We start from the raw sequence: 60,948 nt of genomic DNA on the forward strand, positions 1-60,948 counted from the left end.
CAGTTAAGGCGAACACATTCTCTGGGACATAAATAAAGAAGGAGGATGCTTCCCCCCCCCTTAAATCTACCTTTTGATGTGGAAATAAAAGCCTCGGTGGCCATTTACAAAAGACCTGGAGGCTGGACGATGAACTCCCACCGCTGCCACCATTAGCGAAACGTCCTAGTCAATTTGCTCCGCTCTCTCAGGTGGGAGGAATAATAATGCAGAGGAATCATAATTGAAAAATCGTCCACAGCTATAACAAAAGAAAATCGAGCCGTGTGGCGGAAAAAAGGCCGGGCTACGCACTTTAATCCTCGTATACGGCCCAAGTGCTTCAGATCATTCCTTTGAAATGGAACAGGGTTCGATTCTATAGCCACGCAAATCTCATTAAAGCAACTATTGTCTGCCCAAATAGAGCAGGAGGAATGGAGCGCTAAGCACACATTTAGTTAAGCTGGACACAGAGTGAGGAAAGTTTAATCTTCGATCTTCTGCTTTTCCAGAGCCGTGAATCCTGTCTCTTTGGTGCTGAAGTGTGTCCCCTGGAGGCGGACAGAAGCTTTCTTTTAGACGTCCTGCAGAAAAGCCTTAGGACACAGTGAGAAATCAGAAGCTGTGCTTTCTCAGCTCGTCTGATTCATAGCATATATAACTCTCCACTGGAATATACAGTACTGCACCGATCAGTGTCCACTCTCTCAGCTCCTCTGACCACACAGGAGCACGTTGTACTTGTTAACCCCCTTTCCCCCTGTTCCTCAGCGCTCAGGACCCCCACAGAGCAGGTGTGATGTGGTGGTGGATCATTCTCAGCGCTGCAGTGACACTGACGTGGTGGTGGTGTGTGAGTGTGTGTTGTGCTGGTGTAGAGTGGATCAGACACAGCAGTGCTGCTGGAGTTTTTAAACCCTGTGTCCACTCTCTGTCCACTCTGTGAGACACTCCTCCCTCGTTGGTCCACCTTGTAGATGTAAAGTCAGAGACAGTAGCTCATCTGTCGCTGCACAGTGTGTGTCGCTCGTCCTCTAGTCCTTCATCAGTGACACAGGACGCTGTCGGCTGGATGTTTTTGGTCGGTGGACTGTTCTCGGTCCAGACACTGAGGGGTTTAAAAACTCCAGCAGCACTGCTGTGTCTGATCCACTCTACACCAACACAACACACACTAACACACCACCACCACCACGTCAGTGTCACTGCAGCGCTGAGGAACAGGTTGAAACGGGGTTATGGACATATGCAGAGCAACAGGTGGACTACTGTTATGTTACTGTAATGGTAGAACTGCAGAGTGCTCCTGTGTGGTCAGTATAGTTTATGTATTAATGCATTCTGTATGTAATCACTTACAGAAAGAAATGTAATTGCGCTTCATTAAGAGCTTCAGAAAAACAGTTTGACTTGGTTGCAATAAGTAACTTTTTATATTTTAACGACTTTACCGTGGCTCTTTCCCAAATCCATTAGTGCAGATCGGGGCAGTGGCCTTCCTGGCCAACCTGCGTACAACAGCTTGAGCTACAAAAGGTCAAAGGTGAAGGCCACGGGTGTCTGGGAGAGGTCTGGAAGGATATCACAAGGTCTCAATCAGGGTCATGACCTCTCTGGCCTCCGGAGGGCACCAACAGGCATCTCCAGACGTTTCTTTCTTTCTCTTAGTTCTGATTGTCCCCGTCTTTGAAGACATAAGTACAGACATACGTCAGGCTTCAGGACGGCTGTCTCTTGAGTTTTAAGATACGGAAAGTTGCTTTTGGCCATGTTTATAAATAACAGTACACTATTCACTGTCAGAAGGTGGAGGAGTAGCATAACTGATACCTACTGTCTCCAAGGAGCCACTGGTCTGTTTGTGCTACCACAGATCTAGCCCTGCTTTCAAGTTTCAGAACTTCTCGGGGTCTGGATTCTCCAGGATGTTGTAATGTTGCGGAGGAAACCCACGCAGACACAGGGAGAACACACCACACTCCTCACAGACAGTCACCCGGAGGAAACCCACACAGACACAGGGAGAACACACCACACTCCTCACAGACAGTCACCCGGAGGAAACCCACACAGACACAGAGAGAACACACCACACTCCTCACAGACAGTCACCCGGAGGAAACCCACACAGACACAGAGAGAACACACCACACTCCTCACAGACAGTCACCCGGAGGAAACCCACGCAGACACAGGGAGAACACACCACACTCCTCACAGACAGTCACCCGGAGGAAACCCACACAGACACAGAGAGAACACACCACACTCCTCACAGACAGTCACCCGGAGGAAACCCACGCAGACACAGAGAGAACACACCAACTCCTCACAGACAGTCACCCGGAGGAAACCCACGCAGACACAGGGAGAACACACCACACTCCTCACAGACAGTCACCCGGAGCGGGATTCGAACCCACAACCTCTAGGACCCTGGAGCTGTGACAGAGACACTACCTGCTGCACCACTGTGCCGCGGATATAAAGTTGTACCTTAAAAACATACATTTTTAAGTGTATATCTTTGTCATGAATAAAATAAACTGTTTACAGACAAATATGTGCTTTAATTACTCTAATCAGTCACGGTTCTACTATGTGGTGTTGACCAGGGCAGAATGGGTTCTCATGTTGGTGTCTTTTTTATGTTCTGCTCTGTAGGTGACAGTGAGAATGTATAAGCGTGGAGCGGAAGGATGGCTTGGAAAACCGCTGACCGGGACAGCCACCATCCCTTCAAACACTCACGTGGTGTTTCGCATCAGCGGAGAGGACCGAGACGCCAAGATACCTGCCCACAACATCCACACCATCGCACTTAGTATCTAGAACCGGTTACAGATGCGTTTCACCACTTACCTCAGCAGTAGCCACAGTATGTTTACTTCATTAGTTTGCACTGAAGCTTCGAGGCTACTGTAGCTAATAGATTGTGTTTGCTTATGCTTCAGATTGTATCATGGTGTTTTGTGACCTCAAACATCTGTGGATTTCGACAATATTGTGTCTATAAAACTGGACCTATTTTACAAAGCAGTAAATCCACCCCTCCAGGAATCCCTGGAATACAGATGAGCAAATCCCTTATAGACATTGTGTTATATTTGCATACAGCATCTGCAAATTCTTCCGTATATTTTACACTGATCATTACCCTAAAACCACTGAAATGCTGACATCAGCCACTCAATGACAAGAACAGACTCAGCCATCGTAGCCTAACTACACAATACCTCCAATGAACGAAGCCCAAGGTGAACTCTGCTGACACGGTGCTGGAGAGAGACTGAGGAAGAGAGAAATGGTGGGAGGCTACAGCAGGGGGCGCTACTCATCACTTCACTGGTGGGGAATCAGTGTGGCTGTCTTCGCACTGAAAATCAAGTTTTGATTTTGGGACATTTGGGAATATTTTTGATCTACGTTTGGTTGAATCCGTGGATGTCTGGATTACGTTAGCAGCCAGTTCAATTTTGTCTATAGTTTTAATTACGTTTTTATAAACAGAGCCTTGTAGCTCCAGTGCAGACTACATAATCCATGTTGCTTCCTTGTTGGCTGGTGGTTCAGTGTGAAAAGGATGCATCCTAGATATCTCCCTCAACCCTATGCAGGTGCTTCAGGCTGTGGTGTAGGGGAAGGGTGTAGGGTTCAAGTCGCCACTGTTTGACACAGAAGCATGAATTGCCCTTTGGTGAACTGAAGCCGGGTGTAGGACAAACCTATGAGTGATTGTTATTATTATGTATTTCTTAGATGTACCTTTGGTATTTTTAATATCTGTTTACCAGCTGTGCATTGCCAAAACGATGAAGATAGTGATGATGATATTTAATATACCTTTAACCATGAGTGCCTTGCAGTAGATCAGTGGCGTTTACAGTCAAACACATTCACCCTGGGCAGCAGCTCCACACACACACACACACACACACACACACACACACATACACACGGTGTATTTATGAAGATGGTAATTAAGCACTCAGCCAAACAGCAACGGCTCATCTTGACACAGTTTGAATAAAGAATCCATTTGTGACCTGCTGCATTGTTATTTCGGAGTGAAACCCCGGAGCAATGGCTGGAGCACAAGCCACGTAAACTCCAGCAGGATCCGCGCCCCACACCGTCGCACTCAGAAACCAAGCCTCATCCCACTCTCGCACCTATTATGGAAATCAGGACGGTTAAGCTAATTAGCGTGGTTAATTTTCTCTTGTTGTGAATGGCGAGTCTAGTGCCGGCCTGCACTTTAAAGCAGCAAATTAATTAGCGATTGTGTCAGTGAACTCGTCGGAGGCTCAGTGGATGGGGCTCTGGAGTGAGACGCTGAGGATGGGAAGGTGCAGACTGTAGCTCTCTAATGGATTTGTAAAATTGATCACACTGGCTTTCAGAACACTTCATTTGTGGTGTTGAACCTTGGCGGAATATCGCTTTCTAATCAGACTGTAGCTGTTGCTTTTGCATCCCTGAGACCGAAGACTCAGATACTGAAAGTAGAGGTGGACAGTTGGAGATGATCAAGAATAAAGAATGTGCTTTTGTAGACACCCATTTTACATTCTCTGAGACGTTAAGGAGTCGCTTCAAACTTCAACGATGTGTGGCCTCCACCTGGATGATGTGACGGCAGTCTGTTCACCACACATCAGCTATTGGTTTGAGAGGGCGTGGCCGAGCTGGTTTATTGAAGACGTGGACAGTCAGGAGGACAGAGGTGACCCCCGGGGCAGATTTAGCTGGACATCAGGGTCACACCCAGTGTCTGTCATGACCTCAGAGAGTCAAGCATCTCATCGAAGGACGGTGGTGTTTATTCACTACAGTGTCCCAGTCACTGAACCCAGGCATTGGGATCCAAACAGACCCAACACCACCTCCCGCAGCGAACCAAGCTTTCCTAGGAGGAGGTCTCCCAATTCCAGTCAACCAGCCCAGCTTCAGTGGATCGGCGTGTTCTGCTGCCCTGGTGCTAACGTTTGGAATATATATATATCATTCGGTTTTACTAAGCAGCCGTTACCCTACATTTGGTTTCAACTGAAGGAAGTTCTGCTTAAACTCTGCCTGAGCTCATATAACAGAGCAGCAACACAAGAGAACCCCAGCTAAAAGAATAAAAACTGGCTTTGCTCACATGCCACATTGCCAGCTAGCACAGGCATCTATCAGCTGATATGATGGATCTGTGCAGTCGTCATTCTCTATCGGAGGGTGGAGGGTGTTCACATGATGAGCTGCCTTCCCTTTAACCTGCAGATCATACGAGTAACAGAAGGTCTTTATCTATTGCTCCATTCATGGGTTTGCATTCTCCGGCCCTTAAAATCAACGCCAACAGCTAACAGTGCCATTTAGCATTTCTGGCTTTAGCATCTAGTGACTTTAACGTAGCTGTTATAGACATAGCTTGGAGCCTAAAGCGAACTGGAGGATGGGACGTTACTAACACACTGATGGGATCTTTCTGAATGGAGGCTCTCCTGCTCAAACTGCATTATGCTGCACTCAAAGTTTGCTCAGTCACAAATGGCTGTTTATGAACTTGCCCCGGAGGGGAATGTGTGTGTCAGTGTAAGTATTGATGCTCAACATTGACTGGCCATATTATCAATGAAAGGTAATGCATAGCCATAGGGGACTGTAGGGTCCCTGGTTCTTTTGTATTTTGAATAAATCTGTTTGGTTCTTCTGCTTTTTTAAAGAGTATGTCAATAAGCATGACGGCTAGCCTCAGGTTTAACCTTGCAGAGATGTAGCGGAGCATAAAAACACTGCTTGTTTGTATTCAGGTAAGAATTGTTTATTTTATTTCTGTTATATTCCTCATCACTTTCGGTTTGTTTGCCTCTTTGTATGTTTTGCTGTTTTCCCAAAAATTAAAAGACAGTTTTGATGATGAACAGAGCTGTGATTGACTCCGTAATATCTGTGGAACTGTACAACATCAAGAGGGAAGCATTTTAGGCAGAATTCCTCATATTTTAAATGTTGAAAATAAATCTCACTGATCAAATAGCTATTCAGAGAAGGGCTGCACAGTAAATGATCTCAGCATCATCATCGTGATGTGCAATAGTCCCATCACAGGGATCACGGGGTTTGGTCTGCTTGCAAAGCTCACAGATCCAGCTCCTCGGACTCAGAAGAACCCGAAATAACTCCTGAAAATATCCAGGGAATTATGACAGGACATGTCCCGGAGTTGCCTTTTCACACACGTATGTAGTGTACAGGCAGAGGGTTTTCCATGTCAGCTGTGTTGTTGCAGCTGGAAATGCCATGTGTGTTTTTAGGCATGGGGCAGCGCCATGAATGGCACAGCATTTCACTGGGAATACTCTGGAACATTAGCGGCTCTGTTCACACATGGGCTCACTCGGATATTACCTGGATTTTGTACTTGGGGGCTGGCAGCTAATGTCTGGTACAAATATTACAGACATTTGCGTTACACATACAGCCCTTCTGGAACATTTCTGGGTTACTGTGCATGTGTGAAAGGCTTTGAACACTTGGTGAGGGGAAACCCCCACCTAGAGGAACAGGGGGGAATTGCCTCGCACACTGCCGGGGACCTGAAAGTACAAAATAAGACGACCTTGTTGACCTAGTTGATGGTGCCAGGCATTCCCTCGCTTAAGGGCAAGGCCTCCCTGGTTCTCCAGGCTGAAACTTCCCTTGCAATTGGCTCCTCCCTTTTGAATTTCAGATTTTCTGTTGAAGTACAAGCAGATTCGTGGTTTCTTTAAACATCCACATAAATGCATTGATACATGTAAGCATTGTAATGCCCATGAGTAAACAAATCTCAAGCTGAATCAGATCCTACCCCCTTTTCCATAACTGTTCTGGGGAAGATTTGGAGTTTGTTTGTGCTGAGAGGGGCTGGAGTTGTCCCTCAACAGGTCCCTGCAGTCCGAGGACAGGTGGTGTGTGTGCGGAGTGTGTGGGGCTGGACACTGAAGCTGAGCTCAGGGACAAAGGGCTGCTCTGTGGCTCGTGCTGGAGCTTGGTGGAGGGTGACGTTTCACTCGAGATTAGACCCGAAAGCGAAGCAACATGCAAAGCTGAAATCTGATCCCAGTGCGGAATTCCACAGGCGGAGCTAGCATCAAGGCCAGCTCTGTTTTCCAGGGAATTCTGACAGGATATTGAGCTGAAATTTTCGCTCGTCAGCGTCCGGCCACGCCCCAAACTGACCCCTGCAGACGGCTTTGTCTGAAACCTGGCTCTTCATGCATGACGGGACTTTGTATACCTCCAGCTATCTTTAATTCTCATTCACTTCCATCTGTGTTTGATCATTATTCATGTTTACGTTAAAGGAGCGTTTTGATTGGAGGAAGGACTGGCTCATAGTCCCCAGCACTGGGTAGTTTCTACTCTTCTGAGGAGTCTTTTTTGACCAGATGTTAGGAATTTACTGTGAGGGATTGATGGCATTAAGCCACATAAACATTAGTGAAGTGATGCAGTGATTAGCTCTGGATCACAAACACCACTCCAACTCATCCCTAAGGTACTGGATGGAGCTCCGTCACTCCAGAGAACTGCTTTATACCCACTGCTTGGCATTGAGCATGTTGGACATAGTGTGTCCCGTTCTATAGGTCAGTGCCTTTCTATGGAAACTACCCAACCCAGTGTCTGTCCACAGTGGACATCACTAATTATAAAGAGTGTCCACCAACTCAGTCACTGGAGACGTGTCCAGGTGAGAACGATTCTGTTACCTCCCAGTTCCTCCCCAAATCAATGACCCTCTCATGGCCCCCTCCTGACCTCGACCTGGAGCAGACAAACTCACTATTGGCTGCTCTCCAGAGCAGAGCTCAGGGGTCATCGCCTTGACCCTTCCAGCGTCCGGCACTTGAACCACAGAGATGAGGGACAGAAGGAACAGGACTTGTCTTTTAAAGTCCATTCAAAGAGCAGATGTAAAAGCATCGCCGAACACAGGGCCTTTTTGATGGTCAGATTGCCGACAGGTAACTTGTATATGATACGATACGCCCCTCGGTGACATTATATCTGTTCCAGGTCAGGACCTTTCCGACGTGGTGAGTTTGGCGAATGCAACTGCTCTGCAGACATCAGGATCCTTGGGGAAGATCCAAATGTGGCACGGATTCAGTGACCAGTTTCATTTTAACGTGAGAGTTCCTTTGATAGATGAGGATCCTTTGAGGATGTCCAGTGTTTCTCAGTCAGTGTTTGAGATGTAAACAATGTCATTCAGTTGATCCAGTCTGGAAGAGTGTACAAGCCCTGTCTTGACTTTGGGACCATGAGGGTTTTGAAAATATCTCCATTCACAATAAAAAGGCTCTCACGAGAAAGGCAGGAGGTTCAGAGACAAGAGAATGAACCTGGACCTTCGTACAATTCCCCCTGTGGGCAGATTCACACACTCACCCAGTCACTCACACACTCACCCAGTCACTCACACACACACACACCTGTGGACAGTTACACACACTCACCCAGTCACTCACACACACACACACACCTGTGGACAGTTACACACACTCACCCAGTCACTCACACACTCACCCAGTCACTCACACATTCACACCTGTGGACAGTTACACACACTCACCCAGTCACTCACACCTGTGGACAGTGTCACACACTCACCCAGTCACTCACACACTCACACCTGCGGGCAGTGTCACACACTCACACGGTCACTCACACACCCGCACCTGTGGACAGTGTCACACACTCACCCAGTCACTCACACACACACTTGTGATCAGTTACACACACTCACCCAGTCACTCACACACACACACCTGTGGACAGTGTCACACACTCACCCAGTCACTCACACACTCACACCTGTGGACAGTGTCACACACTCACCCAGTCACTCACACACACACTTGTGGACAGTTACACACACTCACCCAGTCACTCACACACCCGCACTGTGGACAGTGTCACACACTTACCCAGTCACTCACACACACCTATACACACACACACGCCTGTGGGCAGTGTCACACACTCACCCAGTCACTCACACACTCACACCTGTGGACACACACCCAGTCACTCACACATACACCCAGTCACTCACACATTCACCCAGTCACTCACACACTCACACCTGTGGGCAGTTTCAGACACTCACACACTCACACCTATGAACAGTGTCACTCACACACTCAATGTGTTACCGGAACTGTGTTACAGCGCCACAAACTGTGTCTTTTACACAAAAGCACGTATAATGGTCCCAAAAGGAGATGATAAAGTGGAGTGTAAGAAGGAGGCAGAGGTGTGTGTGACTGTGTGTGACTACAGCAGGCCACCGCTGCGCAAACTGAACCCAAAAGCCTTAACTACAGTTATCACAAACCTCTGTGTGCTAAAAAAAACACAGTGGCTAATCAACTCCGAGTCGTGTCCTCGTTACACGGCACCGCCTCATCAGTGGCAGAGCAGCGAGACGGTCCAGGAGCCGGGCTCCTGCTGCAAGGGTTTATTAAAAGGTTAAGGAGAGCGATGGGCCGAGTAATGCATCATTACAGCGCTCTTCCTTTTCAAAGCGTGACATCTTTTGATATATTTTCCCTGTTCAGAGGAGCGCTATTGTGGGGAAATGTGGTGATTTGGGCCGCCTGGGTTTTTTTCTCTTTTTTTTTCCTTCCTGGGGGCTTTTTACGGGCTCCTTCTGATCCATCTACTGCGGTGGTTTGATGAAAGATGACGAGCCTCGTTTTTCTCGCCACCTATTCCACACCAATGCCATTTCATTAAAGGCAACAAAGCATTCAGAGGGGCTTTCAGATACAGATGTGACTAAATTTTGTCTCACCTCCACCTTTTTACCTTCCACCCCCCTCCCCCCTCCTCCTCCCACTCGGTTCCGGGGGTCGTCTATTGTGCGAAGGAAATGGCTGAACTTGTTTGGGAGCCGCATCCAAAGAGGAGCAAGAGGAGGAGGAATAGAAGGGGGATGAATGATTAAAGGAGCTCCTTTTTTCGTGTGTTTACAAAGAAGTGAAGAGGAGAGAATTCAGGTAATACTGCATTAAAAAAGAGTGGGGGGAGAGAGAGAGAGAAAGAGAGCAGGGCGCTCCGGGGAGAATAGGCTGCTCTCAAAGCTCTATTAAAAGCATCAAACTTGTTAAAACCTTTGGAGGACAAGAGGCAGGAAATCAGCCTGTGAAATGAAGCCACTCTGCCAATTACTGCCCTGAATGAGTCCCACTGTTCACCGCCTTTGTGTTCATCCCCACCAGCCTCTCTCTCTCTCTCTCTCTCTCTCTCTTTCTCTCTCTCTCTCTCTCTCTCTCTCTTCTCTTTCTCTCTCTCTCTCTCTCTCTCTCTCTCTCTTTCTTTCTCTCTCTCTCTCTCTCTCTCTCTCTTTCTCTTTCTCTCTCTCTCTCTCTCTCTCTCTTTCTTTCTCTCTCTCTCTCTCTCTCTCTCTCTCTCTCTCTCTCTCTCTCTTTCTTTCTCTCTCTCTCTCTCTCTCTCTCTCTTTCTTTCTCTCTCTCTCTCTCTCTCTTTCTCTCTCTCTCTCTCTCTCTCTCTCTGTGCGCATGCGCGAGCGTGAGCGTTGGAGTGAGCGGAGCGTTGTGATTGAGAGCGGTTGGCGTTTTTTTTGCCAATTTTTTTTGTGCGTGTGCGTTTTTTTCAGATTTTTCTGAAGTTTGTGTGAGTGTGCGTGTGTGAGGTGTGTTTGGTAGTGTGTTTGTGGAGCTAGGGCCTGTGGGGGAGTCTGCTGTCGGCGTTTGGCGGAAGCATGGCGTCCTCCCACACCCTGTTGTGTGAGAGTCTGACCCGCCGGCACGCGGTGAAGGTGGAGTGCCGGGCGAGTATGGAAGAGTGTGGTACGGCGGCGGTAGATGTCGTCGGCCACGAGAACATGGTTTCCATCTCGAAAATGAGCAACGCGTTTGTTTTGTTTTTTGGTTAACGAGCAGTTCGCGGCTGCTTTGTGGAAAAAAGGGTTAATTATTAATGACCAGTTCACGCCTGTTGCTGCCCCTGAGTACCCCGTCCAAAAGGATTATTTTGTCCAACGTCCCTCCCTTCATTAAAGATGAACACATCGCTCAGGAGCTTTTCCGCTTTGGGAAGCTCGTCTCCCCGATCAGGAAGATCCTCATAACCTGTAAGTCGCCCTTACTTAAACACTTGGTGTCTTTCAGAAGATCTGTTTTCATGGTGTTGAATGGAGGAGCTGAAAGTTTGGACTTAGTCCTGAAGTTTAAAGTTGATGGTTATGTTTATACAGTTTTTGCTTCGACTGAAAATAGTATGAAGTGTTTTGGGTGTAAACAGGTCGGACATCTTATTCGTGACTGCCCTGGACGAGTTAATACAGGTACTGGAGGGGACAGGGGGTACTGAGCGGTCGGGGCCTGTAGTGGCTGTGCCTGCGGTGGTCGTCCCCCCTGCGACTGCTGCTTGGCCGGCTGCACGGACCCCGAACAGTACAATGTCACCACCGGGGGGGGTCCGCTGTTGGGGTGGCTGCCGGGGACGTGCTGGCCACGGTGGAGCCCTTTTTCAGGGGGGCCCTCTGTTGGGGTGGCTGCCGGGGCCGCGTTGGCCGCAGCGAAACGCTCTTCGGCGGGGACCTCTGTTAGGGGGGCTGCCGGGGCCGCGTTGGCCGTGGTGGAGCCCTCTTCGGTGGGGGTCCGCTGTTGTGGTGGAGCACTCATCAGCGGGGCCTGCTGTTGGGGGGGGCCTGCCGGGGCCCCGTTGGCCGTGGTGGAGACCTCTTCCGTAGGGTCCGACGTTGCTGGGGGTGGCTGCTGGGGCCGCGCTGGCGGTGGTGGAGCCCTCTTCAGTGGGGCCCTCTGTTGGGGTGGCTGCCGGGGCCGTGGTGGAGCCATCTTTGGCGGAGCCCTCTGTGGGGGTGGCTGCCGGGGTCGGGTCGGCCGTGGTGGGGCCCTCTTCGGCGGGGCCTGCTGTTGGGTGGAAGCTGGGGCCGCGTCGGCCGTGGTGGAGCCCTCTTCGGCGGGGCCTGCTGATGGGGTCGTCTCCCGGGGCCGCGGTGGCCGCGGTGGAGGCCTCTTCAGCGGGGCCTGCGGTTGGGGTGACTGCCGGGGCCGCGTCGGACGCGGTGGAGCCCTCTTCGGCGGGGCCTGCTGCTGGGGTGGCTGCTGGGGCCGCGTCGGCTGTGGTAGGGTCATCTTCGGTGGGGCCCTGCTGTTAGGGTGGCTGCCGAGGCCGTGTCGGCCGAGGTGGGGCCCTCTTCGGCGGGGCCTTGTGGGGGGGGCTCTGGTGGTGTTTACGTGGAGGAGAGGGACGGAGGGGTGCAGCACAGCTGTTCTGAACTGGCTCCAGCCCGAGAAGCAGAACAGGAGGCTGGAGGAGTAAACCTGATGGAGGTTGAGTCCGTTTTTAAAATTCCTCATAAGAGGAAGAAGAGGGGCCAGGGAAAGGGAAAAAAACAGGCCAAACAAGATGTGACGGCAGTGGACGACAGAGACTCGGACAGTGAGGGCTCTCTCTCTGACTCGGGATGGTCTGTGTGCTCCCAGGAAGAGAACAGGCCTCAACTGTACACTGTTGAAGAAATTAGAAGTTTTTACGAGTTACTAAAGGACAGAAGGGTGTGAGGGTGGAGGAACATTTCCCAGACAGTGTACAGTTCATACGGGACGTCAAACACTTGCGGAGGGAGGGGGTTTTTACGGAGCAGGAGACGTTTAGACTAAAAAAGTTACTGACCAAACTGAACAAAGTGCAGTGTGAAGACGACTCCTGAACGGACTTTTATCTCTGATTGTTTTTGTCCCCTCTTTTTTACCTTTTTTAATGGAAGGTTTTCAAATCGCCACCTTAAATATTAATGGGGCAAGGGACTGTGAGAAAAGGGCAAAGTTTTATGAGCTGGTTAAGCACAAACGTATCGATGTTGTATTTGTGCAGGAAACCCACAGTGATGTGGAAAATGCTGCTGAGTGGGCGAAGGAGTGGAGTGGGCTCGCTGTTCTAAGCCACAACTCATCCCTTAGCGGTGGGGTGGCACTCCTTTTCTCACAGTCTTTTATTCCGGTCTCTTATACAGTGGAGGAAGTTTTAAAGGGGCGACTTTTAAAAGTGAGGGCTGTCTTTGAAGAAGACACTTTTGTTTTTATCTGCGTCTATGCTCCAACACTAGGAGCTGAGAGGTTACTGTTTTTAGACGCACTGAGCTCTCTTTTAAAAAGTTGTGACTCCACAGAGTTTTTAGTCTTGGGTGGAGATTTTAACTGTACAGCACACAAAACAGACCGGAATCATGGCGAACCTCACGCGGCTTCACGGAAGCGTCTTTGCGAGATGCTGGAGGCCCATGAGTTATGTGATGTCTGGAGAAGTTTCCATGATGAACAAAGACAGTACACATGGGCCCACAGTAAAGATAACATGCTCTCGCTGGCCAGACTGGACCGCTTTTATTGTTTTAGACACCAACGATCTCTTTTTACACGGTGTTTTATTGCCCCGGTAGGAATCTCTGACCACTCTATGGTCCAGGGAACTATCTTAAAAACAAAGGTGAAGCCGCGGAGTGCGTACTGGCATTTTAATACCACGCTTTTAGAAGATGCCAATTTTAAAGAGTCTTTTACCTTTTTCTGGGGTGTTTTTAGAGCAAAGAGAAATGATTTTACCTCTGTTCAGCAATGGTGGGACGTAGCCAAAGCCAATGTTAAATTATTCTGTCAACAGTATACTCTCAATGTCACGAGGGACATTACTAGGTCACTTAAAGCTCTGGAGATTGGAATAGTGGGGCTCCAGGGTCTTGCGGAGACCACAGGAGATTTAGAGCATATTAGAGCTCTCAACAAAAAGAAGGCTGCTCTGGCTGATTTATTGGGTATAACAGCACAGGGGGCGCTGGTCCGCTCACGCTTTCAGTGCGTGAATGAACTGGATGCTCCTTCTAAGTTCTTCTTTAGTCTTGAGCGTAGAAATGGACAGAAGCGGTACATGCACGCTGTGCGATCAGAATCAGGGGATCTCCTTAATGATCCTGCTGACATTCGCAAGCGAACAGTCAGCTTTTTCTCAAAGCTGTATGAGAGCGAGCGCACGGCGACGCAGGAGGTGGAGGACAGGTTCCTCAGGAATATGACCAGACTGTCGCAATCGGCAGCGGCGCAGCTGGATGCTGAACTCTCATTGGAAGAGCTGCATGAGGCCCTCAATGGTATGGAGAATGGTCGCGCTCCTGGCATTGATGGCCTACCAGTAGAGTTCTACAAGACTTTCTGGTCGGTCATCGGCCAGGATGTGCTGGAGGTCCTCGGGTGCAGCATACGTGATGGAAAGCTTCCTTTGAGTTGCAGGAGGGCGGTGCTGACGCTGCTGCCGAAAAAGGGGGACCTGTCCGAACTGAAGAACTGGCGCCCCGTGTCTCTGCTGTGCGCCGATTGTAAACTGCTCTCGAAAGCATTGGCCTCGAGACTGGCGAAGGTGATGGAGCAGGTGGTTCACTTTGACCAGTCGTACTGTGTACCCGGTAGGTCTGTCTTTGACAACGTTTTTTTAATTCGTGATGTTTTGGACGTCTCCAGGCTATTGGGGTTAAAGACTGGTCTCATATTTCTAGACCAGGAAAAGGCTTTTGACCGGGTTGAACACGGGTATCTCTGGAAGGTTCTGGAGAGCTTTGGGTTCAACCCTGGTTTTATTGCCATGATCAAGGTTCTGTACGGTGACATTGAGAGTGTGCTGAAAGTTAACGGTGGTTTATGTGCTCCTTTTAAAGTTTTTAGAGGGATCCGACAGGGCTGTTCACTGTCGGGTATGTTGTACTCACTCTCCATTGAGCCCCTGCTCTGTAAGCTGAGGGAGGGACTGGAGGGTTTTTATGTTCCAGGTTGTACTGCCCCATTACATGTCTCTGCTTATGCAGACGACCTTGTTGTTCTTATAAGTGCTCAAGATGATGTAAATGTTTTAGTTGATGTTTTACATGATTTTAACATTTTATCCTCTGCAAAGGTAAACTGGGCAAAGAGCGAAGCAGTTTTACTCGGGGACTGGGAAGGTGAAGAACCCAGACTCCCTGATGGACTGGCCTGGGGGACGGGCGGGTTTAAATACCTTGGTGTGCATTTGGGGGACAGTGTAATTGAAGAAAGGAATGCTGGAAAAGGTGAAGGGGAGACTCAACAGATGGATGTGGCTGGTCCCTCAAATGTCATACCGAGGTAGAGTTCTCATCATCAACAACCTGGCTGCGTCCTCCCTGTGGCATAAACTGGCGTGTGTCGATCCCCCACCAGGCCTGCTGGCCAATCTTCAAGCTATGCTGGTGGATTTTTTTTGGGATCGACTTCACTGGGTTCCTCAGGGAGTTCTTCATCTTCCCAAGGATGAGGGAGGGCAGGGGCTCATTCATTTAGCCAGCAGGGTGGCTGCCTTCCGCCTCCAGTTTGCACAAAGACTGTTTACTGGCCCTAAGGAACTGGTTTGGAGGGAGGTAGCCTGCAGGATCCTGCACACAGTGGGAGGCCTGGGGATGGACAGGACCCTGTTTTTAATGAACCCAAAGTTACTGGACACTGCTGGTTTACCTGCATTTTATTGTGGGCTTTTTAAAATATGGAGTTTTTTTAAAGTCAAAGGACCAGAGAGTACAACGCTGCACTGGCTGCTGGAGGAACCTCTGCTTCACGGCGCCCGGATGGACATTTCAGGCCTGTCGACTCCTGCACTGACCAGAGTCTTGGTTTCTTCGGGGGTCACCACACTGCGTCAACTGGTGGACACTGCGGGACCTGATCTTTCCGGTACAGAGAGACTGACTGCACGGTTAGGCCTGAGGTCTCTGCGCGTGGTATCTCGGTCTCTGTGCAAGTGGAGGACAGCGTTGACCCCTGAGGAACTTAGGATGTTGATAGACTACGGTGCAGGGGTGATTAGGCCTGCAGAGGACGACCCCTTTCCTGCTCTCATCCTGGCCCCTGACCTGGAGGACTGCGAGGGGCCCCTGCTGGAGTGTAAGGGGGAGTCCTGTATGAAGTTGGACAGTGCATCCGGGAAGCTGCTGTACAGAGCATGCGTGAAAGCTCTAAACAAAAAGAGACTGAATGGGAGGGTGGACACGCCGTGGAGGGAGGTTCTATCTCTGGGTGATAATGTAAAGCCTGAGTGGAGAGCGTTGTACAAGCCACCGTTAACAAAAAGAGCTGCTGACCTCCAGTGGAGGGTTTTACATGGGATTTTACCTGTCAACTCTTTTATCTCTGTTTTAAACCCTGAGGTTGCACCAGTTTGCCCTTTTTGCACACAGAGGGAAACTGTCTTTCACGCTTTTATGAGATGTTTTAGGCTACGTCCCCTTTTTGATTTTTTACAGACAGCTTTTATGGCTTTTAATGTGATTTTTACCGTGCACACTTTTATCCTGGGTTTTAAATACAACAAGAAGGAGAGGGCCAAGAGCCAATTGTTGAATTTTATCCTTGGTCAAGCGAAACTGGCCATTTACACCAGTCGGAAAAACAAGGTGGAACAGGACACTGACAGTGAGGTCATAAGGGTTTTTATCAGACTGGTGAGATCAAGGATTTTTATTGATTTTAATTTTTATAAGTGCATGAAAACTCTGGAGGTGTTTGAGGAGGTGTGGTGCTGTGGGGGAGGGGTGTGTTCTGTATGTGATGGTGAACTAATTTTTAATCCAGTTTTCATTTAAATGCACTTTTTTTTTATATATACCCAGGTTTTATAGTGTGAGTGTTGTTTACAAGTAGTTTTTATGTTTCAAAATTGAACTTGGACGAATATTGAGTCCAACTGTTGATAATAAAGGACCCTAAAAGTCAAAAAGTCTCTCTCTCTCTCTCTCTCTTTCTTTCTCTCTCTCTCTCTCTCTCTCTCTCTCTTTCTTTCTCTTTCTCTCTCTCTATTTCTCTCTCTCTCTCTCTCTGTCCTTCTCTCTCTCGCACTCCCTCTCTCTCTGTATTTCTCTCTTTCTCTCTCTCTCTGTATTTCTCTCTTTCTCTCTCTCTGTATTTCTTTCTCTCTCTCTCTTTCTCTCTCTTTCCTTCTCTCTCTCTCTCTCTCTTTCCTTCTCTCTCTCGCGTTCTCTCTTTCTCTCTCTCTCTGTATTTCTCTCTCTCTCTGTATTTCTCTTTCTGATTTCTTTATAATCACTCTTTGTACTTATTTTTCTCCTCCAAATCTCTCTCTCTCTCTCTCTCTTTCTTTCTCTCTCTCTCTCTCTCTCTCTCTTTCTTTCTCTTTCTCTCTCTCTGTATTTCTCTCTCTATTTCTCTCTCCTTCTCTCTCTGTATTTCTTTCTCTCTCTCTTTCTCTCTCTTTCCTTCTCTCTCTCTCTCTCTCTCTCTTTCCTTCTCTCTCTCGCACTCCCTCTCTCTCTGTATTTCTCTCTTTCTCTCTCTCTGTGTATTTCTCTCTTTCTCTCTCTCTCTGTATTTCTCTCTCTCTCTGTATTTCTCTTTCTGATTTCTTTCTCTTTCTCTCTCTCTGTATTTCTCTCTCCTCTCTCTGTATTTCTTTCTCTCTCTCTCTTTCTCTTTCCTTCTCTCTCTCTCTCTCTCTCTCTCTCTCTTTCCTTCTCTCTCTCGCGTTCCCTCTCTCTCTGTATTTCTCTCTTTCTCTCTCTCTCTGTATTTCTCTCTCTCTCTGTATTTCTCTTTCTGATTTCTTTATAATCACTCTTTGTACTTATTTTTCTCCTCCAAATCTCTCTCTCTCTCTCTCTCTCTTTCTTTCTCTCTCTCTCTCTCTCTTTTTCTTTCTCTTTCTCTCTCTCTGTATTTCTCTCTCTATTTCTCTCTCCTTCTCTCTCTGTATTTCTTTCTCTCTCTCTCTTTCTCTCTCTTTCCTTCTCTCTCTCTCTCTCTCTCTCTTTCCTTCTCTCTCTCGCACTCCCTCTCTCTCTGTATTTCTCTCTTTCTCTCTCTCTGTGTATTTCTCTCTCTCTCTCTCTCTGTATTTCTCTTTCTGATTTCTTTCTAATCACTCTTTGTACTTATTTTTCTCCTCCAAAGACACGCACAGATGACAGTATTTTCCTTTTTCCTTTAAACTCTGATCCTCAGTGAATTATCTTTACTTCAGAACAAGCAGAAAACAGCAGCTGATGTCTCTAATTCCACCTTAAATGGTGAAGAAATTACATTCTGGCACCTGGTGTTAGTGCAGCATTTAAGGTGGAACTGAAGGTCTGAACGTACATCTGAAGAATGAGAATCTGAGCTGAGCTCCATGTCACAGAAGAGTGAGGAGAGGGGGGTAATCTGTGATTAAAGGAGAATGAGGCCCTGAATGTAGCTCCTCTGATATCACTGCAGAGCTGCTACAGAGCGGCGCTAGTCGCCTGGGAATGAAGCGCTGCTCTGTTTTATTTCTGTGTACTTGAAGGTCATCCTGGGGAAGATTTTAACCGCTGCACCCTGTAACTCCAAAGCTCCAAAGTAACTGCTTCCTATTGTTGCTGAGTATTTCCTTGTGGAGATTGTGCATGTGGTCATTGAAAGCTTTTGGATGTACGATGTATCTGACTCTGTTCCAAAAGGAACAGTGATTGCACTGGTAACCGTGTGAATTTACAGTGAACTTTTTGGATCCACTCGGCTCGGCACGGCTCGACTCACTTTTATCCGGGCGCTTTTCCACTAGCACAGCTTCTCCGCGAAATGGAGCTGGTGGCTGCCGCTGTGAGTCGGATAAAAACAAATGTGAAGGCAGCTGTAAGCGGCGAGTTTGTGCTGGAGCTCTGCATTTCGTGGTGATTGACAGTGACAGGTCTCTCTGGCCAATCACACTCAATTCGTTTGGAACCGTAAATGAGCAGGGAAAAAGTAACGGGTTCCAGGGCCCAGATTTGACCAGTGGAATAGCAAAAGAGCCGAGCCGAGCCGAGTGGGTCGAGTAGCGTCATAATCCCGGAAATTAAACATGGGGACTGGTCACACAATGTGTTTCCACTCCTGCCATTTGCAAACAAACACAAACCGAAAAACAACAGGCAGCGATCCATCTTCCCAACAGCTTCATTAGCCGCTGACCCGCTCCACATTATGTTTCAGGGTGTGACGTGCGTCAGATTATTGGGGAAATATGAAGATCAATACATAAACAAACAGCAGCCTGGGGTGAGCGTGGCAGCGGAAAACTGCTCAGCGTCTGTCACACAGCGTCCGATAAATGGCCCACGCCTGAGGCTGCGCTCCGACATAATAACACACACACAACTCGGTAATGAATCAGACCCGAGCTGGGGTCCGAACCCTGCCCGATTCACACGAATCAACGGTGGATAAATCTGTTGTACTCCAGACCCACATTAGTCCCAACCAACCCACGTCCAGATCAATGAAATCCTCAACCACTTAGAGTCGACAACCTCTGGGGCAAGGGCAGATTGTGGAGGTCCGTGGAGTTCGGAATGCTCTTAATGACCGATAATTTCTGCCCCCTGCGTATGTGCATGCGTTTCAGGTATTGATCCGGGTCTCAGATGGAAGTTAATGTCAGAACGTTGTGTATAATGTTAGTGGAACGGCACTAGATCAGAGTTAGAGACGCGGTGCATTAACACACGGTTAAATCGACAGACGAGAGGTCAATCCTTTCCTCCTCCTGAAATTTGCCCCTGAGGCTGGATGCTATTCAGATCAATGGTATATTAATGGTTTGAAATAGCTGCTCTCAGCTTTGCTCTACATTTTTAATCCTGCTCCAAATTGGACATATACAGTTCTCTAACAGCTTCTCCACACATTTGGTTCCTTGAGGAGAGAGAAAAACCTTCACGTCATGTAAGACAGGTTCTCCGATAGGCTCCAGTAGACATTTGTGTGAAGAACATGAATGTTTAAAGAAGAACTTCTTTAAGAACACAATCCTTGTGTCTAAACTTAATTTCCATATTATCTCAGATTGTTATTCTTATTCTGATGGTGCATATCATTTAACAATCTCTACAGCAGGTAGTGTCTCTGTCACAGCTCCAGGGTCCTGGAGGTTGTGGGTTCGAGTCCCGCTCTGGGTGACTGTCTGTGAGGAGTGTGGTGTGTTCTCCCTGTGTCTGCGTGGGTTTCCTCCGGGTGACTGTCTGTGAGGAGTGTGGTGTGTTCTCCCTGTGTCTGCGTGGGTTTCCTCCGGGTGACTGTCTGTGAGGAGTGTGGTGTGTTCTCTCTGTGTCTGTGTGGGTTTCCTCCGGGTGACTGTCTGTGAGGAGTATGGTGTGTTCTCTCTGTGTCTGTGTGGGTTTCCTCCGGGTGACTGTCTGTGAGGAGTGTGGTGTGTTCTCCCTGTGTCTGCGTGGGTTTCCTCCAGGTGCTCCGGTTTCCTCCCACACTCCAAAAACACAAGTTGGTAGATTGATTGGTGACTCAAAAAGTGTCCGTAGGTGTGCGTGAATGTGTGTGTTGCCCTGTGAGGGACTAGTTCCCCCTCAGGGGTGTGTTTCTGCCTTGCGCCCAGTGATTCTGGGTAGGCTCCAGATGCACCGCGACCCTGAACTGGACAATGAATGAACAAATGAAATCAGGGGAGCTTCTGTTTAAGATGATATAAGATGTTCTTTATAGTCCCCTAAGGGAATTTCTCTTGGACTACACCTAGCTACAATTCCTACAACATTTCTCACACATACACATACACACACATGCACATACAGTATACACTGCATAATAAAACTTCTCAAATTACACCACTCTCAGTCCTGCAGCACTGCACATCACCCCGAGTACGGCACAAACCCCAGACCTTATTAAAAACATTATTCAAACTGGAACCATTGCATTTTACTTATTAAGTCTACCCCTTGGGAGACTGTACCTTCCGCCCTATGGCAGGACTTTGTTTGTAATAAAGCCCTGCAGCTGCCCCAATGACCCCCTGTTTATGACCCCTGGTGTAATGTAATTCTGTTTAATGACCCTTCTGTTAAATCTGAAGAAATTATTTCAAGGAGCAACTGAATGCAGCATCAGTCCTGAAACAGTCACATGACCAGAAACACACACCTGAGGACAGGTGATTGATTGCACCTGGTTGTGTGTGAGGCTTGGAGAGTTCAGGTTTTTATTGAAACAAGGGAATCTCGCTGGATTTTAACATCTCACTGGGCTTCTGTTGGGACCCGGAAGCAGGAGAGGTGTCAGTGTTGTGTGAGTACTTTGCAGATGTTGTTATTGTTGTGTTCAGCTCTGTGTTGGTGACGTGCAGACGGCTGCGACTGTTCGAATCTGGCCTCTCAGTTCTTGGTCTAGAAAGTGGGAAACATTCATGTTTCAGATTTAAAGTTAAAAGAAGAGTAGGTGTAATCCACCGCTGTAATATTTAGGCCAAAAACAGGGAATAAAATTGATTTAATAAACTATAAATAATAGAAGGTTATTTATTGTATCCTTTATATTATGAGAGATGTTAGCACATACAGTAATGTAGAAAAAGACTGTCCACAGGTGTGCGTGAGTGGCTGGATGAGTGCGTGAGTGGCTGAGTGAATGTGTGAAACTGTCTAGAGGTGGGTGGGTGTGTGTGAGTGAGTGACTGGGTGAATGTGTGAAACCCTCCATGGGTGTGAGTGTGTGAGTGACTAGGTGAGTGTGTGAATGACTGGGTGAGTGTGTGAACCTGTCCACAGGTGTGAGTGTGTGAGTGACCGGGTGAGTGTGTGAATCTGTCCACAGGTGTGAGTGTGTGAGTGTGGGACACTGTCCACAGGTGTGTGTGTGTGATGCCCTGTGCAGGAAGTCTCCAGACCCACTGCAACCTGATCAGGATGAAGCACTTACAGAAGATGAATGAAAGAAAGTTGTTATTCGTCCAGCTCCGTCCACAGTGGAGTGTAAGCAGGAGGCAGGGTTATATCTTAAATTCATAAAGAGAGGAGGGAGGATGTAAAACGGCGAAGCCTCTATGAATCAGGAAAGTAGGCCAAGTCATGTTTTCGTCCTTTGGATTGCACAACACTGGTGAGTGTTGGTGAGAACCGCTCGGAGGTATTCGGTCACTTTAGACCCATGAGATCACCCTCTCCTCCTCCAGGTCGTGTAAAAGGGACTGGAGCGTTTCTTCCTGCCGCGCTCAAAGCTGTCGTGAGATCATCTCTGTCCTGACCTACAAACAATCCCAAAAATCCTGTGTACTTCATGAGACGTGCCAGAAAGGAGAGGGAAGCTGAAGGGGGATTTCTGTTGTCGGATATTGGAGGGCAGGGCTGGAGTAAGGAGAGGGGGGGGTTGTGATTAGATGAAAAGATGAGAAAGCTGTACAACAAAAGAAGGTGGAAACAATCCATTTCTTTTAAACGCTGTGTACAGGTTTTTGAGCACAAACAGGGAGCTGTTTATCAAGTCTTTACCATATCAGTTCTTTCCTTTCAAAGTCCTCACAGGTGCCAGCTCCTGGGAACCCCGGGGGGCTCTGATAAATAAGGGGTTGTTAATGTCCTGGACGAAAGCAACATTGGAGAATAATAAGTCTGTTTTAACGTCTTACATTTGAGTCTTTCTTTGTCCTCATAAATGCTTTCTCGGCTGTTTGAAACACTGGTTACTTTCAAATGCTCTATAGAGAGTTTTACTCACTTACTATTGAACTTACTCTTCTCTCACAGTGTCCACAAAATGTGTCCTGTAGTAAATTCAGACCTGGAGGTTATGGGTTCGAGTCCCACTCCGGGTGACTGTCTGTGAGGCGTGTGGTGTGTTCTCTCTGTGTCTGCGTGGGTTTCCTCCGGATGACTGTCTGTGAGGAGTGTGGTGTGTTCTCTCTGTGTCTGCGTGGGTTTCCTCCGGGTGACTGTCTGTGAGGAGTGTGGTGTGTTCTCTCTGTGTCTGCGTGGGTTTCCTCCGGGTGACTGTCTGTGAGGAGTGTGGTGTGTTCTCTCTGTGTCTGCGTGGGTTTCCTCCGGGTGACTGTCTGTGAGGAGTGTGGTGTGTTCTCTCTGTGTCTGCGTGGGTTTCCTCCGGGTGACTGTCTGTGAGGAGTGTGGTGTGTTCTCCCTGTGTCTGCGTGGGTTTCCTCAGGGTGACTGTCTGTGAGGAGTGCGGTGTGTTCTCTCTGTGTCTGCGTGGGTTTCCTCCGGGTGACTGTCTGTGAGGAGTGTCGTGTGTTCTCTGTGTGTCTGCGTGGGTTTCCTCCGGGTGACTGTCTGTGAGGAGTGTGGTGTGTTCTCTCTGTGTCTGCGTGGGTTTCCTCCGGGTGACTGTCTGTGAGGAGTGTGGTGTGTTCTCTCTGTGTCTGCGTGGGTTTCCTCCGGGTGACTGTCTGTGAGGAGTGTGGTGTGTTCTCTCTGTGTCTGCGTGGGTTTCCTCCGAGTGACTGTCTGTGAGGAGTGTGGTGTGTTCTCTCTGTGTCTGCGTGGGTTTCCTCCGGGTGACTGTCTGTGAGGAGTGTGGTGTGTTCTCCCTGTGTCTGCGTGGGTTTCCTCAGGGTGACTGTCTGTGAGGAGTGCGGTGTGTTCTCTCTGTGTCTGCGTGGGTTTCCTCCGGGTGACTGTCTGTGAGGAGTGTCGTGTGTTCTCACTGTGTCTGTGTGGGTTTCCTCCGGGTGACTGTCTGTGAGGAGTGTCGTGTGTTTTCCTCTGTGTCTGCGTGGGTTTCCTCCAGATGACTGTCTGTGAGGAGTGTGGTGTGTTCTCTCTGTGTCTGCGTGGGTTTCCTCCGGGTGACTGTCTGTGAGGAGTGTGGTGTGTTCTCTCTGTGTCTGCGTGGGTTTCCTCCGGGTGACTGTCTGTGAGGAGTGTGGTGTGTTCTCCCTGTGTCTGCGTGGGTTTCCTCCGGGTGACTGTCTGTGAGGAGTGTGGTGTGTTCTCTCTGTGTCTGCGTGGGTTTCCTCCGGGTGACTGTCTGTGAGGAGTGTGGTGTGTTCTCTCTGTGTCTGCGTGTGTTGCTGCTCAAAAAGGGAGACAACTTACCTTTTAATGACCTTAATCTAAGATAAGTTGTGGATGATCCGTGTCCGAAAACCATTCATTATATAGCTCTTCTTTTCTTAGCTTGGTGTCTCTGATAAAAACATCAGTAGACTCTCGTTATGTTTGGGATTTCTCACACTTTCAGCATCAGATATGATTTTATAAAATTGTAGCGTGAACCAGACATTGAGGTTTCCAGCATCTGTCCTGGAGCAGACCTGCCCTTCAAATCCAGCTCAGTGTCACACCAGTTTGTGCTTTAGTCAGATTGAAAGAGTGCGTTTCGTCACACGGTTACATCACTTTGTTCTGTAATGTGACATTGTCATGGGTTTTCACTTAATTGAATTATCAACTTCAGTTATAAAATTAAAACTAATCTTATTTTGCTGCACTAAAAAAACAATAAAGGCAGGAGAAAAGTCATTTTATGTACTTTTCTTTTGGATTTAATGGGAACGAGTGTCAAGTTGTAGTTAGCGTTAGCTAAAGTAAGGTGGCTATCATAGGAACTGCTTAGAAGTAATAAAATTTGCCTCTGTGTTAATCTTAAATCTGTAAACAATATCAGGTCTTTGTCTGTGTTTGAGTGACTGCTACATTGGATTTGTACATTTGTAAATAGTGAAAAATTGTGATAATTGTGATGAATAACTCAACAAGGTTCACAGACTGCACTCTCCCATTTAAGTGACTTTATCACAGAGTGGAGTCGGAACAGGTGGCCTATTCACTGCTGACGTACATGAAATAGATGTTGTGAAGCAGGGAAATGTTCAGGGAGCGTGGTATTCCAGGGGCTAGAGTGAGAACCACTGGTTTAACCTGATATTGTGAGTATTTACTTTGTGGCTAACGCTAATGCACTGGTCATTTCCTATAATGGCTGGAAATGAACACCTGCTCCATGTGGATGGGTGTATAATGCTGTAAATACACCACCCAATTCATTCTTCACTCCATCTGAGTCCAGATGTACTGCCGTGGCCTGTGGTGTGTGTGTGCGTGTGTGTAATTGCAATGCTAGCTACATAGCTAGCTCAGAGGGGATTTTACCAGTAAGGGCCTCATAATACAGGCAGGTAATTGATACAAGGTCTCAGCCCTCGGCCACCGATCGCAGCAGCAACCCGAGCCTCAAAGATGAGGAGCATTAGTTCTGCTAAGCTAACCACGAAAGCTAATTGCAGGAAGGACAAGCTGCAACCCTTGCCCCGTGGTCATGAACCCATTGAATTAACACAAGGGGGAAGAGTTTCATAGCCGTGGACGGCACACAAAAGTGGCTTGTACTGAAAAGGGGCTGCAATCTGACTACAGTTTAAAAGAGGATAACAAACGAATGTTTTACCAAGTCCCCTGTGGTGTAACCCCTGCCCCTGCCTCGCCCCGCCCTGCCTCTGTGAGCCCTGACATCGGAGGACAGTACATTGAGACTCGCTGCCATTCAGAGGCCGGGCTTGAATTGTTTGAACAATGCACAGTTATATAGTCTTCAATCTGAATTAGTGATCTCAAGCGGCTCAGGAATGGCCCCCGGTCACTCTCAGGTTTCCTGACGGTAGGTTCCCAGCGGAGAGCAGCAGGTGAACTCCGGGCGAGAGAAACAGACTCCTGCCACTTCGCGCCTTGTGGTTTTCATCTCTTTAAAAGTTATAATGGACCATTTGAGCTGTCAAATGTATTCTCAACGTCGAAGGCAAATGCCAGCAGTTGAAGCCACCTGACACCTGTTACCGTGCCGTGCCGATGGGGTCGTTACAGAAGCTCCAGCTCATTCCTGGGGATTAATGCTTTCTCTTCACTTGCCCCACTAAAATCTCTAAGGTGATGATTCCCAATCCAGGCCCTGGAGGACAGGTCCGCTACCTTGGACCAAGAGTACCATCTGTCCTCCATTTTGTGTTTTATCTGTTCAAACACCTCCAGTTCAGCTCAGAAAGGGCCTGTTAATGCAGCAGATTAGTCGGATCAGGTGGTTCCAGGGCAAGGAGAATCTCAAAATACAGGTCTGCTGTAGGGTGTCCTTGCTCTGGCATTTGTGGTCTTCTCCTTACGCTATTGGTGCTTTTCCAGTACATGGTATCTACTCAACTCAGCTGTACTTGGCTTTTCCATCAGGTAAATTTGGTCCTGGACCTTGACCTCGTGGTTCAGAGCGAGCTGAATAGAGACTAAACTCTAGACCAAGAGATGAGGAGTCATTCTGCAAGAGGGTCTCTGGCATAGAGTAAGTGTATCAGAAGATGCCAAGACTCTGACTCTACTTCTGGCTTCAGTGGATTAAATTCTATCGTTAGTTAAGGGCGTAAGTTGTGGGTTTCCTCCGGGTGACTGTCTGTGAGGAGTGTGGTGTGTTCTCCCTGTGTCTGCGTGGGTTTCCTCTGGGTGACTGTCTGTGAGGAGTGTGGTGTGTTCTCCCTGTGTCTGCGTGGGTTTCCTCCGGGTGACTGTCTGTGAGGAGTGTGGTGTGTTCTCTGTGTCTGCGTGGGTTTCCTCCGGGTGACTGTCTGTGAGGAGTGTGGTGTGTTCTCTGTGTCTGCGTGGGTTTCCTCCGGGTGACTGTCTGTGAGGAGTGTGGTGTGTTCTCTGTGTCTGCGTGGGTTTCCTCAGGGTGACTCTCTGTGAGGAGTGTGGTGTGTTCTCTCTGTGTCTGCGTGGGTTTCCTCCGGGTGACTGTCTGTGAGGAGTGTGGTGTGTTCTCTCTGTGTCTGTGTGGGTTTCCTCCGGGTGACTGTCTGTGAGGAGTGTGGTGTGTTCTCTGTGTCTGCGTGGGTTTCCTCCGGGTGACTGTCTGTGAGGAGTGTGGTGTGTTCTCTCTGTGTCTGCGTGGGTTTCCTCCGGGTGACTGACTGTGAGGTGTGTGGTGTGTTCTCTCTGTGTCTGCGTGGGTTTCCTCCGGGTGACTGTCTGTGAGGAGTGTGGTGTGTTCTCTCTGTGTCTGCGTGGGTTTCCTCCGGGTGACTGATTGTGAGGTGTGTGGTGTGTTCTCTCTGTGTCTGTGTGGGTTTCCTCCCACAGTCAAAAACACATGTTGGTAGGTGAAATGGTGACTCAAAAGTGTCCAAAGTTGTGAGTGTGTGTCGCCCTGTGAAGGACTGGATCCCACTTTGCATCCAGTGTTTCTGGGAAGGCTCTTGACCCACTGCAACTCTGAACTGGATAAGGGTTACAGACAATGAATGAAATAGTTAATTAATTCATTCTGTTACGGTTCTCAGGGTTGTGGGTGTAAACTCCTCGTCCAGTCACTTCTGTCTACAGTCCAAGCACACATCCTCCACAGGTGTGTGTGTGGTGCTCTGTTCAGGGCATGTCCCTGCCTTGTGCCCAATGATTCCAGGGCAGTATCCAGACCCTGAACTGGATGAAGTGGTTACAGAAGAATGAATGAAAGAATGAATTAAAAGTTAACTCTTTATATACTGGTCATTTTCAGGGTGTGATGTCGTAACATTAAGAAAGGGGAAACAGACTGATGCCTGAGTTTCAAGCCAAAAGTCTCCTCCTCTGAGTATCTCATCTGACTGAAAGCATTTCTCCAGCGCAAACACAGACTGAAGTATGATAAAGCTGGGATACGGACTGTGAGAAACCTGAAGGTGAAACGTGAACCCGACCCAAACCCGACGAATCTTTGAAAAACGATGTCCCGGGCTGATCGCTATCCATCGGATCGTTACAAACACTTGTGTCTCTAGTATCATCAAAAGCCCCCTCTTGACCTAACTGGACATTTGTTTAAGGCTCATGTGAATGAAAGTCAATGAGCAGTGGGCTCTCCTTCCCAAAGACACTGATCCTGAGCCCCCCCACCCCCCTGACCCTGCCTCACCTGATCTCCCCTCACCCCTGACCTCAGTGAGTTCCAGGTCACGAGAATTTGCTCATAGTCCTGTCCTTCTTAATTCCTCACTTCCCCTCCAGCAGCTCTCACACACATTCACTTCCCCAGAAAGGTCTCTCCCTGAATGCCCATCCTTCCCACAGTCCTCTGGGTTTGATCAGTGGCCCCTGAGCAGGGCCCTAACCCTTTTGTATCCTGTGGCTCTGAATGTGATACTGTTACTGTGCTAATTGGGCAATTGATCAGAGAGAGGGGGGGGGGTAGAGAGTGGACTCTGGGAGGGATTAACATGTGTCTCTGTGAGTCAGCTGTGATTTTCTTCAACACACACACACACACACACACACCTTTCACCTGGGTCTTTCTCACCTGAGAGCGAGGTGAGAGTGAGACAGATGAGACTCGTGTAAATGAGATGTTGGCTCTGAGACAGATATTTGAGATGAGGTCAGAGGAGCGGAGCAGAGGTTTTCTGGTTGATTTTTCTGTAAAAAAAACAGTTCCTCAGTGACTTTCTGCACTGCAACAAAACAGTTACTGGATAAAGAAATGTACTCTTCAAAATGAAGAAAGCTACTACACAAGGTTCTTCATACGATGCCACAGAAGAAGCATTTTCCTAATACCTTTAAATAGGTACCCTTACCCTTAAATATACCCTTAAGATCGAGTGAGGGGTTTTTAAACCTTTAAAAGGGAACCCTTTGTAGCACCTTGTTTTTTGAAAGTGACAGTCACTATTTTAATCAAAAAACACTTTTGAACTAAAGTTCTGAGGATGTTTCCTCACCATTAGCCTGTTCACGAGGCCCCAGTGTCTGTAGTGTGTTTTCCATCCACCAAATTATGCCCAAATTAAGAGTTTAACGCTTGGACGAAGTGGAAAAGTTAGAATATCACACAGGGGTTTTTCTAATAAAAGGTGATGTTCAGCTGGTTTATACACTGCTCCTGCGCCTACCGCACAGCACCCGAGCGTCTTCTTTTAGAGCAGGTGTGACTCACCTAGTCACTCACACTCACCTAGTCACTCACTCTCACCTGTGGACAGTTTCACACACTCACCCAGTCACTCACTCTCACCTAGTCACACACACTCACCCAGTCACTCACACACTCACCTAGTCACACACACACTCACCCAGTCACTCACACAATCACCCAGTCACTCACACACTCACCTAGTCACTCACTCTCACCTGTGGACAGTTTCACACACTCACCCAGTCTCTCACACACTCACCCAGTCACTCACTCTCACCTAGTCACACACACTCACCCAGTCACTCACACACTCACCTAGTCACACACACAATCACCCAGTCACTCACACAATCACCCAGTCACACACACACTCACCCAGTCACTCACACAATCACCCAGTCACTCACACACTCACCCAGTCACTCACACAATCACCCAGTCACTCACACAATCACCCAGTCACTCACACACTCACCTAGTCACACACACAATCACCCAGTCACTCACACACTCACCTAGTCACACACACACTCACCCAGTCACTCACACAATCACCCAGTCACTCACTCTCACCTGTGGACAGTTTCACACACTCACCCAGTCACCTACACACTCATCCAGTCAGTTGGTGCTGCCCAAATATGGCTGTATTGATTATTTAATGTGTGTGTGAATTATTACGTTAATGTTCCGACAGATTTATCACTTACAGAAATAAATATATAAAAAACGAGGGTGAATCAGGTGACTGTGTTTTGTTCTTCAGCTCTGTCTCTCTCTCCCTCTCTGGAATTCCCACTCACACCCCTCCCATGTTCTCCACTCCGACAGAGTGAGTAGGTGTGTGATGTATTTACTGCAGGTGTGAGAAGTGTGTTAGGTGAGTGTTGTTGCCCCCACCCCTCTTGAGTGTGCTGGGTCTCTGGACGCTGCAGGGGGTGGTACTGAGCCTGGGGGTCTGTCGCCTAATTACTCTCTAATGTAACCGCTGTTCTTTAGAAGAGGTGTTGTGTCACCTGCTGCTTCACCTTTTAAAGTCAGTGCACTGTAGGGAGGGGTCAGGACCACTGGTAGAACACACACACACACACCATCTCTATCACCATCATACTACACACAGCAACTCCCCACAAACAGAATACTTAACACACACACCCCATCTCCATCACACTACACACTCACACTACACACAACAACACACACACCCCATCTCCATCACACTACACACAGCACACACTGTCACACTACACACAACAACACAACACACACAGTCACACCATACACAGCACACACACACAGCACACACTGTCACACTACACACAACACACGCAGTCACACCAAACACAGCACACACAGTCACACTACACACAGCACACGCAGTCACACCAAACACAGCACACACAGTCACACTACACACAACACACGCAGTCACACCAAACACAGCACACACACACAGTCACACCAAACACAGCACACGCAGTCACACCAAACACAGCACACACAGTCACACTACACACAGCACACACTGTCACACTACACACAACAACACAACACACACAGTCACACCATACACAGCACACACACAACACACACAGTCACACCATACACAGCACACACTGTCACACTACACACAGCAACACAACACACGCAGTCACACCAAACACAGCACACACACAGTCACACTATACACAGCACACACACATACAGTACACAGTCACAGAGCACACACGCAGTCACACTACACACAACAACACACACAGTCACACTATACACAGCACACACACACAGTCACACTGCACACACAGTCACACAACAACACAACACACACAGTCACACTACACACAACAACACACACAGTCACACTATACACATCACAATACACACAACAACACACACAGTCACACTATACACATCACAATACACACACACACAACACACTACACACAGCAAACACACGCACACACAAACAGTCACTACAAAAAACAACAACACACACACACGCGCTGTCACACCATGCACAGCACACTATACACAGCACAAACACAGTCACAGTACACACAACACACGGTAACATAACAACACATACACACATTGTCACACAGCAACAACACACACACCGTCGACTTGTTGAAATAGCTATGATCCAGAGGTCTGTAGTTGAACTGTGAATAGTTTCCAGTTTAAATACGGAGAGTCAGAGGAACCAATTCTTACCGGTTTGTAGAGGAGAGAATGGTTTTAGAAAATGGATTTAGAGAGCTGCTGGCAAATGCCACTCACACACACACACACACGAGTAGGAACTGCAGAACACAAAAGCAGAAGAAAGGAAGAATAGCTGTGTTCTTCGTTTCTTTCAGTCATTATTAACTTTGGTCATTTTTTTTTTCAGTCCTTGCATTCAGGGTGTCTCTCTCTCAGACTCACACCCCCCCACTTCCACACACACACACAAAACAGTATTTTCCCTCCAATTATGCGGTTAATGCATTCGAGTTTCAATTTGCTTCAGCTTTTTATCAACAGCTCGAGCAATTCAGTCGTCCTCAGCTCCTCTATTCATCCGTCCGCCGCTGACAGCAAAACCATTTCTTATGGGAACAGTTCTAATGTCTCTGAGGCAGCAGGAGGCCTGCAAAATTACTGCTCTATTTTCCTCCCAAACACAGATACACGACGGCCCTAATGCCTAGGGGGGTGGACTTCAGTGGGGGAGAGGGGGGTTGTATCTACCAATTGTTGCATCCAGCCAAGGAACTCAATTTTCTAATTTAGCGAAGGCAAAGATTAGAGGAAACAAGGCAATTTAGCGCAGTCTGGAGCGAGTCAATTCTCCTCCCTCTCCCTCTCTCTGGCTTTAGCGGGGAGGTAATTACGGCTAAAATGAATGCCATTTCATATTAAGCTGAAGCCATAACAAAACGAGAAAGACAGAGTCATTACGAGTAATCAGAGGAATTAGTAACATCATTTAACCAAACACACAAATAATTTCCAGGATATTGAAGAAGCAGCCTGCTCTTCAGCACAGGCCCATTAGAAAGAAGCACATCTCTTTAATTTAATAATTACAGTCTTTATCTGCTCTCACAGGGGGCTGAGAAATGGATGTGTGTGTGTGTGTGTGTGTGAGAGGGGAGGGCTTATACGGGAAAACACTTTGGGCTGACATTCTCTGACATTAATGTGAACAGACTCTCTGTGATGGGCTTTTTTTTTTTTAAGAGACTTTTAACAATTTTACTCCATCATTTATATTAGTCTGTGCTGTTTGTTGTGTTTTTGGTGCAGGTTTTCTTCCTCTATTTTACTGCCTTTGAAGTAGTGCTGAAAGATGAATGGCTTTTATATTGAAATTGCAATAAGAGTGCGGTTTTCATGTTGTAACCGCTGCGGATCTAATTCTAGCCTGCGTTAGCAACAAGTGTCTTAAAGGGAACATCTACAATTGTGGGGAACTGCAGTTCACTCTGGTTTGTTTATGTTCAGAAGCTCTTCGTCTTTTAAAGTGTAACAGTGCGTTTGAGGAAAACGGCCGTTGTTTGTACGCGGCTGAAGTGTAATTCCTTGCTTGAATTACCACAGAAACTCGTTTGTAACTCGATGTTCTTTTTGTAGCACTTTCCCTGTTTACTTGCTGTTAACAGGGAACGTTAGCTGTTAGCGCTCTCCTGAATTTAACGTCAGTTTTAACATAAATAAGTCGGTTACCCAACTATGGAGCAGGAATAAACCAATATCCTCATCTCTTTTCATGATTTTCAGTGTTTGGAAGGCTCTTTGCCTTTTTTCTGCCGCAAGGAGAGAAAGCCTAGCATGTCTGACTGAGCCACCTTGTTTTTTTACTTGTTTACTGACACTGGGGCTTCTTCATAAACACAGACAGGCGCAAACCAACTGGAAAACGGTGAGGAAACGTTCTCAATTAAAAAATAAATAAATAAATAAATAAATGTATTTAGATACCAGCCATCACTGTTGCCTTTAACAGGTTTAAATGCTGATATTAAGCCGTTATAAGAGACCAGTCAGAGGCAGCCAGGCACTGCTCTGTGGACATGACCACAACTGCGACTGACTGACCGTCTGGTGTTCTGCGTTCAGCGAACAGAGTTACAGCCCTATCTTTTCAGATGTGGACCTGGTGGGCCATTTATCTGCATGTTGTGATTTTCCCGCTACAACATTTTCTATAATTGAGAACCACTGAGTTACAGAAAAATAATCACAAACGTAATCCAAGGTTCAATACTGGACCAAGAAGAATGAGGCGTTTTCCACAAATAAACCAGCCCGAGTTTGAACACAGTCCTGAACAAACACTACAAACTGCTTAATTTAATCCTAATTCATGTTTTCATTTGAAGTCCTAAAGTGTTTGTTAAAGCTTTACTGTAGGCGTTCATTTCTTAGTGAACCCTGAATAAGACTGTATTGAAAAAGAGTGGGCGGCTCTAGCTGTAAACCTACTCCCACATAACTACGCAGCGCTGGACTAGACTTCGTTAATCAGTATTCCACCGGGACAAATGATTTAAGACGACTGGATAAAAAGATTTACATTTGTTTTTAATGTTTAGAAAACAAACAAAATATACACTGGGTCACATTTAAGAAACGTACAGGAAAATAAGCAGAAAATGTGGAGTAAGAAAACACATTAACACTTACACGTGAGTTAATACAGAAAGGACAAACTGGAAAATAAAAAGAAGAAAGGACAGGCAACAGGAGAAAGAGCGATTTATGAACAACTGGATGCCAGCAGAACGTTGAGTGCAAACTTCAGGAGCTGATATTCCTGAAAATCCAGCCACGGAGAGACCTCAGGTCGACCTGCAAACGAAAACACAGAGCGAGAGGTCAGTTAATCAGCTTTTTCAAACCGTTTGCGATGCACGGACGGCCTCTCGCTGCCGTAGGTTTGTGTGATATTCGTTTATCTCTAAATGTACCATCTACAAAACCAATCCAGAGCCAGGAACATGAACACAATTCAGTTCAAGTAGGAGGTGTCTTCATATTTCCACACGGTTATTAAACACGAGCACCTCATTTCTTTGCAGTTTTGAGACTGTTGCATGTTTAAATATAGAGTTGTTTGTTTGCGTTAGATATTTTTTAACCCCACAGTTTATTAGTTAACCAACACTGGGCTGTTATTTTGGGCTGAAAAAGCTTGTAGTGATGTGTCGGTTGCTTGTAACTTGTAAAATACCATTTTAAAAATCACGTTAAACCTATAAACGAGAACAATCCCAGGCTTGTGACCCTCTGACCCTCCCTTACGTGAAAGCCGAGTGGTATCTGCTCCAGTGCAGCGTTAAATTCAGTACGATAGCATAGGCTACAGCGACTGTTAAAACATGCTTGGTGTAGGCACCTTGGCATGCTAATGAAATGCTGCTGATGGCTCGGGAACAAGGCTCTGAGCTGTAATGAGCGGGAGCTGCTTTCCGTTCTGTTGTATTCCCCCACTGATAGAAACCAGGAGAGTTAGACTGGGCTTCTGGCTGAGGTAAATGAGCCAAAGTCTCTATCGTTTACCGCATGACGAGACGGACAGTAAACCCAGTTAGGAGCTTGGTGTAATCCACTTTAAGACAGAAACAGGTCCACCGAGTTGCCTGGCTTTATGCTTCCCGATTGCTTTAGAAAGACCGTCTGAGTCTGCTCGGTTACTCCACCCAGTGATTCACCTTTAAACACGTCCCCGCCGCCCCCTTCGGCCCAGATCAATTGGTTCCTAATAGAAGGCTTCTGGAGTCGGTTCACTGCGCTGGTATTGACCACTGCAGGCTGAGATACTGCAGTTAGATTCAATTGATGTCGTGTTCCTGTGCCAAACCGATTTTCTCTGGTCATTATAAAGGGGGAAAATACATTTCCGAGCCTATTCATGGGCAGTTGGTCTAGACCCATGATGCATGGCATCAGATAGTAAGCATGGAGTTTGATCTGCTAAGAAATGACCCATAAATAAGCTGAACCTCAACCCACTTCCCTCATGTACTTCAGAAATATTAGAGCTGAAAGAGTAAAGGGAAGTTTAACCTGTTAAAAGATTTCATTTATTTTAAAGGAGATTGCTGCCGCTCTCCAGGGTGAATACATTTCGCCAACTAAACTTTCACACAGTACGGGTTTGATTCATTTTCGACCTGGAGGGGTGGGGCTTTTACAGCCATACTGCAGATCTACGCCACGGAGGATAGGCTGTCCGAGTTGGTTATAAAACAGTGCCGTGGTGTGAGGTGGTGAGTCGAGCGGCTGGATGAGGGAGTACACCTTTTGCGCACTTTGATAATTGGTAATTTAGTCTATTTGTAAACTTACTGCTACAAAAAACACGACTGCTGGCCTCACAAATCTGTGACGCAAAGAGCAAACGTCTCGTTCGACCGTGACTCAACACACTTCATGATTTCCTTGTAGTGGAGTTGGACCACTCCAAGACAGAAGAGAAAACGTGTTGGGTACAAATGAGTTTTAAAGCCTTTTTGTGTAATGTATCATTTTAATTCAAATTTCAAACATTCTCCTGCTCCTTTGTTATTTTATGGTACTGTTGCTTAGTGTTAAACAGTTTATTTTATTCAAAAAAAAAAAAAAAAAAAACTAAAAATGAAGCAGTATAAAAATGGCAAGTGAAGGGTTTATTGGGCACTGCCATTTGTTGTGAACGCCAGTCCTTCACAGGGCGACACACTCACACCTACGGACACTTTTTGAGTTGCCAATCCACCTACTAACGTGTGTTTTTGGAGCATGGGAGGAAACCCACGCAGACACAGGGAGAACACACCACACTCCTCACAGACAGTCACCCGGAGGAAACCCACGCAGACACAGGGAGAACACACCACACTCCTCACAGACAGTCACTCGGAGGAAACCCACGCAGACACAGAGAGAACACACCACACTCCTCACAGACAGTCACCCGGAGGAAACCCACGCAGACACAGAGAGAACACACCACACTCCTCACAGACAGTCACCCGGAGGAAACCCACGCAGACACAGAGAGAACACACCACACTCCTCACAGACAGTCACCCGGAGGAAACCCACGCAGACACAGAGAGAACACACCACACTCCTCACAGACAGTCACCCGGAGGAAACCCACGCAGACACAGGGAGAACACACCACACTCCTCACAGACAGTCACCCGGAGGAAACCCACGCAGACACAGGGAGAACACACCACACTCCTCACAGACAATCACCCGGAGGAAACCCACGCAGACACAGGGAGAACACACCACACTCCTCACAGACAGTCACCCGGAGCAGGACTCGAACCCACAACCCGCAGGTCCATGGAGCTGTGACAGAGACACTATCTACTGCTCCACCATGCTGCCCCACTACGCAACAGTTCCTATAAAATAACTAAAGGAGTAGGAGGATGTATGATTTATGAATTACAATACAGAATTAAACAAAACAAGCGCTTAATCGTCACTGTTCATAACATTTCACTTCCCCTTTGACACTAATCTAAAACAGATTATTTTGAGAAATAAACTCAAGGCAACAGAAGGTAAAAAACCAATAGAGGGATTTCCTTCCTTCTCCAAGCATCTGTCCATCATCTAAGTGATATGAAGTGGCAGAATATAGGCCGATAAAGATCTACAGATTACAGCTGCACGCACCTACAGTCCTTGCTGCCACGCACCCACACAGAGGCTAAGCAGACATTAAGTTGACTGCTGTTATACACCATTCAGTCTGTTCGTTCCCCTTCCACCGTTTGTCATTTCCAAACGTAATCTTTAAATCCCTTCTTAATTAGCATATGATGACAATGTGCTTCACTGTGAAACCTCACTGGTTCTCTGGTGATCCCCAAGGACATCCATGTCATCGCCATGACCCTTTAGTCTGAATGCTTGGTGCTGGCAGCTTCTTTAGTCACATATCCAATACGTTTAAGCACAAGTTCCTAATGCCCAGAAAAGGCATAAACATATATACAGCACAGTGCAGCACCAGTTGTAATGGGACTGGCCCTCGTCCTAAACATCTAGGGCTATGTTCACACTTCTAGGCCAATTACATCCAGGTTTTATCCAGACTAATTGTGCAAATCGGTCCAATCCACATTTGGAGATGGTTGCAATTGTGATTCCAGTCTGAACGCTCAATTCGGATTTAAAAAGTGTCTACACAGGGAGTTTGTCTGGTGCTACCTAAGAATCCTGAACTGGGACTTGAGTGTGCACTTCTTTGTAGGGCGAGATGATTCAGCTCCAAGGTAGAGCTGGGCAATTAACCGAAATCGACATTTGGAACTTCTAATTGACATAGAAGTCTATATCGATTATATCAGTTATTTTTATTCTGTTATGTCCCCACTGTGTGTTCATGTACTGTCCCTTTAATACCACACTACCAAGCTGTAGTCACGTGATTCTGCCCCCTATCTGCCACATGGAGGAGAACCTAAACACTGAGGCCGACCGAGCGACGCAAGCAGCCCGTACCAAAGAAAAACACGGCTGTGGTTTGGACGTGTTGTGTTTTGACTTTAATTAAGACGACACTAAACAAAAAGAAGTCAAAAACAAGCTCCCAGCGCCATTAGAAAAAATATTCCATATTTATTACTGGAGCAGCCCCAAACTCCTCTTCTAAAGGCCCCACCCTGTGTGCGAGAGTGAACTTACATGAACTTACTTGGGTTTAGTCTCTGCGTCGGTGACCTGGCGGATGTAGATGGCGTCCGCGGGGTGGGATATGTCCCCCTGCTCCTGCATGTAGGACGAGGCGATGGCCAGCAGAGATCCGTCACTGCTGAAAGCAAGCGAGGCAATGCTGGTGGGATAACGGTGGAACTGACACAAGCGCTTCTTATTGAACGGATCCCAGATGTTCACAAAGCCGTCCGAGCCACCTGCAGAAAGGTGAAGAGTCAAGGTCAGGTGTGTGAGAGCTGCTGTTTATATAAAGACTGAGGGCTACTGTTTCTGAGCTACGACAAAACCATCGAAGGCTGTACAGAAGGTCACTGAGGTCAAGTGGAAGAAAGTGCAGCAGAAGGCGTTAACGTTAACCCTTTGAACACTAGGCTTATTATTCCGTAATTAACCCTTATTTATATTAATCAATGGCATGAACCTAGTTTGTAAAAAGGACACGTTATTCAGAAACTTGAGTGTAATTAAACAAAAAGGGAAGGCAAACAAGGAAATAGTTCTAGACTTTACGGACCTGTGGCGAACGTGTTGTGCACACTGTGGAAGGAGATGGCATTGACAGGGTACACCTGCTCAATGCCATTCTCCTTCAGCCGGTGGCATTTAAAGGCGTATTTCTTCTTCTGCACCTCCAGGCTTGGGTCCAGGTACTCCACAGCCACCCTGCCTTCAATGGAGCTCAGGACGTAGCCCTGTATCACACACAGACCACACACACACACACTTCACATTTAAGGCATGAACAGAAAGACGAGCGTCCGTTTGGCTAAAGTGAAGTCACCCGGAGTTTGACTCGCACGGTCAGTATGTTGTGTTAACTTCACTTAGCACTAACCCACCAGTATAAGCATAGCGGCGTGTGGTTCACCTGTTTGTTGGGGAAGGCCCTTATGCAGCGGGTCTGATATTTAAGACTGGACTCTCGTCTCTGCTGAACGTAGCCCATGTTCCTTAGGTCCCACACCAGCACCCTTCGCCCAGCTGTCCCCACGATCAGACGATCTCCAGCCACGGACAGCGTGTAAACCTGAAAGTGCAAAAGGCTACATTAGCAACAAGGCTAAGGTCTGAATCTTTATTTGTTTGCTACAATAAAACGCAATTGACAAACACTTCATAGTTGTGAAGACAATCGACTGAGAGTCACAATAACACTGTTGTAGTCAAAACTTGAAACTCGTGAAAGAATAACTGGGAGGGGTTAATCTGTGGGGTTTGTTTGTGTAATTAAGATCTAGCAGCATCAAAATTGTGGCTCAATATTTGTATGAAGTCGCTACGACCTCCTCTGACTTTGAAATGACTCCCATCTTCGGGTTACACTCTGTACAGAGGGACATGCAAGTACCTCGCTAATATCTCAGTGTACAGCAGGTTTGAGAGTATACCTTCTCAGGCTGGGTGAATGTGCCAGCGTTGCAGGGCGTGCGGGGGTCCCACAGCCTCACAGACATGTCCCAGCTCCCCGTTACCATCACATTCACCTCTGGACAGTACTCCACACATCGAATGGGGGCATCGTGTGTTCCGACGATCGTGTCTTTTAAGAATAAACAAAGTGGATTAGTAACCCGCAGCTCTACCGCTTTATACCACATCAACAACTAACGTGGGATATGATAAAAATGGCCTCCCTTTCAAACTGCAGTCTGGATGAAGTGGTTACAGAAAATCAATGACTGAGTACAGAAACTGACCACTGATTTTGTTGCCTCTGTATTTGAAACATTAGATTTTAGGAACGCCAGCTGTGTGATTAATCTTTAGCTTGCGTAACTTACCTTGGTCTGTATTCAAGTCATGTATTTTTAACTGATTATCAAGTCCACCACTCCATGAATGAGTAGGATCCTGTGGCAAAACAAAAAGACAGTATAACTACATGTTTTATCCAAACAATTATTTTGTTAGGACCTTTTTAAAAAGAAGTAAACGCCTTACGTAAAAGGCGCAGTCCAGCACAGGAGCCACATGCTGGTATTTCATCCTCATGGAGTTTCCACCAACGTCGTAAAGGCGGACAGTTGAATCCCACGAGGAGACCAACAGGAACTGTGATGTGGTGGGACTGAACTTCACAGCAGAGATGCTGTCTTCAGGTCCCTGGTTCAGTTTAAACTCGTTTGAGCCCGTCATCTGAGAAACAAGGATTTAGAAACAAACGTCAGCTTCAATAAACATTTTAAATCATTGCGTGTTCCCTGTCGTGAACTCTTGCGGTCCTGAGGACGTTCCTGCTCTTACACACCTCATATGAACTCACGTAGGAAGTTATGAAGGACAGAAGCACGATTGTAAAATCAGATTCAGCTGGACATCATGTCACACCCAAACTCTTCTCCAGGAAACATACCATCTTATGACCTCAGAGTCTGGACCTTGGCTTTACGTCTCATCCGAAGGATAACGCTGACTTTATTTACTTGGGTCACTGTGAGGAGAGTGGTGTGTTAGCAGTGTGAGTGTGAAACTGTCCACTGGAGTGTACGAATGAATGAACCACAATACATCAAGTAAATATTAAGCCGGCCCCTAGTTCACATCACCACTGGTGTAAAAGTAGTAACAGCTTGTTACAGTCGTGTGCAACAGAGCATTTCACATCCATCCACCCTCTGGATGACTTTCAATGAAAGAATTACCCCCAAAATATTTTTATTGTTGGTGTAATGTCCCTTTAAGGCTGTAGTAGTCTTGCTTCTAGAAGATACTAAAGCTAAAGCCGCGTTTGTTTGGCAGATGAGAGAGAATGGGAGCCCACATCCACATGATTTTGATCTTGGGGTGAGTTACTGAAGTTACATGGATTATTTCGCGGTTCTGTTTCCATTAAACGCGGGAAAAGTCAACGAGAATCAAGCTATCATTGGTCTCTATGGAGGCAGCCACTGCATGGCTATGTGTGCTGCGCTAATGCGTGCGTTTAGCTCATAAAAACGCCAAATACATCAATGTAAACACACTAACCACGTCTATATTCTTTATAATTATACAAATAATAATTCTAGATCATGGTGTACTCACCGCTATGTTTTCTAACTCAATAAATCCACAACAATCCGGAGGAACCCAGTGGATTAGCTTAGCGTGCCGTTTCTGCTGTTGCGGTTCTCTCAGCGCTGTGCCGCGAAAAGCGTCCTGATTGGTCCAATCAAAAAACGTCATACTACCGATGTGCACGCTGATAGGTCCGTTCATAAATCGTCATACCCACCGCTCTAAGATTTGTTTGGCTGAATTGAATAACCGTCAGTTTACATTTCGTAACGCAAAATATCCTTAAGAATTTTTTTATTTACTTTTTTTGGGGAAAAAGTAATTTTTACCACCAAAATAAACGTTTAAGGTTAATATTATATAAGATTAACTATTTATTTAAGATTATTTTTTTGAAGTCCTTGAATCCAGTTTATACTCCATAGAGTGGGTCCCCTCACATAGGGGTAGCTGTGTTTAATCCTTTGTTACTAGTACAGAATCTCTAATATATCCACACAAAATTTAGGTGACAGTACAGTAGCTGTTTCTTGATGTGAAGAAGTATTACATGGCTGGTGCTTGTGAAATCTAGAATACTCAATAAATATAGCTTCTTATACTAGCAAATATACTAGCACATATATTTGCAAAATACACATGTACCCACTATCTAAAAACACAATGGTAGGTGAAGTAGCTGTGTTAAATCCTTTTCCGTTTTAGAGTATAATTGTCTGCTTTTAAGTGTCTGAGGGTTTTTGCTCTGAACAGGGTGTGTTTGCTTTGTGCTGTTACCTCTCTACCTGATGGAACTGATGTGTGCTGAGTAAATGGCTGGCTGCCATCACACTGGTGTAGATTGGGGCTACTGTCTAATATCCCAAAGAACATAAAGCAATTTGGGTATCTTAAAAATAAATACTTATGAGATACATGGAATGTACACTATTTGGCCAAGACGTTTTGTGGACTCTTGCTGTTCAAGCAAAGTTCTAAAATGAATGTTACTTTGTTCCCGTTAGCTTTAGCAGTAATAGCCTTTGCTTTTCTGGAAAGGCTTTACACTCTTCACAGGTGAAACAATCCTGTGAGCATACGATGGAAATCATCTAGAGAACATGTGAGGTTGGATGATTAGTTTTGGATCACAGACACCATTGCTCATCCTGTAACAGCAGCAAACACTGTTCCATTGTTCCACAGTGCTGGGAAGCTCATGAACATGGATTTCTCTTACATTGTTTTGTGTGTTCATTGTAAAAAAAAAAAAACAATTGCAGCTTTTTTTTTTTTAATCTCAGTCTAAATTATGTATAACAACTCACAGCACATAGTTTCATGGGTTCCCTGGACAGTAATAGAATTGCCATCAAACATTCAAGACCAAAATACCCTAAAAGTATTAGTTTACATCTCAGGTACCGATTTATGCATCATTTCATCTTCATATCTGTGGAATTCCTCTTTATACAGATGTTTAGTGGAGGAATTTCCATTTCGGCAAGGCCTGTCAGACAAACCCCCATTTATGTTTACTCAGATTACAGCTCAGGTAAAAACCTTAGCCTTGGCCACGGAGTTATTTAAAGCGCCTCAACTCAAGCGTTCAAAAGAATCTGAATATTTTAAGTGTGTCCCTTTTCAAGGCAAAATTACACACCCACCCTTCAGATAAGCTCTTGATCAGGATCCAGCAGGATTCATTCAGTACGTCATAATACAATGTGCTACTAGGGACATTATATTAAAAACACAGTGGTTTTCTGGGCTGGTGTCACAGTGTCTGTGATCTCAACAGAAAAGCCACAGTTCCATGAATTAATGTCTTCAGAATTATATTCACATAGTTACACATTCATTTAAACATGGAACATTTTCTGAATAGAGCTTATATCAAACAGGAACTATTTTTTTTTTCACTGTTCTTGTGCCAAAATAACACAGTACGGCTGAGGCTTTGAGGAATGTGGGGGTTTATAAGTAAACCAGCAGCAGCACTGGAATTTGAATGCATACGTTTAAAGAATGAGGGCTATTATAAAATGTCTCATTAGGAAATAAGTGAGATTCTGACCACAACATTAGTGCAACAGGTAAAATGGCACCTTCTGAGTGTTTATTTATGTCTGTGTATGCACTCAATTCAGCAAGTGAACGTCCAGTTCTTGAAGTTATTGATCTGAGGACTTTGTGTTGTTGTGGTCATAATGTTTTTGTCCAACGAAGGGTGACCAGTGAACTGCGACAGGGTCATGGATGCCCAAGGCTCACTGATACGCAAAGGAGTAAAGCGGTCGGCATGGTCACACACCCCAGTACACATCTGCTGCGCCGACCCATGTGTTCAGACCCCTTTCTCGTCAGAACAGTATTAACCCTTTCAGCAGCATGTGCTGCAGTAATGATAATGTGCAATTATTTGTCATTGTACAATGTACAATTCCGTATTTGAACACACACACTCACTAATGCACTAGGGACTGTGAACACACACACACTCACTAGTGCACTAGGGGCTGTGAACACACACCTAGAGCGGCGGGCAGCCATCCTGTGTTTGGGGTTTCAGCGCCTTGCTAAAAGGCCTTCAGCCACTGGTGTTCCTGCTGGTACCAGATGTTACCAAGCCTGGTCCTCTAACCGTTAGGCCGAGGCTGCCCCTGATACATGCCCCAAAGCTGCAGTGTCTCTTCTGTGGGATCGGACCAGAAGAACTCACCTTCGCTCCCTTCATAAATAAGTGATTATTGGGTTCCCATGACCCTGTCGCTGGTCATCCTTCTTTGGAACATTTTGGTCGCACAGACACACTGTCACACACACATTCAAAGAGGACTGAATATTCACAATCTCGTTAAATGTTGAAGCAAATTTAATTACTGTTTTAAAAACAAGTAGAAACGAGCATCTATAGCTTCTGACCACTCACAGTTAAACATGATCACACAGTCGATGGCACAGCTCAAAAGGACATGCACACTATGACCAAAAGTTTGTAGACAGCTGCTTATCTAATGTATTAGGGGTGGTGTTATACTCCTCTTGCCGATGCTTGGCATTAGGCATGGCGACCTTAGGCTGCTTTAGAGAATCCTGTTTTATGGGGCAGGGCTTTTCTATGGAAGTTGTCTACAAACATTTGGACATTTTGTGTAAGTGTTAAAGGGTTTACTGGTGCACAAATGAAAACACATTTATGAATAAAATCCATAATATATGGTTTATAAGGCATGGGTAATATGTCTGCTTATATAAGATCTATCTGACATTAAAAGCAATAGGAGAGAACAAAGGTTATTAAAGGGCATGTATATATATATATATATGGAGACTGAAGTTTGTGACCTCATAAAACTCAATGCAGTGGTGATGTGTAGTCTAGTTTGTTATAAAGGCTATATAAAGGCAGGCCTGCCAGGCTGCATCCTGGGTAATATAGGGCAGACATGCTGGTGGGTAAGGGAGGCATTAAAGGCATGGCTAGCAGAGTCCGTGAGGAAGAAGAGGATGAGGAAGAGGCCTCAAGCTCAGCCGCCAGCTGCCTCTTCCACTTGTTTCTGCGGTTCTGGAACCAGGTTTTGACCTGAGTCTCGGTCAGCTGGAGGCTGGACGCCAGGCCTGCTCGCTCAGAGCTGCTCAGGTAGCGCTTGGCATCGAAGGCGCTCTCCAGCTGGAACACCTGGCTGCGAGAAAAAACTGTACGCGTTTTCTTTTTGCTCCTCTCCGCTTCTCGGTCCGAATACTTATGCCCCGGACTGACAGAGGGATGCTTCTGGTCTCTGTGGCCCCGAGACATCTGCTCTTTATCCTCGTCCAGTCCAGCTTTCAGCGCATGTGTGGAATCTGTGAGGAAAATCGTTAAAACTTGTATTAGTTTGTGGCTCTCTTTACAGTCTTAAAACATTGACAACACAGAAAAACTAAATTCTCATAAAGAGTGCTTTGGTAAAATATGATGCGCTATGCTGCATCAATAGCACCCCCTTCTGGAGAATATTACGCCTACTAAATGTGAATGAATGAGTAAGTAACACACTGGGTGAATCACAGACTAACACTGAATGAGTCCAGCTGAAATACATGATTGGGAGACTCACCTATTGACTGAGTGAATAACTTACTGAAAAGTGACTGAACGAATGAATGAATGTATGAATGAGTGATTGACTGACTGAGAGAATGAATTTTAAAAATAGTAAATGACTAAAAATATTGAATGTGACAGAATGAATGAGGGGCATATTTATGGCTTCATATTCAAATGACCAGTTGCATATTAATTTAGGCAGCAGCATTCAGCCCATTTTTTTTAGTGGTGAGGAATATAAATGTGACAGCACTGTAACTTTAAATACCTACATCATTCATTTAAATTAACTGACAGCAATGTGCACAGTCTAAACATGTCAGCTCTGTTAGATTTGGTCATTTTTTTCTCAGTTCAATAGCTGTAATGCTCTGCTAATCACATTTTATATTGGACCACTTGATTTAAGCTCATTTATGACATATGAAATTTGTAATGCTAAATACTTTTTTCTGATACACTGAGAAAGGCCATGGACAATATAAACATTTCTCTGTAGTCATAACAAACAATGTAATAGTGGTTTATCCATTAAAAAATAAAATGTCAACGCTCGGGGGGCTTTTAAATTGTAAAGGGTATGGTAACAAGGCTAAGGTTAACCACGATGTAAAAAAATGTAGCTTTTTGCTAGCTTATTAGCTGGGACTGTAGCTGGGGGCTTTTATAACAATTTGGCAAACGTTTACATGAAAATCTGAGGTAATAAAATCCTCTTTAAAGGGAGAGCAGCATGACCTAGTGTTTTAATTGATTTAATTTAGTCTCGTGTTTATATCCTCCAGCCATTGCTGTTTTGAGAGGATGATATGTGGTGAAAACGAATATATCTCTGCTTAGATATTCTGCTTTTGAAGCCAATGGCACTGTAAGACCTCATTATCAAATCAGCTGTGTCAGTTAATAGCGCTGAGTTGCTTTTGCTAACAACGCCATTCACTTGGCGCGGTCTCGAGAAGCGCGCGGTCACGTGACTTGTGAAATAGTTCTACAAATGAAAAATGATTACAGTGACGAAGTTACAACAATTATACTAATTAACTACTGACTTATTATTAAAATCAATGTAGAAAATAACAGTAATATGATGATATTCGTAATACGTACACGTCCTATAAGAAAAACACAATTCTACACACTATTATTCTTAATCCTATTATTATTATTATTATTATTATTGTTGTTGTACTAAACACAGCAAACAAAACAGATATTATAATCAAACTATTTAACAAAAATGCTTTGTTTAAATTATTTTTATTGTTCTACAATTTGAACTAAATATTTTAATTAAGAATTAAATATAAATATATTTTGATATTTTGTGTACATCAGTTTGTAAATGGATATTAAAGCCATGATTTCAGAGATAATAAAAAAAAAAAAAAAGAAAGACAGAGAAAAAGACGCAACAGAAATGTACTCAAATACAGGTGGCACTTTAATACATAAAATATATAAAATAAATAAATAAATAAATAAATAAATAAATAAATAAATAACCTAAAAATGGGACATTGATTTTACACTGGATTTGTTTTGATGAATGTTTAAATCATTAACATATTACAGGTCTGAATGTAATCTGATGATGATAACGACACTCTGCAGTGAAAAGGGGAAACGCTAAATTGTCTTAACCCTGTGTCACGTGTCTCCACACCGCTGAGGCTGAGGGACGCGATTATCTTATTTCCGTAAGAACTGCGAGCGCTAATGAAGTGCTCTGATTACGTTTACGTTTATTACGTTTGTGTAATTTTAATGTTTATTTTTCAGTAATGTAAGAAACGGAGGAGAAATTATACAACGCAACACATTATTATTATTATTATTATTATTATTATTATTATAAATTTCTTTATAAATTTTAAATAATCTGATATCAAATTAAGACAATTAAAACCCACATATAATACCCCAGTAAACAAGGAACGTCCCTGGACGTTCAAAATAGGTCTAAAAGTAGTTTGTCCGTCAAGGACACGTTTTAAACGTCAGTAGACGTCCAAAACGTGTTTTATACAAGTAATTTATTTCTGGAACAATTAATAACGTCAATGGACGTCCAAAATACGTCTAATAGTCGTCTTTTCAATGTCTGTGTTTGGACGTCTTTTCAACTTTCATTTTCAACCTTTAGAGAACGTTGATTAGACGACAGTCATTACGTTATTTCAACGTTGAATCAACGGCTAAATGTTTATTGGGTACGTGCAACAAAGCTATTAAACAGTCGTACTTTCTGTCTTAATCAGTGTGTATTTATACCTATACACACACACACACACATATATATAAACATCACATATAATTGGGTTTGTTTGTACGACTGTAACGTCACTTAATTCCCTAACATTATATCTATCAATACCTTCAATATATTACTTATCAATATATTAATCAAAGTCTTAGGGGTTTTTTTTCATTAAAACGGCCCTGTTCCATTCAGAGGTGTGTTGCGTTAATTCAGGACTTAAGTATTTTTACTGGACACTGACTTTGTTTGAAATATCAGCACATCCCTGTCTCACCTGTGTGTGTGTGTGTGTGTGTGTGTGTGTGTTATTAGTCTGTGTTTATATTTTAATCTTTTTTCTCTCTCAGTTTCTATTTATCTCTGTTTTTCTTTCACTCTCTCTGTATTTTTACTATCTCCCCATTTCTCTCGACTTCTGTTTTTCTCTTTGAAAAGTTCTCACTCCGTCTCTCTCTCTCCTTTTCTCCATATTTATTTTTCTGTTCTCTCTCTCTCTCTTTTTGCGTGGACTCACCCCTGCGCGCGGCTCCGTGCCCCTCTCTCTCCCCTCTGTCCTCCTCTTCTCTCTGTCGCTCTTCCTCCTCTTCCTCCTCCTCCTCTTCTCCTAGGATGTTTCGGATGGTGAAGCTGGACGCTCTGCTCGCGCTCTGCATAGCGCGCTCCTCTCCCGCGCGCGCATCCACACACAACACGGCACTGGTGAACGAACAAACAAACAAACAAACAACAAACCAGCACGGCGTTCTCTTTGTTTGTTTGTTTTTGTTGATATTCCGATCGTGTCTTCTTTGTGTTTTGTCCTCGCGCCTCTGCTTCAAATCTCCTCCGCGCGCGTAGAGAAATGTGCGCTGGACGCACCGCCCGTGCGCTGTATGTGTGTGTGTGTGTGTGTGTGTGTGTCCTTGTCTTGCTACCCTTTTGAAGACCGTGAAATAGCTGTTGCTTATTAAATAGGAAGCACCTAGAACCGGCTTATAACTCACTCACTCACTCACTCACTCTTTCATTCACTCACTCACTCACTCTCTCTTTCATTCACTCACTCACTCTCTCTTTCATTCACTCACTCACTCACTCTTTCATTCACTCACTCACTCACTCACTCTTTCATTCACTCACTCACTCTCTCTCTCTTTCATTCACTCACTCACTCTCTCTTTCATTCACTCACTCACTCACTCTTTCATTCACTCACTCACTCACTCACTCTTTCATTCACTCACTCTCTCACTCTTTCATTCACTCACTCTCTCACTCTTTCATTCACTCACTCATTCACTCACTCACCGACTGACTCAAGAGTTAGGTTTGGGATTACATTAACTTCAGGTATAAATTTAGGATTAGGTTTTTCTAGATTAATGGAAATCCTGTGTGTGTGTGTGTGTGTTTGGTGCGCGCGCGTGAGCCAATCATGTGTTTAAAGTGCAGCCCCGGAAATTATAAACCAGTGTAGCGGAAATTAAGGAGCACAGACACACACACACACACACACACACACACGTGTCTTCTTATTGCAGGGCCGCGTTGCGTTTGTTTTCGAGCGGTTGTTTGTACATTTGCGTTTAGAATTACTCTGATTCATTCATTCAAACACTTATTAATGTGCAATTATTCAATATTTTTGTGACTCTTTTATGTTTTTAAATGAACATATTGGGGATATTTTGTTTTTACTTTTTCTATCTATCTATCATTTCCCTTTATGTGCACAGTTCTATTTATTTCTTTTACGCTATACTCATTTAAATATAATAATAATAATAATAATTCGGGTGATGTTCTGAACAGTCCTCTTGTATTTTTTGTGAGTTTTGTAAGAATCGTGTTTATTTATTTACTATTTTTATTTTATTGTGTGTGTGTGTGTGTGTAATTGTAAATGATTAATTAATGATGGGAGTTTCGTGGGTGATTGGACTCTACATTAAACAGAGAGTCTTTATTTCACTAATTTTGATGATTTATTTAATTATTTTATTAATTTAAATTCGTCACAGACGGCCCGCGCGCTTCCACAGCTTTTTTTTTTACCGTCACCGAGCCCTGCTGCTGACGTCACTCTGTTATTAAAATTAGGGTGTGCCAACGACAAAGTAATGCGCGTGAACCTAATGTCAAATGTTTAATTTCCATTTCGTTTCATTAATTCGTTCCCACACATTACTGCTCTCAGAGGGGAGAGCACACGCAGGGCTCGGTGTTTTACTCCGCTCTTCACCCCTCGGGCTCCGGGGAGGGAGGGCAGGAAGGTGTCGGTCTGAGGGAAAGTGTTTATTACAGAAAAGCGACATCAGAACTCTGATCATTTACACAACACCCTCCTTTATTCAGTATTTACAAACGGTTTATTTACAAACAGCACATTTCTCTCTCTCTCTCTCTCTCTCTCCCTCACACGCGCACACACACACACTCTCTCTCTCTTTCTATAAAAGCGTACAGTATTAAACAGGCTTTAATGAATGATTGTCCAACACACACACACACACACACACACACACACACACACACACACACTGATGGGGCAATAAAAAGAAACAAAAAACAAAGAATTAAAACTCCGGCCATCAGCGTTTAGGAAACACATCCGGGTAATTTCCGTGTTTACGTTATTGTGGCCAAGCCCTGGGTTAACAAAAATGCACCAATAATAATATAAAAAATTCACCACCTGAACGGAACAATCTTTAAAACAACGTTTTTTTTAATAATAAAATAATTATCGCCATTTGTTTGTTCATTTTTCGTACATTTGGTTTTAATTCAAAATAATTACAAAAGAATGGAGCAGTGATTATTATTATTTTTATTGTTATTATAAATAATTAATATAACTATAAAAACAAATATATTTATATAACGGTTACTAGAAGTCGTTATTAACGTTGCCTGTGCATTTTGGTTAACTCACAATTCCACAATAATGTAGGCTAGTTATATTTATAATAATAATAGTAATAATAATAATAATAATTATTATTATTATTATTATTATCATCATCATTATAGTGCGTGTTAAACGGGTCTGAGCAGGGGCACGCTGGGAATTATGGGATGTGGATAATAAGGGAATAGTAATGGTTGCCCCGCCCCTCCTCCTCCCCCTCCTCCTCGCGCGCTCTCGGCGCTCTCTCTGTACAGCACGGGCACGCGCACGATCCTCTGCTGCTGAGGCTGATGATGAGGAAGATGATGATGATGCTGCTGTTGATGATGATGGTGATGATGATGGTGCGCGTTCACGGCCTCCAGCTGTGCAGCCAGCTGTCGCTTCCACTTGTTCCTGCGGTTCTGGAACCAGATCTTCACCTGGGTCTCGGAAAGCTGCAGGCTCGAGGCCAGGCACGCGCGCTCAGAGCTGCTCAGGTAGCGCTTAGCGTCGAACGCGCTCTCCAGCTGGAACACCTGGACAGACATCAATAATCAATACCAGAATCACAATAAAGATCAGTAGCACAGTCTGAATAATCCGATTCCTCACAGGAATGATCGGAAAACAAATACCTATCAGGGTCAGTGCCACAATCTGTTTTACAGCCAGAACATTGCTCATCAATATGCTGTAAGGATCAGGATCAGGATCGGTATCAGAATCAGAATTGAAAGGATAAGGATTAATATCAGGATCCGAAACTGAATGATCAGGATAAATATCAGGTCAGAGTCAGATTGATCTGGATCATATTAGAATAAGAACGATAGCAGTATGTGATTACAGCGGGATCTGTATTAATTTCTGTATTCAGATAAATCAATATTTGAACTGCTCTGTCCCATGAAGCTTGTCATGTGTGGGTAAGGATGCTTTACGCACGGATTAGTGAATTGTCCTGTTTCAGCAGTCCTAGTGTGAACAGTCCTGTTTCAGCAGTCCCCATGTGATCTGTCCTGTTTCAGCAGTCTCAGTGTGAACTGTCCTGTTTCAGCAGTCCCCATGTGAACTGTCCTGTTTCAGCAGTCTCAGTGTGAACTGTCCTGTTTCAGCAGTCTTAGTGTGAACTGTCCTGTTTCAGCAGTCTTAGTGTGAACTGTCCTGTTTCAGCAGTCTTAGTGTGAACTGTCCTGTTTCAGTAGTCCCAGTGTAAACTGTGCTGTTTCAGTAGTCTGTGTGAACAGTCCTGTTTCAGCAGTCCCCGTGTGAACAGTTATGTTTCAGCAGTCTTAGTGTGAACTGTGCTGTTTCAGCAGTCTCAGTGTGAACTGTCCTGTTTCAGCAGTCTTAGTGTGAACTGTGCTGTTTCAGTAGTCTGTGTGAACAGTTATGTTTCAGCAGTCTTAGTTTGAACTGTGCTGTTTCAGCAGTCTTAGTGTAAACTGTGCTGTTTCAGTAGTCTCAGTGTGAAATGTGCTGTTTCAGCAGTCTTAGTGTGAACTGTGCTGTTTCAGCAGTCTTAGTGTAAAATGTGCTGTTTCAGCAGTCTTAGTGTAAAATGTGCTGTTTCAGTAGTCTCAGTGTGAACTGTGCTGTTTCAGTAGTCTGTGTGAACAGTTATGTTTCAGCAGTCTTAGTGTGAACAGTCCTGTTTCAGCAGTCCTAGTGTAAACAGTCCTGTTTCAGCAGTCCTAGTGTAAACAGTCCTGTTGCAGCAGTCTTAGTGTGAACTGTCCTGTTTCAGCAGTCCCAGTGTGAACAATCCTGTTTCAGCAGTCCCAGTGTAAACAATCCTGTTTCAGCAGTCCTAGTGTAAACAGTCCTGTTGCAGCAGTCTTAGTGTGAACTGTGCTGTTTCAGCAGTCCCAGTGTAAACTGTGCTGTTTCAGTAGTCTGTGTAAACAGTCCTGTTTCAGCAGTCCTAGTGTAAACAGTCCTGTTTCAGCAGTCCTAGTGTAAACAGTTCGGTTTCAGCAGTCTAAGTGTGAACTGTCCTGTTTCAGCAGTCCTAGTGTAAACAGTCCTGTTTCAGCAGTCCTAGTGTAAACAGTTCGGTTTCATTAGTCTCAGTGTGAACTGTCCTTTTTCATCAGTCCCAGTGTGAACAGTCCTGTTTCAGCAGTCCCAGTGTGAACAGTCCTGTTTCAGCAGTCCCAGTGTAAACAGTCCTGTTTCAGCAGTCCCAGTGTAAACTGTCCTGTTTCAGCAGTCTTAGTGTGAACTGTCCTGTTTCAGCAGTCTTAGTGTGAACTGTCCTGTTTCAGCAGTCCCAGTGTAAACAGTCCTGTTTCAGTAGTCTCAGTGTGAACTGTGCTGTTTCAGTAGTCTTAGTGTGAACTGTCCTGTTTCAGCAGTCCCAGTGTAAACAGTCCTGTTTCAGTAGTCTCAGTGTGAACTTCCCTGTTTGAGAAGTCTCAGTGTGAACTGTCCTGTTTCAGCAGTCCCAGTGTAAATGGTCTCATATCAGCAGTTCTAATGTGAACTGTCCTGTTTCAGCAGTCCTAGTGTGAACAGTCCTGTTTCAGCAGTCCCAGTGTGAACTGTCCTGTTTCAGCAGTCCCAGTGTGAACTGTCCTGTTTCAGCAGTCCCAGTGTGAACTGTCCTGTTTCAGCAGTCCCAGTGTGAACTGTCCTGTTTCAGCAGTCTTAGTGTGAACTGTCCTGTTTCAGCAGTCTTAGTGTGAACTGTTCTGTTTCAGCAGTCCCAGTGTGAACTGTTCTGTTTCAGCAGTCTTAGTGTGAACTGTCCTGTTTCAGCAGTCTTAGTTTGAACTGTCCTGTTTCAGCAGTCTTAGTTTGAACTGTCCTGTTTCAACAGTCCCAGTGTGAACTGTCCTGTTTCAGTAGTCTCAGTGTAAACAGTCCTGTTTCAGCAGTCCCAGTGTAAACAGTCCTGTTTCAGCAGTCTTAGTGTGAACTGTCCTGTTTCAGCAGTCCCAGTGTAAACAGTCCTGTTTCAGCAGTCGTAGTCTGAACAGTCCTGTTTCAGCAGTCCTAGTGTGAACAGTCCTGTTTCACCAGTCCTAATGTGAACAGTCCTGTTTCAGCAGTCCCAGTGTAAATGGTCTCATATCAGCAGTCCCAGTATGAACTGTCCTGTTTCAGCAGTCCCAGTGTGAACAATCCTGTTTCAGCAGTCCCAGTGTAAACAATCCTGTTTCAGCAGTCCTAGTGTAAACAGTCCTGTTTCAGCAGTCCAGTGTGAACTGTCTCGTTTCAGCAGTCTCAGTGTAAAATGTCCTGTTTCAGTAGTCTCAGTCTGAACTGTCCTGTTTCAGCAGTCTCAGTGTGAACAGTCCTGTTTCAGCAGTCTTAATGTGAATGATCATATCCACAGCAGTAGCTGTGCTGCATCAGTACGAGCAGATGTGTGACCAGTGCGTATTACCTGGCTGCGGGAGAAGACGGTGCGTGTTTTCTTCTTGCGGCTCGGCCTCTTCTCCTCTTCCTGCACCTCCTCTTGAACCACCTCCTCTTCCTCCTCCTCCTCTTCCAAGTCCTCTTCCTCTTCTTCTCTGGTGCGTGGCTCTGGGGAGCTGTGGTCTGTGGGGGAGGGGGAGGGCGGCTTGACCAGTCTCTCTGAGACTGTGGGTATAAGATATTACAGGATTATACCATGACTGTACAAATATATTATTGTGACAACACATGTACTCAGGGAGGAGCAGCTGTACATGAGCCTAAGATCACCATGCCCAAGGCCAAAAGGGGGGATAGAGGGGTTTATAACCCCTAGCACTGGGCTGCGGAAATGTTTCTTATAAGGCTTCTGCAGGTTCCTGAGAAGTAAGAAAAACCTGCACAACATTGGAGAATTCACACGTTCAGAAATAGCCTTCCTTTTATTTTTATTTATTTTATTTTTCATTAATTTACCCAGACTGGTCTGATGGACAATGTGTACATATGTGACTACAACACTGTCCCCAGGAATCAGACATTTTGTAAAAAATATAACTGCCATTTGTAAAAGGTGTACCATATATATTTGTGTACGTTCAAGTGAATATCTGGCAACCTACTGTGCCAAAAAGGTAAAGTCTAATGCCCAAAAGGTTAGAAACGGCAGTGTGTTGTGTTTGTGTTATGCACTAACGGGTTACAGCACTGTTTCTGTGGCTCTTCTTCAGGTTCGTGACAGATTTAGTGAAACAGCGCCACTAAGTGGATTGGAGCTCACTTGGTAACCGTTAAACATCTTTGAATCAAAACCAATCAGAACCTACAAACGTTATGAATTCCTTGGCTGCTATTTTTTAGTGAAATATGTTCTAAATGTGGAGACGTTCACCACCAATTTTTAATGTACACAGCATGCTTTAGATGATTGAATATCGCAGTGTGAGATCTCCATAATGAACCTGTAAATATTCAGTGTTGAAATAGACGTCCCTTCACTCTGCAGATGTTCACTAGTCACAGGTGCTGGTTCTTAAATGTTAAGGGAAAATGTGTGAAAGTCAGCTGTGGACGTCATGAGAAACGAAGGCTGGGTTATTACCAAGGCTTTTTTAAACCCTGGGTGATGTTCAGTATGGGGCCGTTTTTAAATTTGGGAAAGTGTTTAGGGTGGAACCCATGTCCAGGGCTGTGGGACCCTTGTGGGCCCGTGTTTACTGTAGGACCCATGTTACTGTGGGACCCCGGGGCCTGTGTGTGGTCAGGGTCTTTTCAGGAACCCCATCAGTGTGCGTCCATCAGAGCCCTGGACCATGGGCGACCACCTCGAACACCACACAGGGGTCAACAGAACCGCACAGAGAGTAAATCCGCCCTGATTACAATCCATTTACAACAATTACCTTCTGCAAACCACAAAAAAAAAAAAAAGCTTCAGAATGAAATGTTTAAGTAAATTAGGAATCTGAATGACGTAATAATGCATGGGACACGTTTTAATCGTTCCCACGTTTAAACGTATTTGTTTAATTTAAAGGAATTTTATAATATCTCTCTGCAGTGATTCGTTAATTCCTTCCCACATTTTATGTGAGTCTCTGCGTTTAAACTAAATATAGTTTCGAGTAAACACCCGTTTCCCGCAGCAGCCGCCGAGCTCTGCTTTGTTTGATTTATTTTAATTTGTTTGTATTGTGTTTGCTTTGTTATTTTAATTTATTTTTTTATTTGTATATATTTATAATGTTAGTTTTGTCTGGTTATTTTTGGTTTGGTTTCTAGTTATTATTCGTTTATTTGTTGTTCGTTGTGTTCGCGTTTTTACCGCTGTCTGATGTCGCTCTGAAGTCCCTGTTTGTTTTTGTTCTTTTATGTTTTTATTTGTTTGTTACTCGCTGTTACTCGAGTCTTGTGTTGATTTGTGTTTAATTTACGGTTTTCTTGATTGTGTTAGTGATATATTTACGGTCCTTCGTGAATTTAGTTTATTTATTTGTTGTTGTTGTTTTACTAAATGGTGTTTTTTTACTAGTGTTTTTATTCTATTCGTTTTTGTTTGTGTTTTATTTGGTGTTTTGCGTTTAATCCGTTACTTTTCTCTTTTAATTAGTGTTTCCTTGGGTTTTAGTATTTTATTTGTTTTTTTCTTTTTTATTTCTTTATGTATTTTGTTGTATATTTTAGTGTTGTTTCATTTATTATTGTTTTTGATTTATGGTTATTTTTTAATTTAATTGTTGTTAGTGTTGTTCTTGTTTTGTGCTTTTATTTTGTATTGTTTTTTTTTAATTCACTGTTATTTAACCCTAATTTGTTTGCATCTGTACTTTTTTTATTTATTTATTTATTTTTTTCATTTTCTTTGTGTTTGTTTTTTTTCCCTCAGATTTCCATTAAAAAAAATAAAAAATAAAAAACAATTTCGTAAAAAACCATCGGACAGTCGTCAACGCTGGGTTTAAGTTATCCGGCTAACTCAGAAACTCCGCTTTGTGGAACAGCCCCCAGGAGTGAGGGTCGTTAGTCAGAGTTAGTTCACTCACCCGAGGCCGTGTGCAGGTGTCCGGGGTTGAGAGTGTAGGGGTAGCACCACCACCAGGCCGGACTCTCCAGACACTGACCCGTTAATCCGGATAATCCGAGGCGCTCGAAGCGGGGGAAGGCGAGATCCCCGAGGCGCGAGGCAGTCAGAGCGGCGTCCAGGCTCGCGCTGGGCGGCTTGGAGGGCGCTTTGGAGTCGGTCAGCAGGCTCCTGATGGAGAAGGGGGAGTCTTTGGCTGAAGGGCGAGTCTCCTCCGCCATCGCGGCCCATAAACCTCACAAACCCCGGAGTGTCGCCTCGGTGCCAGTCCACCGCGTCCGGAGGGAGGGCTTCAGGCGCGGAACGGCTCCCTTCTTGCGCGGATGGCGTTTGGTTTCCGTGCGTAAAAGCGTCCTTATTTACGCGTGACGGGCTTCACGGGACTGTGACCGGGGCGTCAGATATTCCCGAGGTTGATCCAGCACGCGAGGAGGAGGTGGACAGTGAGGATGATGAAGGGGAAGGCGTCCCACTCTCGCGCGTGATGAAAATCACAGTGTCATCCGAGTTAAAGGAGGAGCAGAAGAGCGCGGCTCCGCCACGCGCGCGCACGTATACGGACATATGCAATGGCAAATGGGATTTAAAGAGAGAGAGAGAGAGAGAGAGAGAGAGAGAGGGAGAGAGAGAGAGAGAGGAGGTCCTCCCTCTTTTCCCAGCTCCTGGACTCATTCAGCAGAGCGGTCAGAGCCCGTCCTGTCGCTTCAGAACCGGTCAGAACTGTTCACAGTGGAGGTGAAGTCTGAGGAGGAGGGCGCCTCTGATAGAAAATGATCAAAGCTTTTGAGCTGCTGTGAATTGAATGTCCACTCATCTGTCCTCCACGTGCACTCCCTCGAGCCTGGGCTGAGTGCCCGTGTTTAGTTTTGTGGAAATAACAGAGCTATTTTATAAAATAAGTTTAAAATAAAAAAGTGCAGTTTAAACCTAATATCAATAAAATCATATTCCAACCAAGCTTCAGAATCAGTGTGAGGCTCCACTGCGCTGTAGAGCCTCTGTCGTAGCTACTCCAGGCACAGCACTGCAGAAACTGCACTATGTAACGTTTGAAGGAGAGTAGGAAAACACCCATCCCCCTCTCCACTGATTTCAGTACAGTGCTGTAAAAACTGCAAACACTTGGTGGAGCCTCAGGAGCAAAAAAAAAAAAAAGGTCTCCAAATCTTACCTAGTGCTCCTTTAACATTTTAACGATTTTGATCTCGTTGTGGAGCGCAGTAGAGCCACCTGGTGGCCACCCCGCCCTCCTGTATGTCCCTAACTCCTACTTTTCCCCAAAAGTGTTACCTGTTTACGCTTTAATGCCGGGTGTAAACCGACCCTTTGAGTCTTCACCTCACGAGGTGTAAATGATATAGAATCACTTTCATGAGCAGTTTGCTACATTCTGGTGATGGGAACAACTGACCGCACCTTTAACGGTGTTTTTGTGCTTGGATCCGATGTTTAGGAAGGCTCTCCCAGGCTGTAATCGACCCTGATTGCTCCTCCTGACCGCAGCAGTGTGTGTTACTGGCTGTGTGCCTTGTTCCTCTTGTTCGTCCTTTAAGCGCTAACTGCTCTCTGATCTGTAAAAGATCCGTCAGTGAGAAGAGCCTCTGGCCTCTGGAAACCGGATCTGGAGGGAGCTTCAGGAGAGCAGGAGCTCTAAAAACCACAGTCCACTCTGTGAGTGTGTACGGAGCCCCTGAAGTGACATGGTGGGTCTATTTAGCAAGTCGTGACCACTATATAGTATTTTGAGGCCAGGAAATAATATTATGCATTTGCACCGCACACAAGTTTGATCGGCACAGCAGCTGAACAACCCCACAACTAACCTTTGAGATTAAGTCTAACACCAGACTGCAGTTGGTTAACTTTAATGCACACTGCCTTGAGGTTCATGGACAACATGGAAAAGCAGTGTGAATTAGAAAACTTTCTCCAGGAGAGATGTATGGAAGAGAATCAAACAGCAAAATTAGTGGAAGTCAAGGTAGGTTTTGTCAGGGTGTGGAGTCATTTCATGGCCTCAATTTACTATTTTGTGGCCTCAATATATTATTTCGTGGTCTCAGTATACTATTTCGTGGCCTCAAAATACTATCTTGTGGCCTCAATATATTATTTCGTGGCCTCAAAATACTATCGTGTGGTCTCAATATATTATTTTGTGGCCTCAAAATACTATTTCGTGGTCTCAATATATTATTTCGTGGCCTCAAAATACTATTTTGTGGTCTCAATATATTATTTCGTGGTCTCAAAATACTATTTCGTGGCTTCAAAATACTATCGTGTGGTCTCAATATATTATTTCGTGGTCCCAAAATACTATTTCGTGGTCTCAAAATACTATTTCGTGGTCTCAATATATTATTTCGTGGTTTCAATATATTATTTCATGGTCTCAGTATACTATTTCGTGGCCTCAAAATACTATCTTGTGGCCTCAATATATTATTTCGTGGCCTCAAAATACTATCGTGTGGTCTCAATATATTATTTTGTGGCCTCAAAATACTATTTCGTGGTCTCAATATATTATTTCGTGGCCTCAAAATACTATTTTGTGGTCTCAATATATTATTTTGTGGTCTCAAATACTGTTTCGTGGTCTCAATATACTATTTTGTGGTCTCAATATATTATTTCATGGTCTCAATGTATTATTTCGTGGTCTCAGAATACTATTTCGTGGTCTCAATATATTATTTCGTGGTCTCAATATATTATTTCATGGTCTCAAAATACTATTTTGTGGTCTCAATATATTATTTTGTGGTCTCAATATATTATTTCGTGGTCTCAGAATACTATTTCGTGGTCTCAATATATTATTTTGTGGTCTCAAAATACTATTTTGTGGTCTCAATATATTATTTTGTGGTCTCAAAAAACTATTTCGTGGTCTAAATATATTATTTCGTGGTCTCAATTTATTATTTTGTGGCCTCAATATATTATTTCATGGTCTCAAAATACTATTTTGTGGTCTCAAAATACTATTTTTTTTATCTCAGTATATTATTTCGTGGCCTCAAAATACTATCTTGTGGTCTCAATATATTATTTCGTGGCCTCAATATATTATTTTGTGGTCTCGATATATTATTTTGTGGTAGGTTTGTGTATGTGTGTGTTGCCCTGTGAAGGACTGGCGCCACCTCCAGGATGTATTCCTGCCTTGCGCCAGTGATTCCAGATAGGCTCCGGACCCACTGCGACCCTGACCTGGATAAGTGTTACAGACAATGAATGAATGAATTAACGAAAGAATACATTAAAGGTAAATTATTTATAACACACAGAACGACTTGTTATTTGCCAAATAGTGACCTCATGTCAAACCTCAGATCTTGTAGAAAACTGACCTTTCTTTGTTTCCTCCATCAGTCGACATTAACCCTGTCAGCTCCAGCACATTTTTCTTAAGTTTAACCCTTTAAACACCAACAGAGTGTCTTTTTAATCGATGATAATGTGGTGTGTCCATTAACGCGTGAAAAGACTAAACTCACTCTGAGCTTATTCTTCACCTTCTCTGACACTTTCAGCTTTAGACAAAACAGAGGTCACCGTCACCTTATTTACCTCTGTGTTAAAAACGATTATTAATGATCTTTAAGGTGTTTAGTGTAGTCTTATTGTAAAGTGGTTCCAAATACTATTATTTTCTTTAAATACTTACCATTTTTCAGGCTCATTCCGCCCAGATATTACAACTTTATCTAATTACTTATAGATTTAAAAACTTATTCCATTCACATACAACTACTTGTATTTTGAAGTCTTATTCCACCCAAATTCTACTGTACCTTGAAATTCAACTGTGGCCATAATATATATTTTATATAAACACACACACACACACATTTTACATGTCTTTATATCCACTTCGCGATGTGGCAGTGTTGTGAAAATGGGGTCCTGGAATTACAGTCTTGAACCAGCTGCCTCCTGTTCTTCAGTAATAACCTTCTCACTGCATCTGCCAGTATGGGTCTAATGAGTTCAATCGAAAACACTACACACACACACACACACACACACACAGAGCCCTGGGTCCTCTCTCACACACACTCAGATAACTCCCCCCGTTTGTGTAACAGCCCCTGACTCACCTCCCGTTCGAAAACACCAGAGTAAACAAGAGGCTCGAGCCCATGCTCCTGAGCCCTGAGGCTGGAAGTCGTGACTGATTCCCTGCCGTCTGCTTTGCCGTCCCACTTGGCCACGCACGCACAAGAGCCCTCCACCGATTATAAACAGGAGACGTCCTCCACACAGTCGCCACAAACAGCAACACTTCTCACACGGAGCTCAGATCTCTCGGATAAACAGGAACAAGACTAAAAGCTGCACAGACAGAACATGCACCTGAAAGTCAAATACAGTACAGGGACTTCAGTGAGACCGAGGGGATCCATAAACCGAGAAGATCCAGAAACTGAGAGGATCTGGAAACCGAGGGATCCAGAAGCCGAGGGGATCCAGAAGCCGAGGGGATCCATAAACCGAGAGGATCCGGAAACCGAGGGGATCCGGAAACCGAGGGATCCATAAACCGAGGAATCCATAAACCGAGAAGATCCAGAAACCGAAAGGATCCGGAAACTGAGGGGATCCATAAACCGAGAAGATCCATAAACCGAGGGGATCCAGAAGCCGAGGGGATCCAGAAGCCGAGGGGATCCAGAAGCCGAGGGGATCCATAAACCGAGAGGATCCGGAAACCGAGGGGATCCAGAAACCGAGGGATCCATAAACCGAGAGATCCAGAAATCGAGAGGATCCGGAAACCGAGGGGATCCATAAACCGAGGGATCCAGAAACCGAGGGGATCCATAAACCGAGGGATCCACAAACCGAGGGGATCCAGAAACCAAAGGGATCCAGAAATCGAGAGGATCCAGAGAGGGGATATTAATCAGCTTTACCTAGGACTTGATTTAGAGAGAGATCTGACAGAGATCTTTACAATGAAATGCTGTGAATGCAACTTGAACACACACACACACACACACTCACACTCACTCACACCTGTGGACAGTTTCACACACTCACCCAGTCACTCACCCAGTCACTCACACACTCACACCTGTGGACAGTTGCAGACACTCATTCATCCTGGAGGTGTGAGCACCACACCACTGCCCCAAACACTATTATTTCCCACCAAAGATCCATTATCTTTCTCCCAACAACCTTTCCCCATCACACAGCATCATTCTCCAGGTGACCCTTCATACAGACAACACACACCAGTCCTCCGCACTCTCATCCTAGAACACTAAACCAATATTAAACATGGCCAATCCCAGGTGGGGGACCTACTCTATGGGGCAGAAACTTCATTCAAGGACATTCTAGAGACCCAAC

The 60,948-nt window shown here is 45.2% G+C and overlaps 4 protein-coding genes across 6 annotated transcripts in view; 1 reads left to right on the forward strand and 3 right to left on the reverse strand.

Annotated features, from left to right (window-relative positions):
• The window catches only part of si:zfos-911d5.4 (uncharacterized), a 40,537-nt gene extending 34,701 nt beyond the window's left edge, over positions 1-5,836 (forward strand). Inside the window, exons 7-8 of one of the 2 annotated variants that reach the window (XR_010801865.1) lie at positions 2,647-5,565; positions 5,697-5,836. Coding sequence is in view for 1 of the 2 variants with exons in the window: in XM_066663724.1 (XP_066519821.1) it covers positions 2,647-2,814 (168 nt within the window). In the remaining variant the exon portion in view is untranslated. Of the gene's footprint in view, positions 1-2,646 lie in introns of both variants that reach the window. The other variant, XM_066663724.1, reaches the window with a different exon arrangement.
• Positions 5,837-33,292: 27,456 nt separating this feature from the next.
• Positions 33,293-40,557, reverse strand: bub3 (BUB3 mitotic checkpoint protein). Of its 2 annotated transcripts, none has more exons than XM_066665774.1 (8): positions 40,425-40,557; positions 39,342-39,536; positions 39,182-39,251; positions 38,789-38,940; positions 38,269-38,427; positions 37,915-38,092; positions 37,381-37,597; positions 33,293-33,527 (listed from the first exon to the last, which is right to left on the reverse strand). In XM_066665774.1, exons 2-8 carry the CDS (start codon positions 39,534-39,536, stop codon positions 33,518-33,520), a joined length of 981 nt encoding a protein of 326 aa, XP_066521871.1. In that variant the 5' UTR covers positions 40,425-40,557; the 3' UTR covers positions 33,293-33,517. The 2 variants fall into 2 exon arrangements, with proteins under 2 accessions (XP_066521871.1, XP_066521872.1); XM_066665775.1 differs by having other exon boundaries at positions 37,371-37,597.
• A 3,177-nt stretch (positions 40,558-43,734) lies between these two features.
• On the reverse strand, positions 43,735-47,379 carry LOC136690843 (homeobox protein HMX2-like). The gene is made up of 2 exons (XM_066662895.1): positions 47,241-47,379; positions 43,735-44,273 (listed from the first exon to the last, which is right to left on the reverse strand). Exons 1-2 carry the CDS (start codon positions 47,377-47,379, stop codon positions 43,735-43,737), a joined length of 678 nt encoding a protein of 225 aa, XP_066518992.1.
• Positions 47,380-49,225: 1,846 nt separating this feature from the next.
• LOC136692740 (homeobox protein HMX3-A-like) lies at positions 49,226-55,880 on the reverse strand. Its single transcript, XM_066666372.1, has 3 exons — positions 55,544-55,880; positions 52,990-53,186; positions 49,226-50,134 (listed from the first exon to the last, which is right to left on the reverse strand). The coding sequence occupies exons 1-3, from the start codon at positions 55,800-55,802 to the stop codon at positions 49,745-49,747; spliced, it is 846 nt and encodes a 281-aa protein (XP_066522469.1). The 5' UTR covers positions 55,803-55,880; the 3' UTR covers positions 49,226-49,744.
• Positions 55,881-60,948: the final 5,068 nt, after the last annotated feature.

The sequence above is a fragment of the Hoplias malabaricus genome, chromosome 3, assembly GCF_029633855.1.
Source record: "Hoplias malabaricus isolate fHopMal1 chromosome 3, fHopMal1.hap1, whole genome shotgun sequence".
Classification (NCBI taxonomy): domain Eukaryota; kingdom Metazoa; phylum Chordata; class Actinopteri; order Characiformes; family Erythrinidae; genus Hoplias; species Hoplias malabaricus.

Excerpts from the sequence above, each read along its gene's own strand:
- LOC136692740 (XM_066666372.1), bottom strand. The coding sequence starts at position 55,802 with ATGGCGGAGGAGACTCGCCCTTCAGCCAAAGACTCCCCCTTCTCCATC. Across the intron at positions 53,187-55,543 it reads ACACCTGCACACGGCCTCGG|TCTCAGAGAGACTGGTCAAG; the intron begins GTGAGTGAACTA and ends TTATACCCACAG. Across the intron at positions 50,135-52,989 it reads CCGTCTTCTCCCGCAGCCAG|GTGTTCCAGCTGGAGAGCGC; the intron begins GTAATACGCACT and ends ATGTCTGTCCAG.
- LOC136690843 (XM_066662895.1), bottom strand. The coding sequence starts at position 47,379 with ATGCAGAGCGCGAGCAGAGCGTCCAGCTTCACCATCCGAAACATCCTA. Across the intron at positions 44,274-47,240 it reads GCACGGAGCCGCGCGCAGGG|ACTGTAAAGAGAGCCACAAA; the intron begins GTGAGTCCACGC and ends CAATGTTTTAAG.
- bub3 (XM_066665774.1), bottom strand. The coding sequence starts at position 39,536 with ATGACGGGCTCAAACGAGTTTAAACTGAACCAGGGACCTGAAGACAGC. Across the intron at positions 38,941-39,181 it reads TGACTTGAATACAGACCAAG|ACACGATCGTCGGAACACAC; the intron begins GTAAGTTACGCA and ends TATTCTTAAAAG. Across the intron at positions 37,598-37,914 it reads GCACAACACGTTCGCCACAG|GTGGCTCGGACGGCTTTGTG; the intron begins GTCCGTAAAGTC and ends ACCTTTCTGCAG.